The sequence below is a fragment of the Mus musculus genome, chromosome 10 (assembly GCF_000001635.26).
Source record: "Mus musculus strain C57BL/6J chromosome 10, GRCm38.p6 C57BL/6J".
Lineage (NCBI taxonomy): Eukaryota > Metazoa > Chordata > Mammalia > Rodentia > Muridae > Mus > Mus musculus.
Window position 1 is genome coordinate 29,668,018 of NC_000076.6, and position 72,089 is coordinate 29,740,106.

The following is a 72,089-nucleotide window of genomic DNA, read 5'->3' on the forward strand; positions in this document are numbered from 1 at the left end:
ATAAAAGAATTCTGTGATAAAAGTATTCATTTTTATTAGAAAATAAATTGGAATTCTTGAGAGATTAATGTGAGGAATTAATAATACTATGAGCTTTAGTCTAAAAGCACAAGGAGTTTCTGCTATCTTTTTATATTCATTTAAAATGCTTTATAATTTTTCAGTCAAAATCTTGAATTTGTTTTATTGAATCGTTTCCTAAGGATTTTAATTTTTTGATCAGTGAAATTATGTTCTTAAATCTGGAGTATTTTCTAAAGGTTTATTTAAGTGCAACTAAAATTTGAATATTGACCTACGTTCTACAATCAACCTTGTTCAATCCTCTCAATAACTCTAGTATAATTTTGCATGTTTATTAATGAATTGCTTAGCATTTTCTATGTATAAGATTATATCCTAAACAAATACACTTTTACCTCATGCTCTCCCAATCATCAAGCAGTCATTTCTTTTTCTTTCACAAATTTCCTGGCTAGAACTTCCCACACATTGCAAAATGAAGTAGGGGGAAATAGAAATATTTTTGTCTCATTTTTTGGAGAAAGCTATTAAGTTTCCTACGTTAGGTTGACACAAGCTGAAGGTTGTGCCCTTTGTCAGGCTGAGGAAATGGCCTCTCATTTATGGCCAATTAATAGTTTTATTCATGAAAAATGTTATCTCTTGCTAAATTAGCATGAGCTTTCTTGTTTTGTTTTATTACTATGAAGTATTACATTGATCAGCATCATTGTACAGACCATCATGACATTTCTAGGCTAAGTCCAACTTGGTTGTGGTAGCTCGTCTCTGCTTAGATGTTGCAGGTTTTACTCTCCTTGAAGATTTTTGCATATATGCTCACTAGAATATTTATTTAAGTTATTTCTTTTTAAGAAGTTGTTTGGAATGACTTATATTAATTCCTTAAGTATTAACAGATTCTCTAGCCCTGGGCTTTCATTCTTTTCTGCTGAGGATTTTTATTGTGTCTTATATCTTGTTATTTTGCTGGTTTTTTGTTTTTGTTTGTTTGTTTGTTTATTTGTTTCTTTGTTTGTTTATTTATTTTGGGGAGGGGGTCGAAATAGGGTTTCTCTGTGTTGCCCTGACTGTTCTGGAACTTACTCTGTAGACCAGGCTGGTCTCGAACTCAGAACTCCACCTGCCTCTTATTTTGCTGTTTTATTACTTTCCAAGATTTGGTTTCATGAAATTTTTCTATTTTTATTTCATCAGGTTTTGTGGTTTACATGCTTCTAGAATTTTGCCTATATTATCTACCTTATCTAACTTGTTACCCAACAAATGCTTTCAAATTTCTCATATTCTTATATATTTTGCATGTTAATAAAAGGTTCCTTCTTTCAAACTACATTTTAGAAAATTGTCTTCCCTGTCTGTATCCTACTGCCCTGGTAACTTAGTTGGAGGCCAAAAATATCACTGATCATTTTGGAGAATCACCTTGGTTTTACTGCTCTTTTTTTTTTTTTTTTCTTATTCTATGTTTCTTCTTTTTTACTTCTTCTTTCTGTTTGTTTGAGATTGAGTTTGGACCTGCAATGATTTCTCAGGACCGAGGAGAGGCATGAGTAATTAATTTAAATCTTCCTGGGTTTAGATGTAGCAACTGTACCTATAGATCACCTTCTGAGCAGCACTTTCTATACTTCATGGTGATCATTTGTATTCCTCACGTAGAGCATTTTCTGGTGATTTATCTCCTTTCTTGGCATTCATTTCCTGGAGGGATGTATCTAATTGACTTGTGTGTTTGTGAGTTTATTTTTCTTCTGCTAATGATATTTAAGTTCATTTCATTACAGTCAACAAGTGTACTTTGCATGGTTTTGATCTTTTTAAGTTTACTGAGACATTTGTGATGATTCATGATATGGCATTCCCTCAGAGCAATCCCATGTTCCCTTGAGAAGAATGTGTAGCCTGCTGTTTTGGGGGTGTACAGAAGATGATTTGATCTTAATAGAATCAACGCTGTCCACTTTACCTATTTTTCGGTTGATCTTCTGCTTTCTTTATTGGAAGTGATACACTTGTATATAACTGTTGACTTACCTATTTCTTAACTTCAGTTAGTTTTGCTTCTTGTTTGTTGGGGTCAGTCAATTGTTATTACAAAACATCATTTTAGTTTGTGAAAATAGTTTTTCTTTAAATCCATTTGCTTGCTATTAATATGATAGTATTATAACCTGTTGTTATTTTGGTTAGTATATGTAAAGTACAATTTTTCTTATCCTTTTATTTTCAATGTACTTATGACTTTGAACTTGTACTTTTTAAAAATCATGTCATAGAGCTAGGATGAACTGGGTTGTCTGCCTTCACCCTCTGTCTACTTCACTCTCTCTTCTTCTTTGTGACCCTTCTACCTTTTGCTTAGAAAAGTTGATCCAGTTGCATTTAATCTAACTGCTAATACAAAATGAATTTTACTTTGCTATTTGCTAGTGAACTTTCTTCTTTTTTAATTTGTTTTCTTGTTTTTAAAAAAGGATTTATTTAATGTATCTGAATACATGGTAGCTGTCTTCAGACACACCAGAAAAGGGCACTGGATCCCATTACAGATGGTTGTGAGCCACCGTGTGGTTGCTGGGAATTGAACTCAAGATCTCTGGAAGAGCAGCCAGTGCTCTTAACCACTGAGCCATCTCTCCAGTCCAATAGTGAACTTTCTTTCTTTCGTTTGTTTGAGATACAGTCTTATTGGGTCAGAGCTTATAGAAGGTCTCATGCTAAACCTTCAGAGGTTGGATTGCTACATTCATTCATTCATTCATTCATTCATCACTACCATTGGCCTTGGCTGATGACTTTCCGACATTACTTTCATTACAGCTTCCTTCTTAGCTCAGAAAGATAGCTTTCAGTGTATCAAGTGAAATCCCCTCTTTTAATTCATATTATGTTTTGAGTTACTTTATTTCCTTATGACTAGCTTGGGGCTAACCATAACATTTTAATTTACTATAATTTAGTTGTTTAATAAAATGTAACTTTAGCAGAATATTAAAATTTTGCTTCTGGTAGTTGTTCTCAATCTTTTATACTGTTATAGTTATGGTTCCATAATTATACATTGTGTACATTGTATGCCCATTGAATGGGATTTATAACTTCTATTTTTCAGATTTTTAAATCAAGGAAAAGAGAAAAAAGTCAAAAATATACATGCCCATTGCCATTTATTTTAACTAATTGGAAGAACTTTTCTTGTCTTCATACTTCTGTATGTGCTTTTATGTTGTAGTTCAGAAGTAGAATTAAAAACAAATGTAAAAGAGGATTAAAATAACTTAAAATAACTTTAAATCACATGATCATTGTGTATCAGTTTAAAAATATGGATGCTTAAATTGAATCACAGAGCAAAATGTTACCCTTAAAAATAAGTTATAACCAGGAGATGGTGGCACATATCTTTAATCCCAGCCCTTGGGAGGCAGAGGCAGATGGATCTCATAGTTTGAGGTCAGCCTTGTCTACAAATCGAGTTTCAGGATAGCCATGACTACACAAAGACACCCTGTCTCGAAGACCAAAACAACAGCAACAACAACAAAAAAAATCAGTTCTCATTAGATATACTGAACTTATTCATGTAAGAAGTGATTATGTTTTGTGTGCATACAGAAAAGTGAAAATTGGCCAGATATTTGTATACTAAGTTACTAGTAAATGCCTGTGTAATGAAAATAATGATGATTTTTTAAAAAGTATTATATTTTATATTTTTATATGAGTATCTGTAACATGTTTTTGTATATCATATTAAAACTGCCAGTGTCTATTCTTTCATGTCTGATTTCTCAATAAAATATTAATAGGGAGAATAAGAACAGAGGAGTCCTTAGAAGAGTTTCCTCTGGAAATTCAGAGTAGAATCTTAACTAATTTAGTAAACCAAACCAATGTAGAGTAAAAGCCCTTTAGTATTCATTTACATAGCTTGAAATCTACCCAGTGTCAAGCACACATACACACTCAATACGCATTTGCTCAGGCTATGAATCAATGGCTCAGTAATTCAGTGGATGAACATACGGCTCACCAAGTGAAAATGATTATAGGCTCTTGGCATACTTAGCTCGAAAGGAATCAAGCTACCTGAGCGAAATTACCCCTCAAAGCTGTGCTTGTGTCTTTTGCGTGAGTGATTTATTACTTTGAAAAGGGTATGAGATTCTAGGTGAAAAGCCTTGTGTAAATGTTATATAAGAGTTTACTCGGTGTGACTTTTAGAATGATCTGAAAGACCTATGACATACAGCAATTGCCAGGAGTAGCTGACAAACCTGGTTAGCTTGGCATATTTACTTCTAACAAATAAAAGTCAAATTGTGAGAAAAAAAAGTCACATTCATAGTTATTTCACATAAGCCAAGACTTACCTGACTTACCAAGCCAAGCAAATAATATTGTCTTTCATTTAACATTATGTAATTCAACCATAGGATGTTTACATAAGAGTATTAAATACAGCTATTATTAATTTATACCATGGAGCTATGATTAATGTTTTTTCTAACCCAAGACTTTATTTTTTCCCTCCTTTTTTCAAACATGTTTGGCATTTAGAAGTTTTAAAGTAATTTCTCTCTTTGGCTTCACCTGGGGTATCTGCTGTCCCAGAACCTCTTTGTGACCTCAGTGTTGTGTTTTCATTTAAAATAGTGCATGTCTATAAATGTCCACAATACGAGGCAATTAGAAGTTTGAAAAGGGTTGTAACATAAACCAGCATTATAGTGAAATGGATATTGCCTTAAGCCGCCTGCAATTCACTTGCTGTTGGAAAGACAATATCCTGCCATTCTCCCATGGTGGCCTTCAGTTGAGCGCATTTGGCTGAGGATTGACCCATTATTAAGAGAAGTCTCTGCCTGGCTTGAAACAATGAAAGAACACAGAGCAAGTGAACCCTAGTTAGCAGCCATGGGCAGAAATGTGACACTGGATTAGATGTGAGTATATGTCTGTGGCACTATCTGTGCAATTTAATGCTGCAACTTGATGTTAGGTACATGTGGGTGTGCACAGAGTTTTCAAGTCCTCCTTAGAACTGAGAGCTATGCATTTATGCTTGTGTTGGTTTCCTTTTTTGACATCATCACCATCCAAACAATAACTGAACACTCTAATAGCACTTTAATTTTGCTCCTTTTTATTCTGACCACTGTTAGTAATCAATGTCCTACACTGTCTTTGACAACTGTGAAAGTGGAATACAGTTTTAGACATTTTATCTTGTATTGTTTTAATTTACCCACATCCAAAGATGCTTGACCATTTTGCACTCAGTGTTGCTTTTTTATTTTTTCTTTCTTCTCACAAGCTCTGAGGCATTTTTGACACACTGTAGACTGTACTCTGGCTTCCCTCTTGTGACCCAGGAACAAATTTTCAAGTATCAGAGGTCTATCCTGACTTTCTCTTGCAGGGAGAAGATGGGAAACTTTATGAGCACACACATCTGCCCTCTAGATCTGACATCCTCAGAACACCCATCTCTGGCTTGTGTTCTTTTCATTTATAATTGCACCAGAATTTCATGGTAAAAAGGAGAGGAAGTGCAGTGGGCAACTTACAGGGTTACTTGTTCTTTGCTGTTAGATAAGCTGCTTTAATTGGATGTATCTCTGCTGAAGTGTACCTATGATCCTGTCTTTTAATACTTAACATTTCATCTCCTCAAAGCTAGGTTTGCAAAACTCACATGCAGAGTTGAACAAAAAATGAAGGAACGCAATTGAGTGTGTCTGGAAGCCCCTGTCACTGGTTGCCTTGTAAAAATCAAGACCTCTCTGCAGACTCTGCACTAGAGGTTCAGCTGCCTTGGGAAGACTTTTAAAAATCCTTGCTGTCAACAGGCTTTTGAGGCTTTCCAGACTTTGGGGAAAGTTAACTAGACCATGAAACATATAAGAAAGTGTTCCCAGACTATGAGAGTTGGGAGAAACTACAGTAATCTACCATGGTTACTAGATACATATTCCTAGAGGACTTTAGTGATATTTCATATTTGATATTTAGGGATATCAAACACTCTGTCATTTGAGGGGGTTTAAGCAACTCAGACTCAAATACCCAGGATGATTTAACTTGTCCCTGGCACATGTATGGATTATGATCCAGTTTATCACAGGTCCAAAATAAAGTATTCTGTCTTCACATTCTTTGTGTTCTTTTTGCTATGATGAAGTTTAAAGGTTTCTAAACAGATCTGCAAAGACTGAAACATCAGAGACCAGTTTGTAAACACTTTCTGCTCCTATATTCTTTTCATGATGTTCTCATAAGTACGCTGACAAAACCTCCTTAAAGGAGAACAGGGTCCTTTGGCTCATTATTGCAGAGAATCAAGGTGACAGTGAATTGAAGTAGTTATAGCATCCACAGTCAAGCTCAGAGAATCATGAACTCAGGCATTCATGCTTGAGATCACCTTTCTCTCTCTTTTTCATTAAGTTCAGGGTCAGCCCTTATAATGGTGCTACCCATCAATCAGGATAGTATCTTCACACTTCAGTAATTCCAAATAAAAAGGTATCTCACAGACATACTGACAGGCTGTTTATCCCTCCCTATATTGTGTCGAGTCCACAATCTAATCATCACGTGCACTAAAGGAAGGGATTGGCCTTAGAACAATTACAGTAATGGTTGTGTCTCAAATTTGACACCGAGATTAGAAAGACCCCTGACACCTTAAGATTACTTCACTGTATTGTCAGGCTGCTTCTTGATAGTCTCTCCTTCTTTTGCACAAAGCCTGGTCACCACTGGCTTTCTTCCTTTCTTTCTTTCTTTCTTTCTTTCTTTCTTTCTTTCTTTCTTTCTTTCTTTCTTTCTTTCTTTCTTCCTTCCTTCCTTCCTTCCTTCCTTCCTCTTTCTTTCTTTCTTTCTTTCTTTCTTTCTTTCTTTCTTTCTTTCTTTCCTTCTTTCTTTTCTTTCACATTTTTATTGGTTATTTTATTTATTTAAATTTCAAATGTTATCCCCCTTTCCAGTTACTCCTCCACAAGTCTCCTATTCCCTCCTCCCTCCCCCTGCCTCTGTGAGGGTGTTCCCCCACCCACTCACTCACTCCTGCCTCAGTGACCTAGTGTTCTCTTATCCTGGGTCATTAAGCCTCCAAAGGAACAAGGGTCTCCCCTACTAGTGATGCCAGATAAGGCATCTGCTACATATCCAGCTAGAGCCATGGGTACCCCCTGTGTACTCTTTGGTTGGTGGTTTAGTCCCTGGAAGCTTTGGTTGATATTGTTGTTCTTTTGAGGCTCCAAACCCCTTAGCTCCTACAACCCTTGCACTAACTTCCCCATTGGGGTCTCCACACTCAGTCCAATGTTTGGCTGGGTGCATCTGCATCTGTATTGGTCCAGCTCTGGCAGAGCCTCTCAGGGGACAGCTATACCAAGCTCCTGTCAGTAAGCACTTCTTGGCATCAGCAGCAGTGTCTGGGTTTGGTGTCAGCAGATGGGATGGATCCCTAGGTGGGGCAGCCTCTGGATGACCTTTCTTTCAGTTTCTGCTCCACTCCTTGTCCTTGCGTTTGCTTTTGACAGGAAGAATTATGGATTAATATTTTTTGAGGTGGATAGGTGGCCCAATTCCTAAACTGGGGGGCTGTGCCTGTCCACTGGGTGGTCTCTACAGGTTCTATATCCCCTTTGTTGGATATTTTAGATAAAGTCCTTTTTGTTAGGTCCTGGGATCCTCTTGGGTACCTGGCATCTGGGACTTTCTACTGGCTACCTCCCACTCCCCCTTCCCCACTCCTACACAGCTACTTTCAAATTCCTGACTCTCTGTACCCCCATCTCCTCCCATGTCTGAACTGGCCCTCCATTTTCCCCCTCCTCCTCTCTCCCTCCCAGATCCCTTTCTCCCTATACTTCCCAGTGATTATTCCCATTCCCCCTACTGAGTAGTACTGTAGCATCCACACTTTGGTGTGAGTTTTTTCTTTTTCTTCTTCTTGGATTTCATATGGTCTGAGATTTGTATCTTGTGTATTCCGTGTTTCTTTTTGGCTAATATCCACGTATCAGTGAGTACATAGCATGTGTCTTCTTTTGTGACTAGGTTACCTCACTCAGGATGATATTTTCTAGTTCCATTCATTTGCCTAAGAATTTCATGAAATCATTGTTTTTAATAGCTGAGTAGTACTCCATCAGCCATTTGAGATTCCTTGGTTGAGAATTCTCTGTCTAGCTCTGTACCCCATTTTAGGGTTATTTGTTTCTCTGGAATCTAACTTCTTTAGTTCTTTGCATATTTTGAATATTAGCCCTCTATCAGATGTAGGGGTGGTTAAGATCTTTTCCCAATTTGTGGATTGCCATTTTATCCTATTGACCATGTTCTTTGCCTTACAAAAGGTTTGCAATTTTATGAGATCTCACTTGTCAATTCTTGATCTGAGAGCATACGCCATTGGAATTTTCCCTGTGCCAATATGTTTGAGATTCTTTCCCACTTTCTCTTCTACTGAATTCTTTGTATCTGGTTTTATGTGGAGCTCCTTGAGCTTTGTACAAGAACATAAGAATGGGTCAATTTTTATAACTTTTATCAAAAAGGATGAGGAAGGACAATTCATACTCATTAAAAGACAAATCTACCAAAAAGAACTCTCAATTCTGAACATCCATGCTACAAATGCAAGAGTAGCCACATTCGTAAAAGAAACTCTACTAAAGCTCAAAGCACACATTGAACCTTACACGATAATAGTGGGAGACTTCAACACCCACACTCAATGGACATTTCATGGAAACACAAACTAAACAGAGACACAGTGAAACCAACAAAAGTTATGGAGCAAATGGATTTAACAGATATCTATAGAACAGCTTATCCTAAAACAAAAGAATATACCTTCTTATCAACACCTCAGGGTACCTTTTTAAAATCAACCATATAATTGGTCACAAAACAGGCCTCGACAGATACAAGAAAACTGAAATAATCCCATGCATCATATCAGATCACCATGGACTAAGGCTGGTCTTCAATAACAACAGAAACAACAGAAAGCCCATATATGAATTGAAGCTGAACAATGCCCCATTCGATGATAACTTGATCAACGAAGAAATAAAGAAAGAAATTAAAGACTTTAGAATTTAATGAAAATGAAGGCACAGTATGCCCAAACTTATGGGACACAATGAAAGCAGTGCTAAGAGAAAAAATCATAGCTCTGAGTGCCTTCATAAAGAACTTGGAAGTAGGGAAAAGCCTTGAAGATATGGGTACAGGGGAAAAATTCCTGAATAGAACAGCAATGGCTTGTGCTGTAAGATCAAGAATCGATAAATGGGACCTCATAAAATTGCAAAGCTTCTGCAAAGCAAAAGACACCGTCAATAAGACAAAAAGGCCACCAACAGATTGGGAAAGGATCTTTACCTATCCCAAATCGGATAGGGGACTAATATCCAATATATATAAAGAACTCAAGAAGGTGGACTCCAGAAAATCAAATAACCCCATTAAAAAATGGGGCTCAGAGCTGAACAAAGAATTCTCACCTGAGGAATACCGAATGGCAGAGAAGCACCTGAAAAAATGTTCAACATCCTTAATCATCAGGGAAATGCAAATCAAAACAACACTGAGATTCCACTTCACTCCAGTCAGAATGGCTAAGATCAAAAACTCAGGTGACAGCAGATGCTGGCGAGGATGTGGAGAAAGGGGAACACTCCTCCATTGTTGGTGGGATTGCAAGCTTGTACAACCACTCTGGAAATCCGTCTGGCGGTTCCTCAGAAAATTGGACATAGTACTACCGGAGGATCCCGCAATACCTCTCCTGGGCATATATCAAGAAGATGTCCCAACCGGTAAGAAGAACACATGCTCCACTATGTTCATAGCAGCCTTGTTTATAATAGCCAGAAGCTGGAAAGAACCCAGATGCCCCTCAACAGAGGAATGGATACAGAAAATGTGGTACATTTACACAATGGAATACTACTCAGCTATTAAAAAAATGAATTTATGAAATTCCTAGGCAAATGGATGGACCTGGAGGGTATCATCCTGAGTGAAGTAACCCAATCACAAAGGAACTAGCACAATATGTACTCACTGATAAGTGGATATTAGCCCAGAAACTTAGGATACCCAAGATATAAGATACAACTTGCCAAACGCATGAAATTCAAGAAGAACGAAAACCAAAGTGTGGACACTCTACCCTTTCTTAGAAATGGGAACAAAACACCCATGGAAGGAGTTACAGAGACAAAATTTGGAGCTGTGACAAAAGGATGGACCATCTAGTGATTGCCATATGCAGGGATCCATCCCATAATCAGCTTCCAAATGCTGACACCATTGCATACACTAGCAAGATTTTGCTGAAAGGACCCAGATATAGCTCTCTCTTGTGAGACTATACCGGGGCCTAGCAAACACAGAAGTGGATGATCACAGTCAGCTATTGGATGGGTCACATGGCCCCCAATGGAGGAGCTAGAGAAAGTACCCAAGGAGCTAAAGGGAACTGCAACCCTATAGGTGGAACAACAATATGAACTAACCAGTACCCGGGAGCTCTTGTCTTTAGCTGCATATGTATCAAAAGATTGCCTAGTTGGCCATCACTGCAAAGAGAGGCCCATTGGACTTGGAAACTTTATATGCCCCAGTACAGGGGAACGCCAGGGCCAAAAAGGGGGAGTGGGTGGGTAGGGGATTGGGGGGTGGGTGTGGGGGACCTTTGGGATAGCATTGAAAATGTAAACAAGAAAAATACCTAATTAAAAAAAAGAAAAAAAGAAAACAAACAAACAAACAAAAAAAAAACAAAAACAAAAAAGAACTTGGAGAGAGCATATACTAGCAGTTTAATAGTACTTATGAAAACTCTAGAATAAAAAGAAGCAAATATACCCAAGAAGAATAGATGACAAGAAATAAACTCTGGGCTAAAAATAGCCAAGTATTTTCAATAAAACCAAGTAGAAACAAAGAGAACTATACAAAGAATCAACAAAACCAGCAGCTAGTTCTTTGAGAAAATCAACAAGATAGATAAATCTTTAGCCAGACTAACCAGAGGGCACAGAGAGTATATCCAAATTAACAAAATCAGAAATGAAAAGGGAGATATAACAACAGAAACTGAGGAAATTAAAAAAAAAATCATTAGATCCTACTACCAAAGCCTGTATTCAACAAAACTGGATGAAATGGATATTTTTCAGACAGATACCAAATACTAAAGTTAAATCAGGATCATATAAACCACCTAAACAGTCCCATAAGCCCTAAAGAAATAGAGCAGTCATTAATAGTCTCAAAGCCAAAAAAGAGCCCAGGACCAGATGGGCTTAGTTCAGAGACCTTCAAAGAAGACATAATACCAATACACTTCAAACTAGTCCACAAAATAGAGACAGAAGGAACACTACCCAGTTTGTTCTATGAAGCCATAGTTCCACTGCATATTTTACCTTGGAGATAGAAGGGTCTTGGTCTAATCAGGAACTTGTCACAATTTTCTTTCATAGAGGACTTCATAAGAGATTTTTTTTTCTACTTCTGTCATGTTTAATATTCCAAATAGATTTTAAATACTGGTTGAATGCATATTACTTTTAGCTTCTGAAGATAATGTGTATTTAAGAGGGATTTAAATATTATACATTATTTTGATAACTTAAAAGAAAAAAATGGGTCAATTTACATTTTTTTACATTCTGACCACCAGTTGAACCAACACCATTTGTTGAAAATGCTGTTTTTTTCCCCACTGGATGGTTTGGTTCCTTTGTCAAAGACCAAGTGACCGTAGCTGTGTGGGTTTAATTTGGGGTTTTCATTTCTATTCCTTTAATCTACCTGTCTTTCCCTATACTAATACAATGCAGTTTTTATTACTATTGCTCTGTGGTATAGCTTGAGGTCAGGAATTTCCCAGAAGTTCTTTTATCTTTTATTGTGGAGAATAATTTTTTATATCCTTGGGTTTTTCTTATTGCAGATAAATTTGAGAATTGTTCTTTCTATCTCTGTGAAGAACTAAGTTGGAATTTTGATGGGGATTGCATTGACTCTGTAGATTGCTTTAGGTAAGGTGAACATTTTTACTATGTTAATCCTGTCTATCCATAAGGATGGGAGATCTTTCCATCTTCTGAGGTCTTCTTCAATTTCTTTCTTCAGATTCTTGAAGCTTTTGTCATATGGATCTTTCACTTGGTTTCTTTTGCTTGGTTAGTATCACACCAAGATATTTTTTATTATTTGTGACTATTGTAAGCAGTGTTATTTCCCTAATTTCTTTTATACCTTGTTTATCCTTTGAGTAAAGTAAAGCTACTGATTTATTTGAGTTAATTTTGTGTCTAACCACTTTGCTGACATTGTTTATCAGCTTTAGGAATTCTTTTGTGAAATTTTTTGGGTTACTTATGTATATTATCACATAACCTGCAAATAGTGATATCTTGACTTCCTCGTTTAAGCCAGAAGTTCTTGGGCAGATGTCATATGTACCCTAATAGAATAAAAATGCTACCCCAGCCTGTTATATCCAGCAAAACTCTCAATTATCATAGAGGGACAAAGGAAGATATTCCATGACAAAGCAAAATTTAAACAATATCTTTCCGCCATTCCAGCCCAACACAAAGAGGCAAACTATAACCAAGAAAAGCAAGACACTAATCTTCTTACAACAAACCTAAAAGAAGAGAACCACACAAGCATAATTCTACCTCTAACAACAAAAATAGCATGAAGCAACAATCATTGGTCTTTAATATCTCTCAACATTAATGGACTCAATACCCCAATAAAAAGACAGACTAGGAGGCTGGCTGTGAAAACAGGACCTAGGATTTTGCTGGATATAGGAAATACCTCTAATTTTCATTCTTCACAATAGCTCTTCTAGCATTGTTTACCAAAAGCATATTCTCTCAGAAATCCATTTTCTTCCCCTCTACAATGCCTCACTCTGGTTGACAAAGAATAGATCCTTATTCTGGACCTTCGCACACAATACTTTCTCACTATTTCGGTGTCAAACTAATTTATGGCTCGCTCCCACCCGTCCTTCCTCTCAGGGAAAGGCAGGTCTCATGTCTCCAAAGCTATACAGTCTGCTCAGTCTTAGGGTTTGATCACCAGTTAATTATTCTTTTTCCTTTTGGGCTAGAAGTATATGTTGATACTTCAACATCTTGACTAAACCTAGAGTTTTGGATATTTTAAATTCTAGTACCTTTGGCAAGTCTGTGGTAGTATTTTTATTTTACCTTTTCCTACTACCAAATACAATACACTTTAAAAGCATTTATTGACCTTTTGAATTACCTGTTCAAATATCTTCCTGTATATCCTTTCTATCTATTTTCTGGCACTTAAAAAATCTTGCTTATGGTCTCTTTCACTAATCCCTTTACTGTGATATTCACGTAATGATGCTTTATAATTTATTCTGACTATTTTCCCCCATACTATTCTTTTGGGGTGTTAATTAATCTTTGAATAAGCCCTTTCAGTAAATATTGTTTCATTTAAATCTATTATTTTTTATAATTTTATACATGTATACTCTAGTTATCATGTTCACCCCCACTTCCTTCAAACCCCTCTTTTGTCTATGTAGTTCAACTTACTCTCAAAATTCATGGCCTCTTTGTAGGTATTACAAACATACACACAAACACACATACACACACACACACACACACACACACACACACACACACACACACACACATACCTGTTGGGTCCATTTTGTGATTCTTGTATGTGTATATGTTTAGGGCAGACAGTTTTGGATTGAATAATCTATCCCCAGAGAAGACTGGTTCTTGCTTGACCACAACCATTTACAGTTTATGGTTCTTTGTCAAGAGGCAGAGCCTTGTGAGGTTTCTCCCATATACATCATCATGTTAACTGTAATATTACTGTGCAGTTCTTTGTTTAGATGACTGTATTGTTACAACTGCATGGGTGAAGCTTCTCTGTGGCATGTATGGAAGACACTACCTTACAGTGGTTGCCTCTGGTCCTCTGTCCCTGTGAAATATGATTGCATTGAAGATGTATTAGTGGGGGTTGGAGACCATATGGCCTGTTGTTCTTTGCATTTCGACTGGTTTTGGATTTCTGTAATTACCTCTGTGTACAGCAAAGTAAAGTTTCATTGTTGAGGAAAAGAGCCACTCTTATTGTTGAATATAAGGATAATTGTTTAGAATATAGCTAGAAATTATACTAGTTCAGGAAAGTAGTGGTAGGTTATCCTCTAGGGTTCATGGCCTCTCTCTACTGTAAATGCATGATTTTATAATACCAGACATGATTTTCCTCTTACTAAGTAGTCTTTAAGTCCAATTAGACAGCTGTTATTTACTCTCAAGACATGTGCACCACTATCACACCCATGGAGGTTATCTTGTCATGCTGGTTGTTGTGCATAAGCATTATAAAACTTGGTAAGACTGTTGGTTATTTTATTCCCTTGGCAATTTGGATAGCATCATTGTATACTTTGGAAGCTAGTCTTCAGTAGAGGCCTTCAAATTTAGTTATACCTTGATTCCTCCATTTACCGTAATAGGTTCAGCAGTAGGGATTTACCTTCAATTCTGGGATGCAAAAACAAAGGCAAAACATTATTTAATTTGGGAGTCTCTTCAGGTTTCCTGACTAACAACTTGAAGGGAAGTTTCCCATGCCTAATATTGTGATTTTGTTAGATTGCTTGTGAGAGCATGATCATCCTAAGTGGAATAACTTCATTCAAACTGTACAAACAAGCATATATGCATATATTCATAACTTAAGAGTATTATATATAGTAAACATAAAATGTTCGCCTATAATTTTTTTCAAACATGCTTGGTGTTATTTATCTTCTTGCCTTATTCCTTACTTGTATTAGGCTCATTTGTCCCTTCCCAGTAAAATTAGATTTTTTTTTTACAACTGAGTGGAACTGAGTGGAACTTACCACCCGTTTTTTATATATTCGAAGTTGAAGGATTTTATGTTTTGTATCTATTGTGAATAAAGTGGTTTGGCAAGTTTCTGTAGTGCACCAAATTCTTCTGGCATATCACAAGGAGTTGTATGGCTAGATCATACGAGAGATGTCTTTTTAGTTTTGGAGAAGTTTCTAACAGACATCCATAATGACTGACCAGTGTGCAAACCTATCAACAGTGACTGTCAGTTATTTTCTATCATCCTCATCAAGATTTATTCCTGTCCCATTTAACTTTATTGCTTTGTTTGTTCCATTCTTCTTTAAATTCCTGGAATTCTTTGGTGAATTTTATGATTGCCTTTTTAAATTCTGTGTCCTGGAGTTCATCTTGGTGATTCACATCGAAAGACATTAAAAAAAAATGGATGAAAGGATTTGGGTTGGAGGAAGAGATATTGTCTTGGCCATTCATATTGTGTCATTGCAATGTGACCTGGGTCTGTGAACATCTTTCCATGGTTGTGTGTCTGATGTGGAATTCCCAGGGAACAGGCAGGATCAAGCCTGTAAATGTAGGAACTGATTCTCGTATTACTTGTCTTCATCCTTTAGAATTTTCATCTGAGTAATTTCTATCTATATATTTCTTAATTCTATGCTCAGTGCCTTGAATTTGTCTTTTCTTATCTCAAACACTATTTGCAGCAATTTTAAATATTTGTTGATGAACGCAACTTCTAAGCTCCTGTGTGTACAACAATCTGATGCTTACCTTTTCTATTTTGCTTTTTCTATGTGTTTCTGGGTTCCCTCAATTATATGTCTCACTTCATTGTATATGGATTTTGCAGTTGCCTTTATTCAATTTACCCAGTCTCATTAACTCATTAACCCAGTGCTATTACTTCTCAAAGTGTTACTACTTTTCCAAATTTTACCCTTCTGACTCCTTCTTTGACTCTTTGCTCCCAAACTTACTGGTTATCCTGGTTTTGTTTGCTTGTTGTTGTTTTGGGTTTTTTGCTTTGTTTTGTTTTGTTTTGTTTTGTTTTGTTTTGTTTTTTTGAGTCACATAATAAATTCTCCATCTACTGTCCCTTTTTTAAGAACCTTAGAGACAGGTACATTCCTTTGATAGCAGATGCTGGTGCACACTGTTAAGTAAACTATTAGTTGAATGAGCTAAGCAAATTACTTAACAACAGTCTTGTGCTTCTGTGACACTCACTATCTGTAAAGCAGTTCTGATGCTGATACTACTTCTCCAGAGCAGACTGTAAACACTACTATAATCTCTTCTTCCTCTTTCCCCTTTCACCTTTACCATGTGGCTTTGCACCTCCTAACATCTCCAGATGAAGCTGATTTCCTATCTGGGCTGGACTGTGACCTGCTTTTGTCAACAAAATGTGTAAGACCTGATAGTGCCTCTTCTGAGTCCAGCTTCCCAGGTTCTGGAACGTATCTGCTTTCGAGAATTTCCCAGATGCTTGGTAGCAATCCTGATGAAATCTTTTAGAGAGGTAGAGACAAGACCTCTGAAAAGACACCATTATAGAATACCCCATATAGTGTCAATCCAGCTATGAGCCGAAGATTAAATGTGACTTTGACCAAAATAAAAAATGCTGCCCACCTCTAGAGTTTCATGCTAGATAAAAAAACAAACAAACAAAAAAAAACAAAAACAAACAAACAAACAAAACAAAAATCTGTTTTCCTGAAGTACTGGAACTTTGTGTGACAGAAAAGGACAAATGATTATCTCCTAAGGTTACACTGAAGATTAAGTGTGTAGATTCACGTGAACTGCTAGGAATTTCGAGGGTACATGGAAGCCTCATTTAAACACTAGCTGCTGCAATTATTTGCCTAAGTATTCCCACATCAGTGGCTTTTGGCTTCCTGTCTATTTAGCTGGTTCCCGCGCTGTTAATCTCTTCCCAACAAGTCTGTCCTACATAACTGCCCATTACTTCTCATTTAAACGCAAACACAATGACTCCAGATCCAGTTAAAACTTTCAGTGAATCATTATGGAAGCTTAGACTTCCTGGCTTAGTTGTTTAAAACCTGTCTACTTTTATTTCTTCAATGTTACCCTCAATTTCTCCATTTTATTGACAGCTATTACCTTATATTGATAACTAAACATAAGACAGAAAATAAAAGTTGACCATATAGAAACAATTATTTTGTATATGTCTGAATATTTCATCTATATTCTCCATGATTGTTCATACAGAGTGGCAGATGATTAAAGTAGCAACAATGTACATGCTGAACTCATGATATTATCATTGGCCATTTCTACAAACCAGCCCACCATAGGAGATCGTCTGGAAACTCCGTGTTTGGTTTCTTTGCAGTGTGACTATGGTCCATGATGGAGTAGTACCCTCATTACTTTCCTTTATCTCTTTCCATGATCTTCAGTTATTGCTCACGAGAAATGAGGGAGAAAGAACTCTTTTAAAGATAAAAGCATTCTGGAATCACTACAATAGGTTTAAACAAAATTTCAAGTAGTACAATGAAACAATTACATGAAGACAAAAACCTTTTCATTCATGTGTTTCTGTTAGTGCTAAAAATAAAATAATATGTTTGTGTGCAGAAACGGCTTATCTCTACACTATTAGAAAACCAAAAGAAAATTTCTTTGAGTATGACAAAACGCATTATTTTACTAACCATTCCTTTGGTAATAAGTTAACTACACTAAGATTGGCTTATGATATCATGGTATTGAATTATTTTCCTTGTTGAGTTTTATTTTGAGTCAACTGGATAGTATTTTGAACACAATTTCTGACTTTAAAAACCATTTGAATTCTTTATGGAAATGAAAAATTGATGGAATTACAAACTGTTTTCCACTAAGCACAATACTATTAGAAATCTACAGTCTTATTATATCTTAAATTCCTGGAAGTCAAATTTTTGGCTTTGATTAATGTAATTTTTTAAAAAATGAATTCCATATATAATCAAAATGATTTTCTAATAATTTTACCATTCTTTTATGATTTCTCCTATTGTGAAGTTAGAGAGTGATATGAACATAAGTTAATTTCAAGTATGTATATAAGCAAACACTAACTTAGACTGCAAATATTGAAGAACATAGATTCAAAAGTTAATGTGTTCTATTCTCACTAAATATTACTGTTTTCCTCTATTAAGGGAGTCAACACTTCCAGAAAGCACACAAGTGACCACATTAGTATCCCCTCAGCCCTCTTTAGGACAGAGTTAGAATTGGCATTGTAACTCAGTTTCCTCATGTGTTAACAACATGTTAAACATACCACAGAGAATTGCTATAAGAATTTAATGAGGTAGTAGATGCAATATTATTACCTCTTACTGTAATCTTGAAATGTTAATTCTTAATACAGAAGTTATATATTAGCCCTTTACATATCAAACTGGAATTGTCAATGAATGCTATATGTATGATGCTAATGATGACTTATAATTCTGCAGTAAAATTAATTTTCCTCTAAAAATGATTTAAGTTTCAGCAAAATGTTGAACAAATGTCAAATTTACAAACAAATGTAAATCTTTACAAACAAATGTAGCTCCAGCCAATCTCAACCTTTATCTTTCAGTAATGATAACTGATGGATGTTACATGATTCTCCTAGATAGAATGTAATAAATTGTGTACCAATTGTAACAATATTTTACTGTTGTTTTCTAAGAATCAGACATAATTAATTTCTCCTGAGTCATCATCTGACGATATAGATATTGGTTCAGCTTTGTTAGACTAGTCCTTCTTGTAGGAGACAATGGTAATGAAACACAATCTTGACTATAGTTGCCTGTTGGAGTCTACTTCTGAGAATGTGTCTTTTGAATATTTTTCCTTCTTTAAATACATAAAGTGACTGAGCTTGACTCTGTGTGGTTGGTTCCACTTTGTGTTTTGGTTCTTGTATCCAGAATGGGACAGTTTTCTTTGGCAGAGTTGACAGTGGGGTCTGTCTAGCGTCGATGGGGTGTGTCTATTTTATTTTAGTTTTAAAGGAGAGTAGGGATTTGCACAATGACCCAGATGTGTGCTCTTTGAACTCCAACTGTCTGTGTTCAAATATGCAACGTGAAGTGAACAGGGTTTACAAAGGCCCCACTGGATACCTTGGGGCTTATTCTTGCACAGTGTTTTGGCAGGGTGCTCTTCTAGCTGAATTAGATTTATGACCGAAACACTAAATCTTCATTATCCGTGACAACCTCACTCCCCTGCTGTCCTCCTCACTTACCATTCTCAGTCCTTTTTACTACCTCAACATCTTGTTTCTTCCCCTTTCTTAGCCCCAAGATCCCCAAATATTTTACATTCCAGTCTATCTAAAAACTTGAATTGCATTAAATTTGTGAATGTGTCATTCTCAGATGTCATAAAGTAGAAAGAACAGTGAGGCTTGAAGATGTCTCATCCAATCCATCAAGATGAAGGCAAAGTTGCACAGAGCTTTTAAGGTGTTCTACATGACCAAATGCCTGACATAACTCATCAATGAAAAGTGGTCATTGATTCTGGCTAGGTATAGTTCCAAGGGAGTAAGTAAGGAGTGCTATCTCAGGTGTGTGGTCTCCAAGCTGTTAGCTTTGTTGAATCCAGTAGTACTAGCTAACTCAGGAGCCCAATAAACTCAGTCTTCTCTTGAATTGCTCTAGGTGTTTCTTAATAAGTTAAAGACCAGAAGGATGGATTTTGTAAAACAAGAAAAAAGAAAAAGAAAGGTTTTTTTTTGTTTTGTTTTTTTGTTTGTTTGGTTTTTTTTACTTGTAGCAATATAAGATGTTCTATCTATTCCAGGAAACTAATTTACTTACTGAATTGAAACTAATTTACTTATTGAATGGGTACTTTTGTCCCTCTCATGTCCTTCCCAAACAGATGCTTGTGAAAGTCTGTGACTTTTAGTAAGGATACTGTAAGGGCTAAGATCCAGATCTGTAATCAGTCAATGACAATACTAGTGACTAGTAGGGGTAGTATGTGAAACATAGTGACTTTTTCAGAGGGGAGAAAGAGAAGTCAGGAGCTAATGAGGAGGTGTTTTGATTGAATGAGAGGTTTAGACTAGAATCTGAATGGCTACCGGAGGGAGCTACTGAAAGTAGGTGATATCTTAGTCACAAAACAAAAACAAAAACAAGAACAAAACCACACATTAAAGGTGAGAATAGATTTGATTGACAGCCAATGTAGATGGTTCTGTCTGTCCAGATCAAAGCAGAGCTGGGGGGTAAAACAAGAGCAGAGTAAGCTAAGAGGAGGATGGTTCAGGTGTGAACTTGGCCAGGGGCTTCTACCACATGCATCCTGTTATAAGCCCTGTCTAGGAAGCACTCTGATGTTTCTTTCCAAAGGAACTCCACCTGCCCAGTCTCCTTCAAAACCTTTCTTGCCACTTCTGCTATCTTTTTGGCTCAGCTTCTAATAAAAATAAAAATGACAGCAAAGAGTAAGATCAACATACTTGATCACATTGTACTCTGTGCTTCACTTTGTGGCTGAGAAAGAACCAATACCACTGAATCAGTGAAAATCAATTTGTACTGTCATCGAGCTGGCCATGGAAGCGTGAAAATCAAATTTCAGATCTCTAGAACAGATGTAAAGCCAGGTGTGGTAGGGCGTGTCTCTGATTTCGGAGTTCCTATTTTGAGATGACACCTGGAGGCAGAACACATAGACTCTGGAAGGCCAACTAGGTTGGAATATCTACTGGTAAACAACAAATCCTGACTCAAGCAAGGTAGACAGCGAAGACTGGAACTCAAGACTGACCTCTCACTGCCACATGTGTCCAAGGCATGCACATGCCTGCACTCACACATACAAATACACATGTACACACATGCATGCACACACATAATTCATATGTACATGGAACATTGAAAAATGAAAATGTAGTTATAAGAACAAACAACTATGGTTTGCAACAATTAACTGAATATTTAAAGATAGCTAGTTGAGAGGCTTTGAACATGAAGAAGTGATAAATATTCAGCTACTGTACACCAATTAAAATATAGTTAAAATTATTGCATGTGGAATCTAAGTGGTAAACTAACAGAAAACAAAATGGAGAAATTTAAATTATAGTCTTGGCTAAACCCAAGTTAGGTAAGAAATAACTAAGAAAGTTTAGTCAAGTATGTAAAATCATTCTCTGATGCGAAGAACTGCATGCTTAGTATATAGATTCATTTAGAAAGTATTGTGGACTCTGTCTTGGGTTATTTATCAAAGACTTGGACCTTCATTTATTTATACTCTGGAAGGATTCATAGAGGAACAGGAAAAAAATTTATTTTACGGACCAACGTAAGACTTTCTCGTTCTTACACAGGCTAGCCTCAAATGAATTTAACAGTGACTTTGAGGACAAGGGCCACCCATACTACTCAAGGTCACCTTGAGCTGAAGTCTGATCCCTGTCCCTGATATTAGTAGCAGTTGTATGAACTTGGCCCAGAGTCCTGACTCTCACTTTGTTTGTTGAGGCCTTTTAGATCCACGTTCAACCCCAGAACCTCAACACAGCTGAATGTCAAATTGCTAGAGACATTTCCCATGAGCACATGTCAACAAGGTAGCCAGATATTTAAATTATACACTCTAATCGAAATCTCTAAACATTACTTGGCATACATTCATGGTAAATTCTTCCTTTCGGATGAAGCTGTTTCTGATGCATTCATTTGAAAGCAAGAGCAGATTGCTAACTCTGCATTTGGCTAAGGTACAAATATGATAATCTTGTTTTTTTAAAAAATGTCTATACAGGCTTTCCCCAGGCATATTGTAAGTGTTGATTTAATAAATCTTACTTACATTGACCTATCCAAAAATTCTTTTCAAGACACACTAAGTAAAGTATAAATTATTTGCCAAACCTGACTTTGAAATCTGTACATGGCGATTCCCTTCCTGAGTGAATTAAGAAATATATAACCTGTTTATTCCTCCATCCTCTTACCTGAAAAATAAGAATATTGACCACATTTTTTTTCTGAGATCCTTTCCAAGAGTGCCGTAAAGACAGGACATGATTTCTAGCTTCTTTTGAGCTTGTTGGAGAATTTTTCAATGCTTCTTTCAATATTTTTTTCTAGATACATCCTTTACAGGTCCAATTCTATGCTTGTGTTCATATTTACACAACTTCCAGAATACAGAAGCTTTCCCAATTAATTTTTCCAATTTGTTTGCTTTTCCTCTAGAGGACAGCATGTGTTCTTGTTATGAAGAAGAGCAACTTTTACCATGGGCATGAACTGTCGTGGATATTGACATCCCTGTCCTTGATGCCTTGCAGACAATCATGTCAGAAAAACATTGGAAAGAGTGCGGAGTTAATATATCAACAGCATTCAGACATTAGAGCCATGATTTATGTCATTGAGGTTTCGAGGTGATAGGAGTGACACTGTAAGTTAATGTAGATTTTGGCTGGTTGCTCAGGAGAAACGGGTGGCCTTTGTTTTCTATTTTAAAGCACAATAAGAGACAGAGGGACGATGTCCTGGCATAGACATCAGCTAAGATCACTCTTCATTTCCCACTCAGGATCATGTTTGGATTTCTCTTTCGAAAGAGAGGTGCTTGCTCTTTTATCTTTAGAGTTCACGGCAGAAGGCTCTTGTACAGCCTCCTTTTGAAATGGTCGAAGACCTCTTACTCAATGGCTTCCCACATCTAAATCACCTGATGCTGCTCTCTAGCACACGGACAGGTTCTCAAGGTAATCACCCATCCAGTGCCTCTGCCATTTGTATTTAAAAATTATCCGAGCATTTATGCTGATAATATGCACTATCAGGGTGACCTCTGCATAGAAAAGTGTCAGAGTCACTACAGCTAATGTGAGGTTACACAGTTATCAATTTCAGATGCACTGGTAGTGTGAAGGTTAAGGTTCTGACTTCCCATTCTGGTGTCACGTACCATCTCTTCAGAAATTTTGAGCAAAGAGAAATGATACTAAAACCACTCTAAAAGTTTTATTTTTACAGTAGAAGATGACAAAATGACTCCGCATGTAAGAAACTTGCTGCAAAACCTGACATCAACTGGTGGAAGAAAAATCTACTGCCAAAGTTTAGCCTCTATTTATATTTGCATGCTGTGGTGTAAGTGGGCTTATGTGTACACACGTGCTTACACACATACACACACATACACTAAATAAATGTACTAAAATGCAATCTACAAATATTTTATTTTTAAAGAGCTTGTACAATGCTGCCATCTCTCCATTTTGGCTATAAGGAAATAAAGTAGATATCATGGAGCCAGGTTCTTTCGGTACAGTGAATTAGAGAAATCGAACCTGAAGGATAGAAAACACGCACATTCGAATTCAGATACCATCATTTAAAGTGTGACTAGAAGCAGCACAAATATTAAACCAGACAAAAGTTTCTTTGCTAGTGATCAGAGCAAACTCTCTTATGAACATACGAAACTTACAAATATCTGTTCCCCCAAACCAGGAAGATTCTCCCAGCAAAAGCAAACTGCACTGATATGAAAAGAGACCACTTTCTGACAGTGGATTTACACTAATTTCTCCTTTTCCTGAGTAAAGATACCACAAGTGACCGCCATCATTCTTAGCCAACTAATTTCTCTTTGTTTCTCTTACACCAGCCCTCAGTACAAGTCAAGGATAGAATACTGGGGTAAAATTCAGTAACAACAAATCTTCAGCAAGCTGTGATAATATGTGTCTTTCCTATGGTATTGTTTGGCCTAAAGTGAACTGGTTGTAGTAGTTACTTTCTGTCTACTGGGATTACAGTACACAGCCAAAAGCAACTTATAGCAGGAAGAGTTTATTTTGGCTTCAAGTTTTAGAAGTGTGGTCCATAAAGGTCTGGTGGCTGGCTGTCTGAGCAGGAAGCTGGCTGGTCATTATTTTGCAAACAGGAAACCTAGTGAATCAAGAAGTAGAGCAAGATGATTAATTCTGTAGGACCCACCCTCAGTGATGTACCTCTGTCAGCAAAGCCGCTCATCTTGAAATTTCTATAACCTCCCACAAACAGCAGCTTCAGCCAAGGACTCAAATGCAGGGGCCTGTGTGGGAGGTTTCTCACTCAAACCACACTCCAGTCACCCAGCTACTCATGACCGTGCCAGGACACTATTGACTTTGGAAATAACTTTTGCTAAATGTATTTTTCTCTTATTATTTTGATGAAAAGAAAAATAAAAAGTTGAAGATTTCTATTCTAACTGGTATGGCTACCAGATATGTTATTGTTTCCCTAAACTTATTCTCTAACGTGATGTAAAGGACAGAGATGAGATGATACAATCATTGTGAAAATGGAAAATCCTGACGAAGTCTCTTGTGTAAACTGGGAAGTCTATTTGAGTGAGTAGCCACATTAGCATCCCTAGGTATTTCTGGGACTGCCACCAGATATAAATAAACAAATAAAAATTAGAAGTCAGACGTTTTCTTCTACTGTTATATAAATCAATAAACCAAAGTCCTAAATCCCTGACAACTTGAAACACAGCTGAGTTGATTTCCAGGTGAAAATTTTTAAGGCAAACTCCCTAATCTATCATCTTTGGAGACTTGATCTCCACCACATTTACCTTGGTTAAATGATCAAAGACTCGATCCAGATGAACTGGTTGCTGTTGTACCTAGTGCTTTAACCTGGTGCTGAGTATTGTCTTTGGGAGATGATAACACGGCACGCTTCAATTGTCCGGTTTTACCCAATCGAGTTGAACAAATGAGACCATGGCATTGGCTTGTAATGCTTTTCGCCATTCTGTTATCTGAAGATTTTTAGGAAAAGATAGTATGGAAAATCATATTGTTTCTTCTGTTTGTCATTTTCCCAAAGCTCTGGTTTCACAAGTGTATTTTTCACCTCCTTTCCTCTTTCACACTTTGATTTCTGTAACAGGCTCAGAGCACTTTGTAGTGTACTTTCCATGGTGTAGCTCCACTTCTTTTCCTGCGGTGAACTAGCACCCAGTTCTGCAGGCACTGTTCTGAAGACTCGGTTACTAGAATAGTTTGAAATTATCATTTTGATACTCTTCTGGATAAATGTTCTCTTTCTCTCTTTCCCTTTCTCCTGCTCTCTCTTTCCTTGAGTTTATCTACCCTCCCAGCATACAACTTCTTTCACTTAGCTCATGTACCATGCCGATAATTCTGCTCTGTACTATGTCTTAACCTTAGGTCCCTGGCTATGGATCTCTAACCTGTGGTTAATGTGGACCTTGTTAATGGAAGCCTTCCAATCACATTTGTTGAGTCTCTTCAATAACCCGTGGAAAAGGCACTGTTTCATCTGTGAAGTATGTCAGTCGTCAAGTTCTGGAAGCTTCTGAATTAGTATATCATTACACACATGCAGTGTACTTACTTTCATCTTATTGCTCTCTGTCACCTCATAGCATGCTTTTCAAGGTTTAGAAAACAGAAAGCCACCCGGTTGTTATCTGCACGGTTATGCAGCTGAGTTGAAAAGATAAAAGGTCAGAGTTAAGTCATCGTAAAGTTTATCTCCAGAGACAGAAGGGTAATACTTTTCTTCAACTGGAAAGTCATAGCATACATACACGTCTGTTTACAGAGAGCAGCCAGTGGGGCCACCAGTCAGAAGCTAGGACTAGCCAGCCCAGGATCTGGAGCTTCGGAAAGAATGGCAGAAATGTGACATGCTGAAGAGATAGCCACTATCAGATGCCATTATGGCACAGGAAGTGAGATACTCCTCTTCCTTGGTCCCCATTTCTGCTGCTGCTTTCATTAACACAAGATAAGTCGTCGGTTGTAAACGTCCTGCTGGGAAGAAATGTGGCTACGTGCAGCATAGACAAAAGACCGGAAACAGATTGCAACACAACAGAAAAAATGACCATCTCACCCCAACTGCCCCCACCATCCCTTACCTTAAGGCTGTTTCTGTTTCACTGTACAGAGCTCTAATTCTCAATTTTTCTTAGTTTGATTCCATTTCTTCATTGCTTCCCAAGAAAAATTTCTTCCTGTATTTTCTCAGTGATTATGGTGAGGGAGAGGACCAAGAGTATATGTTCAAAGAGGCACTTGACCAGGAGAGATCATATTCTCGGTTTTTGACAGGAGTCCTTGTCCAGATGTCTGCATCATCAGGTCTAGATCTGAGGTTCAGCTTTATAATAATGATGCAATTAATGTTGGCAAGGTTTTTAACAAGCTTTCTTATCTATAGAATGAGAATGATGATGATACTAACCTTAAACTTTGTTTAATAAACAAATTAAAGAGGATACCCAATATCATCACAGCCAGTGAGTTTTGATACGTGATTATTGCTATTACTGTTTTAAACATCATTATATTACTGGTTAAATAAAAGTGCTAGTAGCCTTGCTTTGTGGTGTGTGTGTGTGTGTGTGTGTGTGTGTGTGTGTGTGTGTATGTGCATGCTTGGGTATGCAGGTACATACTTGTATGTAATGCATAGGTGTGCATTGACATGTCTATAGGTACATATGTAGGCAACAGGATGACTTTGAGTGCCATCTCAGGAATGCCATCCACTTCCATTAAGATAGAGTCTGGAGCTCAACAATTAGGCCAGCAAAATCAGCAAATGTTCTAAAAAGAAGAAAATAAATACTAATTCACAATATATTTTGATATAGAAAATTCCTTAATCAAATTGCACACCCATGAAGATCATCACTGTGGAGTTAAAATGTTGCTATTTTAATATTTCAGTGGCATTTTATAAGCATGTAGCTATGAGCATTAAAGGTTGGTGATAAAGTGTCTCCTGCTATAAAAGTGTTAACTACCAGTGCGTCCAATGCAAAGATATGCATCCATTTGATACATTTCTCCTGTCCCTCTTTTTATTACTTTTTGGAAAATGGGGCTGAATGGATGCTTTGGCTCTCCTTGTTCAATTTTTCTCCTTCATGGTGTCTATTTCACAGGTTGGTTCTGCATAAAAATGATTTAACTATGTTCAATATTTTTTAAAAAACACCAATTAACATATTTGTTGGATTTTTTTAATGCCATCAAGTCTTTGGTGAGATGGAATATCCTTTTCTAAGCTTGCTTTGGCATTGGTAAAGCTCTGTATGAGCTTCACAGTGTCTTTCCTAACTTTGGAAACAGAGGATTCAGTCCTAATATCAAAAGACACTTTGAACTTCAGCATGAAAGATATGGAAGTTAGAAAGCTGTGTTATTGCCTAAAATCTATCCAGTGCTTTGAGTCCCATTTCTATCTGGTTATTATCATCTTAGTACCATCATCTACATTGCTTGTGGAAGTGTCCAATACAAAGGCTAAATTTACACTATGGGGTAACAGTGTTTCTACTGTTTCCAATATGACTGGAGTCTGAGCATTTTTAAAACCAATGCAAATATAAGCAATTTAATGGTTGCAAGTATATTCCTGTGCAATGCAGAAATTTACTTTTTCCTTGTCAGAATAAGACAAAGGAACAAAGCATCAATGGGTTGGAATGTTTGGGTAACAGGAAAGCATTCATCAGAGATTTATCGTGGAGGGAACTAATTAGAAAATGGTTAAGCACATTGATCTGACTGTAATAAGTGTCTTCTCTGTAGCTGTAAGAATGATGGCAGTTGTCTTCGGGTCATAATCTCCACAGGGAGTTTGTTGAAAGTGGTATGAAAGGACATCACAAAGACACAAAATAAAGGAAAATGATTGATGATTTGTGAGGAAAATTAAAAACTTCAACATTGTTTTCAGCATCATTTTACAATGTTTCTCCTACACAGCAATTATGTTTAGAACAGTCTAACCTTATAAGGTCCAGCATATGGACTTCATGCCACTTGCTGCATTGTTACAAAGGACAGTCTCAGTGGCAGTGTAAATTGAATTGGTTCATAAATACTTTCCTCTTTGTTGCAGTCAAATATTTTGTAGAAAGAAGTCTTTAGATACACACTTACAGCTTGTTATAGGTGCATCTGTACATCTAATAGCTTGAGCCTAGAATATTCAAGCTTCCACTCCCCCACATCTCTATCTCTCTCTAGCTAGACATCATTGTTTATTTTTCTTTTATTGAAAAGAGATTTTTTTTCCCACTCAATTTATTCTGCTTTCTCCTTCCTATCCAGATTCACATCCTTTCTGTCTCTTATTAAAAAAGAGCAGGCTTCTAAGAGACAAGAACAAAACATACCAAAATAAAATATAATCAGATAAAGCAAAACCTTCATAATTCAGACAAGGGAAACCAATCAAAGCAAAACAGCCTAAGACATGGCACAAGAATCAAAGTCACTCATTCACACATTCATAAGTTCCCTAAAAATAAGTAACCTGAAAGCTATAATATAGAAACAGAGGCCCTCATGCAGACCCCTGTAGACCCTGAGCTTGCTGCTTCTGTGTCTGTGAGTTCATATGAGCTTTGCTTCAGCGATTTAGAGGACCCTGTTTTCCTGGTGCCCCCATTCCCTCTGCCTCTTACACGGTTCCCATCTCCTGTTTCTCTGAGTTTCCTGAGATCTGATGGGAGAATTTGCTGGAGACATACTGTTTATATCTCTGTGTTCCAAGGTCTCTGCATAATGCCCGAGAGAAGGTCTTTTTATTTGATCTTATTTGCTAGCGGAGGAAGCTTCTCTTATGCTGACAGAATAAGGCTTTTATAATAATATCATTAGGAGTCAGTTTATTATTCTTGGTGTTTGTTTTTGTCATTGATGTGGTTATTGTTTTTGTTGGTTTCTGTTGTTGTTCGTGGTGGTGGTTTTGTTTCTTGTTTTCCTTTGTATTGTTTTAGACCAGTAGTGTTTGGTTTTACCTTAGATCTCTGGGTTATTTGTCTCTGGTTCTTGGTCACCTAAACAATGTCAAGTATAGAGTCTATCTTATAGAATGGGCTTTAAGTCAAATTAGACATTGGTTGGCTACTCAAATAAGCTTTGTGCCACCATTGGCCTAGCATATTTTGCAGGCAGGACACCAGTGTAGATCAAAGACTTTGTGGTTTGGTTAGTGTTTACATTTCTGTTTTGGTATCTTGCAGAGTACCTTTTACTATCAAAGATGCTTCAACATAGGGGTGAAGGTTCTCTGTAGGCACTAGCTGGACCTCTCTTCATGTTCAATGATTAGTTGGGTGTTATCTTCAGCAAAGGGGCATTGATACAATTTTGTGGGGTTGTCTTGGGAACAACCTGGTTTATATGAAGATTTCTGTGGGACCCCTTTGGCCAATAACTCAATTGGATGTAACCTAGTCCTGAAACCAGAACCTTCATTTGGTGACAAGTGATGGCCATTTGGGACTTTGTCTCCTGTATTATTTAGAGACGTCATTTGGATCACCTGCATTTATTATAGGATGTTTCTACTACTCTAGGTTTCCATACCACTCCTCCAACATTCCTCAAGTCTAGCTATCTCTACTGAATTTCCTCCCCTGCCTCACCTGATACTCATAGTTCAGTTCCCCACCTTACCCCCAGTCCACCCATGAAATCTATTCTATTGCTTTCTTCCTGGTAGATGCATGTGTCTCTCCTAGTCACTTCCTCTATAACTAAGCTCTCTGGGTACACAGATTAGGGCTTTGTCATTATTTACTCTACTACTAATATGCATATATAGTTTAATACATACCACATTTATCTTTTAAAGATGCTGAACATTTCTTTGTGATTCTCAGCGATTTGAGTTTCCCCAATTGAGAATTCTGTTTAGATCTGTACCCCATGTTTAAATGGGAGTGTTTGTTTGTTTGTTTGATACCTAGTTTCTTGAGTTCTTTATAAAGTTTGGATATTAGTCCTCTATCAGATATGTAGTTGGTAAAAAGAAAAAATTCTCATTCAATAAGTTATTTGTTTGTCTGAATGTTGGTGTTCTTTGCTTTACAGAACCATTTATTAATAGTTGATATTAGTACCTGTGTTAATGGTAGTCTCTTCAGGAACTGGTTTCCTGTGCCAATATATTCAAAACTATTACCTACTTTCTCTTCTGTCAGGTTCAGTTTTTCTGATGTTGAGGTATTTATTTTATTGCTCTATACAATTAAGCTTTCTATTCTGTTTGGATTTGAGTTTTTGCAAGATGATAAGTACGGATCTATTTGCATCCTTCTACATACAGTGATTCAAATTTACCATTTGGTGAATTTTTTTTCCAATGCATATTTCTGACTTCTGTTAAAACACTGGTATATGTAGGTGTATGGATTTATGGTAGGATCTTCAATAAGATTTCATGAATTAATTAATGTATCTGTTTTTATGATAGTGTTGTGCTGTTTGCATTACTATTGCTTTGCAGTTCAACTTGAAATTGGGAATAGTTTCTTATTTTTTTTTATTGTTGAGGTTTTTTTTTTTTTTTCAGTGTGTGTTTCCATATGAAGCTGAGATTTGTCCTGTCAAGATCTTTGTAGAATTGTGTTGGATTTTGATGGGGACTGCATTGAATTAGTAGATTCCTTTTTGTAGAATGTCCACTTTTACTATGTTAATCTTACTGATGCATGAAGACAAGAGATCTTTCTACCTTCTAATATATTCTTTAGTTTCTTTCTTGAATTACTTGAAATTGTTATCACACAAGTCTTTTGCCCCAAGATATTTTATATTCTTTAAGGCTATTGTGAAAACTGTTCTTTCCCAAATTTCTTTCTTAGTCTTTTGTCATTTTGTATATAGGAAGTCTATTGATTTTTTTTTTCCACTGGTTATCAGATAGTCTTTTATTGGAATATTTTCTTGTTGCTTCTTAACTAGCTGGGCACTCCACTGCACCACTGTTGATGTCATCTATGATGTCATGAGGGTGGCGGCCATCCACATTGCAGCCCACAGACTGTGCAGTACCCAGGATCTCCTTGATAGTTCCAGAAAGTTCTCTAGCCAAAGACCGGTGTCTCATCTGCCGGGCAATGTTGACAATCTCATCAAAAGTAATGTTCCCACTGTGTTTAATGTTCTTCTGCTTCTTCCTGTCTCTCGGTGGCTCCTTGAGGGCTTTGATGATCAGGGCTGAGGCAGAAGGCACCACCTCGATCTGGGCCTGTCTGTTCTGGATGGTCAGTTTCACTGTAATTCTGAGACCCTTCCAGTCACCGGTAGCCTTGGCAATGTCATCGCCAACTTTCTTCGGAGACAGACCCAGAGGACCGATCTTCGGGGCCAAGGCGGATGTGGCGCCGACCTCGCCTCCGGTGCACCTCAGGTACACGACTTTGACCTCGTTGGGGTCGAACTTGGGCGGCATGGTGGAGGCGGCTGGTGTCGGATGAACCCGGATTCGGGACGACCGAAGAAAGTTGCACCGTTGCCTCCTCCGAGCCGAAAGCCGAAAAGCGATTTTTTTTTTTGAGCCAATTTTGTGTCCATCTACTTTGCTGAAATTGTTTATCAGCTGGAGGCATTTCCTGGTAGAATCTTTTCCCCCTAGAAGTACACTTCATTTATAGAAAAAAATATTTAGTATGATACCTGTTTACTAGGCAATGGGTTTCATAGGAACAATATCATCAAATATATTATATATCTGAAACAAACTCACTCTCCATTATTCTGTTTTGTCTCTCATTCTACATAGTATTAGTCACCCACATACATTCAAATAGGGTCTCTTCTATTTGATGTTTTATATGTATACATATGGATATATGGATATGAATATGTATTCATTAAATATTGTGTATATACATGTATATATGTCTGCATATGGATATATACATATGCAGATATATATGCAATTTATATATTTGAATAAACATATAACACACACATATATGTATATATAATTTATATATATAAAATGGTGCATTGGTCTGAATATAGTACATTTCTTTTCTGGAGCTTAAGGTACATACATATGAAATGAAATGTTTGATGTGACTTTAATGTGCATCTAAAGAAAAGCTTTACCATATCAAGCACAAATATCTTAAACAATTTCAAGTAACTGAAAAGGCAGAATAAATGTAGTCAATAGTGTTGGTAAACTGTTACATTTTTCACACTTACTATGCCAGAAAAAATCAAGTCATGAATACAACAGAATGTACTACTTTTCCTATCTTAAGAAGCCATTGCCAAAGTTAATGCCCAATGTTTAATCACAAAGTGCTGAGACTAAAGGCGTGTCCACCACTGCCTGGCAAGATTTTTAAATTTTACTCTCAGAGGTGAAAAACAAATGATGGTTAAAGTATAGAGGTCTAGAGATAAAACAAACTTCCTCAGGAGATAATCAGGCCAAACTGGATGGAATTCAAGGGGTCCAGTGTATAATTTTCTAAAACATAAGAGAGGTAAGTTTTAAAAATAATCCCAAACATTAGAAGCTCTTATTCTAACCTGATCAAATTGTACTATAGAGAAGGAATTTCTAAAGTAGAAAACCAGAGAGCAAAATGAGTATTTTTTTAAAGGCACACAATATTTTGTTTCTGACATGTTGAATGCGTTGGCTATATAGCCAGGGTTTTATGTAGCTCAGACTGGCCTCAAACTCACAATGTAGTCAAGGAGGATCTTAAACTTCTGCTTCTGCTTCTTTTGTTGTTTTTTTTTTTTTTCCTTGTTGGGAACTGAAATTACAGATCTGGGCCAAACTCAGTTTATATGGTACTGGTGATGGAACCCTGAGACTTTACATGCTATACAACTGAGTCATATCGTTTGCCCCATCAGTACACATTCAAAAACCAACTAAACTAAGAGTATATGTTAAATAAGAATGTACACCAAAGGGCCTAATAACTATTGATGAGCTGTATCTATTTTCTTTCTGGCCTCAGAGATCCCAGAGGCAAGGTTTGTACTACATTATCACTGAATACGTGAGGGATTCCATATTATTTATTTTTTTCACATAAATGCAAGCCTCAAACTTGGTCTTTTGGAATAAGAATAATTCCTTTAACTCAAATGGAAAGCGCATGTTTTACTCATTCTCTGTTCCTTTGCTGCCACATGAACATGGCAACACACTGTATCAAGAACAGTTTAATACAAATGTTAGCCAAATTGGTGAAACACTTCCCTTCTTGACAAATAATCTCACATAAAGCAAGAAAATTTAGAGATTAGTTTTCATTCTAGTTGAGTATAATTAAATCATATGCTCAAATCAGTAATAAAGATTTTTTTCAATTAAACTATCTGTTTTTCAATTTTCCCTCCCTCAATTGGTTTATTTCTATCTAATATAAACCACTATTATCTCATAGAGATGAATATATGTATATTGAAAAAGGCAATGAAGAATTTGGAAAGATGTAAATAGTGATTGTGTTCCTTATAAACATTGGCAAATGTTGCCCAAATTCTGCTGGCATTTCCTTTATCCCTTTATCTTAGGTTTTGAGCATAGAAATAAATTTTATTCTATGGTCTCTTATTAAGTGGAGGATAGTTACTAGCCTAATAATTTGACATCAGATTTCAAAAACTTTAGTTTCAACACCAGTTCACTTTTGGCATAATGAGAGGAATTTGTAGTGTTCCTTGTCATGAACTTCTAGCCATGCTTCTATGCCATCAATAACATTGTTCATTTTCTAGCAGCCACAGATAGAAACAAACTTCCTACATGGTTCAAAACACTATTTACTTAAGTGCCTCTCTCTCAGTATGGACTTAGAGATTGCATTATCTTTTTTTTTTTTAATTACATTTACTCTGTGTGTGTGTGTGTGAGAGAGAGAGAGAGAGACAGACAGACAGACAGACAGAGACAGAGACAGAGACAGAGACAGAGACAGAGACAGAGACAGAGAGAGAGACAGACAGACAAAGAACCAGAGTATGAAGGTTGGGAAATTAGTGGATGATTTGTAAGCATTCAGTTCTCTTCTACCAAGTGAGTTCAAGGGATAAAACTCAGGTTATGAGGGTTAAAAGCAAGAGTCTAATCACTCCTCCATATCACTACTTTTAGCAACAAATTTGAAGAGATTGTTTAACCATTGTTTACACAGGAGTATGTCTATTCTGTTATTCAAGAGAGAGTTGATATCAATCAGAAAGATGCAAAAAATGCAGTATTGGAGATTATTTGGACTGCCTTTACAGTCCATGATCACACTTGGACTTCCTACATCATCTCTGTTAACAGTTTTGGAAACACACAAACACAGAGACACATTCAGAGCCACTCTCCCCTAATTTCCCCATTTAATTAAAAAATTCCTGGAATCACTTTGATTAAAGCAGAGTCATTAACTAATCACAATAGCCAAACCGCAATATCAGTTGTCTAGAACAGGTTCCAGCATACCTCTGATACCAGGAGATGGCTCAGTGCTCCAGCTCCATGTGGGTGTCGTTGCTACCCTAGGATACCCAAGTCACCGTTACAACAATGCAGAATGATGCTGTGTTTGCAGAAACAACACATTCTTCCAAGTCTAGGCAGGCTGTATTTGCTGTGGCTGGGAGGCATGATGGTAATCAGTTTCAGTGTAGACTTTTTTCTGATTCCCCTTTTCCTTCTCCCAAATCTAACCCCACCCCTGCTGTCACGTGCATTCTATCTCATCCTTTGGGGTGTGTGTGCCCTATTGGGCAATTATGTCTCAGCCATGCACAGTTTGGAAGTAGACCAAAAGTGTAGCCAACACATTTGAGAATTCAGAACTTTTTATTTTATTTTTTTTGTTATAGAGGATAAGGGAACTTGACTAACAAAAACCCTTAAAACTTGAAAGAGAATCACAATGTATGAACATTTTGTTTAGTATTAATGAAGTAAGAGGTTTGGAGCGGGAACTGTGATCCTTCTGCAGGTGATTCTGCCACTGACACAGCAGACCAAGTCTCAGGTGGTAAATAGCAGTAAGCAGAAGGTGATCAAAGGATGTGCAAAAAGCAAAGTTGAGCAAAAGAACATACAATATGAAGAATGGCTGCAAGACACACCCTCTCAGTCCTTTCTTTCCCAAGTACAATAGAAGGCAACCCTTGGATGGAAAGGTCAATATTTCAGTGACACAATAAGCTTGGGCTTCCCGTATGATAAAATTTGCCTCCATTTACTCTTCAAATATAGTTCTCTTACTCTGCCACTACCATTCCAAACCATAACCCTGCTTTCTACACTATACTAACCTCTCTTCTATGTAATAGATTTGATGGAGAATTCAACAATATTGTGGGGAGGAAATGGAGGCATTTTAGATTCCAAAGACTCTTCTTAATTCATAGATATAAGCAGAAAATAATAGAGACTTTCATTTAAAATGCACAGAATTTGTTGCTACAAATAGGGTGGAATGAGATTTTGTGGGATTGATTAAATATACACTGGATATTATGGGAGTTTCTCAGATACACCCAGATTTGAATGTAAAGAATTATTTATGCAAATGTGCTCAAACATTATAAACTGTGCATCAGTTTACAATGTGCATGGAGGAGGAAACACAGTTATAATGAAATTTTCATATTGCTTGGCAATCATCAATGGAATTTTTGGATAATGGCCTCAGTGAGTAGTATCCTTTGTGGAAGCCTAAAGGGATTATAGGTAATAGGATTATTGCTTTACTTTCATCTTGCATGAACACCTTCTGGGGTAAATGAAGAGCCAAAATCAGCCTTTTATTCTATGGGTCTCTGTTAACAGAATATGTGGACCAGCCAGGAAGTGATCCCTGGAAATCTGCTAAACTTTGAGTCTGGCTATGTGAGCAAATAGGAACGAATCAAACATACAGAGAAATTGTTGACAATTTCCAGCCATCATTAATGTTCAGCGCTCCCTTGGATGTTAGCCACAGTCTTACCTTTAATCACTGGACACCCTTTGGATAATGCACCACACCTGGGACTAAGGATAATTTACCGCTTGCAGATGCGTTAGCACTGCAGTTCACTCGGACAGAAGTTTGCATTTGTTCAAGGTCCCAGAGGCTTTCCTTTTTATAGTGCAGTTATATCCACTAAAATTATAACTTCCAAATTTCTGTTCTATTTTATTGCTATCACGAAGTATTTATTACCTCTACAGCTTAAGTGGACATTGTTGAGATTTACTGCTGAAAACATTCAGCATGGGGACTGACAACAGCTACAACTGAACTCTGAAGCTTATGCACTGGGGCAACATTTTACAAGATGCCAGCAGAAAAGTGTATTCAGTTTTAGGTTCTGATGCCTTAAAAGTAGATGGACTCATTTCGATTAATGTATTGATGACCCTCTTTTCTTAGCTTGAGACTATTTTAGGCAGTGAGAAACTGAGTCTCTTCTTCAGGGGTTAGAGAACTATTTAGTTGTTGCGACTCTTGGTTCTTGGTGCTTTTGTGTTTATGTGCAAAGACCTCTTTTAGTGGCTTCCCACTTAGTTTTCCTATCAATTTCTTTCTCCTCTAAGCTATTCAATTTTTGTATATAGCATGGAAGGACTTTTCAGGAGTGTTACTGGATGAATCTTGGTCAAAGAAAAGTGAAGATTTCTTTGGGTTTTAATGTCTTTTGCTGTCAAATGATAGGATTTGCTTAAATTGGAGTATAACCTAGAAAGAATAGAGTTAAAGAGTTAGATAAGAAGCAAAACAGTGGAGATGTGAGCTGAGGCTTTGCACACTTTTCCACCAGAGGAGAAGTGGCTACCTTGGGCCAGATTCTCATCATCTCTATTACATGTGCATACACATAGGCCTGGCTGTCTATAGCAATCCAACATCGATGAAAGTTCCAGTAAAGAAACTAAACAACAACCAACTGGCAAAAACCTCTAAGCAATGATTTGTATTTACTGACGTTATGAATTGTGACATGATAAAGTCCTTTAATCAATTCCAGTTCTGACTTACTTAATAATACTCCCTACTAAGGAATCGAAGCTTGAGTTTGGAAAATGGCCCTGCCAGATGCCCAAGTCACACTTGAGCATTCTTCTCAGAGTTGCAAGGATCTTGAAGAATCAGAAAAAGGAATTTCTAAGCATCTTAGTACCCCACCATCTATCTCTGTGTCTTTTGTCTCTACCTGTGCTCCCTGCATGCCAGCCATCGTGACCTACTAACAGATTACATCATGTCTCTGTATATCTCAGACATGCAACAAATGGCTAGGGTTAGGGATGGAGAATAAGCACATCACTTTCCTTAAGGTAACAGAAATGTTGCTGTCACTGCTCACCTCAGCCCCAGTGCCTTCCTAGGCTTCATTTGTTCACTCCAGGTCCAACTGGGTTGTGTTAGTACTGCTATCAGTTTCCCAATAAGAACACACATTTTTGAGGTTGGAAATTATACATTTTTTCCCATCCTGGAAATCATCTGTTATTTCTCCCATTTCCAGTTGTAATAGAATGATAGCTTAGCTCAGGAAAAATGATGAAACTATGACACACTGAATCATGCAAAACTATGACTGAGCAATGACAATGAAAACAACGGTGCTCCCCAGCATCAGCCACTGACCACCAGTTAGGAGAGAGGGGTTCATCACAAGTGTCCAAAATTGCTGAGACAGTAAAATACTTTGCTTCTCTCTTGCTCGATTTTTTTCCTGACTCTACACTTAATTTGAATTAATGTTATGAATACTGTGAGGCCTTTGATTTGTGTTGCTGTGATACAGCACTAACTTTTACCAATTTTGGGTCAGAAAGGATTACAGTGACAGGCAGGAAGATCAATGGGATAGAATTCAAGACCCAGAAATGAACCTCACTCGATCTATGACAAAGGAGCTAAAACCATCCAGTGCAAAAAAGACAGCATTTTCAACAAATGGTGCTGGCTCAACTGGTGGTTAGCATGTAACAAGGCAAATCGACCCATTCTTATCTCTGTGTACAAAGCTCAAGTCCAAGTGGATCAAGCACCTTCACATAAAACCAGATACACTAAGACTTATAGAAGACAAAGTGGGGAAGAACCTTGAACATATGGACACAGGGGAAAAATTCCTGAACAGAACACCAATGGCTTGTGATGTAAGATCAAGAATTGACAAATGGGACCTGATAAAATTGCAAAGCTTCTGTAAGGCAAAGGACACTGTCATAAAACAAAAAGGCAACCAACAGATTGGGAAAAGATTTTCACCAATCCCACATCCAATAGAGGGTTAATATCCAATATACACAAAGAACTCAAGAAATTAGACTTCTGAGAATCAAATAGCCCTATTAAAAATGGGGTACAGAGCTAAACAAAGAAATCTCAACTGAGGAATAACTGAGAAGCACCTAAAGAAATGTTAAACATCCTTAGTCATCAGAGAAATACAAATCAAAACAACCCTGAGATTCCACCTCACACCAGTCAGAATGGCTAAGATCAAAAATTCAGGTGACAGTAGATGCTGGTGAGGATGTGGAGAAAGGAACACTCCTCCATTGCTAGTGGGATTGCAAGTTGGTACAACCACTCTGGAAATCAGTCTGGTGGTCCCTCAGAAAATTGGACATAGTTCTACCTGAGGATCCAACAGTACCACTCCTGGGCATATACCCAGAAGATGCTCCAACGATCAATAAGGACACATGTTCCACTATGTTCATAGCAGCCTTATTTATAGTAGTCAGAAGCTGGAAAGAATCCAGATGTCATTCAACAGAGGAATGGATACAGAAAAGGTGGTACATTTACACAATGGAATACTACTCAGCTATTAAAAATAATGAATTTATGAAATTCTTAGGGAAATGAATGGATCTAGAATATATCATCTGAGTTAGGTAACCCAATCACAAAAGAACACACATGGTATGCCCTCACTGATAAGTGGATATTAGCCCAGAATCCCAGAAGCTCAGAATAGCCAAAATACAATTCATAAACCAAATGAAACTCAAGAAGCAGGAAAACCATTGTGCAGATACTTCTATCCATCTTAGAAGGGGTGTGGGGTGGGGGACAAAACACCCATGGAAGGAGTTACGGAGACAAAGAGTAGAGTAAAGACTGAAGAAATGACCCTCTAGAGACTGACTCACCTGGGGATACATCCCACTTATAATCACCAAACCCAGACACTGTTGTGGCTGCCAACAAGTGCTTGCTGACAGGAGCCTGACATAGCTCTCTCCTGAGAGGCTCTGCCAGTGCCTCACAAATTCAGAAGTGGATGCTCACAGCCATCCATTGGGCTGAGCATAAAGGCCCCAATGAAGGAGTCAGAGAAAGAACCTAAGGAGCTAAAGGAGTCTGCAGCCCCATAGGAGGGACAACAATATGAACTAGCCAGTCCCTGTCCCCCCCAGAGCTCCCAGGGACTTAACTATCAACCAAAGAGCACACATGGTGGGACTTATGGCTCCAGCTGCATATGCAGCAGAGGATGGCCTAGTCGAACATCAATGGGAGGAGAGGCCCTTTGTCCTGTGAAGGCTCTATGCCCCAGTTTGAGGGAATGCCAGGGCCAGAAGTCAGGAGTGGGTGGGTTGGTGAGCATGGGGAGGGGTAAGGCGAGAGGGGGAGGGTGTTTTTCGGAGGGGAAACCAGGAAAGGGGATAACATTTGAAATGTAAATAAAGAAAATATCCAATAAAAAAAAACGAAAAGAAAAAGCTTAAGGCAGTTAAATGTTCTGCCTGATTAAAGTTTTATTAGTTCTTTGAGAATTTTCAGAGTGCCCTGTATTCTGGCCATATTCTCCTTCCTCCCTCAACTCTATCTAGATTCACTCAGCTCTGCCTACCTCCATACCAAACAGCTTTGTCCTTTTCTCTCTCTGTCTCTCTGTCTGTCTCTATCTCTGTCAGTCTGTCTGTCTCCCTTTGTCTGTCTGTCTCTGTCTGTCTGTCTCTGTCTTTCTGTCTGTCTCTGTCTCTGTCTGTCTCTCTCTCTGTCTCTCTTTCTGTCTCTCTGTCTGTCTCTGTCTCTCTGTCTCTCTGTCTCTCTCTCTCTCTCTCTCTCTCTCTCTCTCTCTCTCTCTCTCTCTCTCTCTCTCTCGGTTTCTATTTTCATGTATATGAAGTGGGTATAGGAGGTTTTTCAACTCTCATGTTCACTGGTCACATACATTTAATTTTACTACCATGCTTAACTTGTGCTTGTGTTTGTAAGCTGTGTATTTTGATTCTATCTCATCACAAATAGTAAGTCTTGGTTTTTAAAAGCATGACTTATAGTCTACTCACAATGGTGGCTTGACTTAACCTTTCAACATTTATTTTAGCTTGGATGTATATAAATTTATTTTATATGTCTGCTTCTCTTTTGCCCTTTGCCACCTAGATGAATTAGCTATACATGTGAAGTCCTCCTCCTGGTGTTGTGTTAACTTCACTAACACTTAGTTATACATTTTTAGTTTACATTGAATTTATTTCAGCATGGTTTTGCTTAAAATAACATAAATTTGTCATTATTTATAAATACCCTCAGACATATTTCATCTGAATTTATAGGTTTGTAATGAAAAGGTGATACTCTTGAGACAGTAAAACTTTCCTTCATCAAACCTTACTCTTGGCTGTCTATCACTTCTCTATGCTAAAACTATCTGAGTATTTAATTTCTTATCATTGATGTCATGCCTGAACTAGCAGTGGAAATTCACTGCTTTTGTTGATTAGTTCCTTTACCCATCTCTGGAAAGCCTGTTTCTCTGCATTCCTACATAATGCCTGAGTCATGCTTCTGGCTCACCATGCTTCTGAAAAAGGCATTATTTTGTCCTCCCTATTGATTTGTGCAGTGAAGTGTTTTACATTGTAAACTTCAAAATCCCATCTTGGTGATAACTTTAAAGCTAATGTTCTGTTATCTTCAGACTCTTGGCGTTGTCAAAACAGTGGCTCTTGGCTGTGGCATTTCTGCTTCACCTTGTGTTTGTAGCTAGCCTGTTCCATTCCCTTTGAAATGCTGTGAGGTTTTGCTTTAATCTTTGGAATTCTGCAGTGTCAGCATGGTGGATTAGATAGATGCCTTTGTTATTCGTCATGCCTGTGATCTGTACACTCTTTCAGGGTACCACTAGATCTGATATTTTTCTATTATTTGTATGATTTCCTTGCCACTTCCCACTCATCTTCTGAATCTTTTTTCTAGAACTATTAAAAGGATATTGGATTTTCACCTCCCTGTCTATTCATTTATTAATGTGTTGTTTTGCACTGTCTTCTAGCTATTTTCTGTGACCCTGTCCCCCTGTTTATGGGTTTATAGCCTAGTTGTGCTCCCTTTTAAAATAAATGATTTTAGCAAATTGATTTGCAATTTCAACTATCCTATTTTCTCTCTCTCTCTCTCTCTCTCTCTCTCTCTCTCTCTCTCTCTCTCTCTCCCACCGCCCTTCTCTCCCTCCCTCCCTCCCTCCCTCCCTCCCTCCCTCCCTCCCTCCCTTCCTTCAAATCTTTCTTTTCTTTTTGTTGTGTTTTGTGTTTGTTTTTATTGAGACAGGATCATACTCTGTAGCTCTGGCCATCCTAGAACGTAGTGTATAGGCCAAACTGGCCTCAAAGTCACAGAGATCTTCCTGCCTCCAAGCCATTTGCCACTAAGCTTGGCTAATGCATGCAATCACATATCTGAGGAACACCAGACACTCAGCAAAAGTTCAATGTAGTGCTTTTTGGGAATCCATCTAGTATTGAGTAACCATAAAGGTATCCAACTCAGCGTCAGAAACCTACCTAACCTCTGGATCTTTGAACAGCCACAGATACACAAGCCTAACTACTGAGATTGTATAATGAAATCTAGTGCTTTAGTTCATAGAATCCTAGCAGCTTGTGATTTAATTAATATAAATGTTTCTTAGTGTTTCTGATGGCTTTGAAAACACAATTTGAATTGCTAGAAAAATAGTCTTGTTTACCAATTACACACTGAGGAAGGACTCTGTTAGTCGACAAAGACTGCCTATATTTTTAATACTTCAACAAATGGTGAAATCAATTCAACAAGCCATTTCATCTCCAAACTCCCAAACAACATTAATCAACAGATTTATCTCTTTTTACCCTGATTTGGTGTTTCTGGCAATACGAATTGAAGTTTCATCCAACTTTCTAAGAAACAAACCTTGTTTGGTTGTGACTTTTAACTTGTCATGGCTTTACTTTCCCAAACTTAGGAGTGTAGTGATTGAGCTCACAGAAACAGATTCACAAGGCCCTGTTCTGCTGTCCTTGGACTATGAAGCACCCTGTAAGTAAGTAATTCCCTCTTTTAAAGGAAAGTCCAATTGAAGTGTCTTGTGGTGCGAAACACAGTTATCTACAGAGAGGTATATAGCTACAGAAAGAATAAGCTACCAAAGACAGAGCCCTTGACCCAAGAGGCTTAAACTTGAAGACAGCACTAGACAAATGTCAGGTAACAATAAAACAGCCAGGGGTTTCTATGTAAGCAGTCTCAGGAATCTAGGAAGCAGAATGGAGTTATTCACCTCCCAGCCATCCTAATAAACAGATGTTAGAAAATTCTGCACACATTGGAACCCGACAATACTTTAGAATGTAAAAGTTCAAAGTTCAAGCTTTTGTAGGGACAATTGGGAAAAAAATAATCAACATGCAACTTATTTTAGCCTCAGTTAATATCATGTAGGGAAGACTTACCTAGTGCAGGGTCATTATAGGTGTTGGGTTTTTAAAGATTTTACTGGGTGGGTTGCTTTGTAATACTAAGACTGTTTCTTTCTTCCATCTCTTAACAGTTTTTATGGTGGGGAGGGGAGTATAAGTTAAGTTTTTTTTTTTTAATTCTATTTACTTGTTTATTTTTCTACTAATGTAACTCAGTATAATACCCTAAATAAATTTGGCAGGAATGAAGCAAATACTTAGTGTTTTAGATTTCATTTGTAACTAGTCTTTCTGAGTATTCTGGCTTTGGCTGGATAACATTATTACAGGAAGAAAAATATAGTCAAATCCCCAAGTGATATTTAGCCATTAATAGTTTAATGTGTGTTTAGTTTTTTTTTCCAGATTTTTTACTTCAGAATATAAATCCTGGATTATGTTTTCAAAGGAATTACAACTATTTATCTGTACTTTCTCCTTTAAAACTCTTTAGTCCCACCTCCCTACCCCCACCCCCACCTCCTGTGGTTCTTATAAGGGCTTAACAACTGGAAGGCTGGGACTCTGATGGTCTCCTCTTTTTGCCCTGATAAGGCATCATAGCTACTTGTGAAGACTGCCCACAGAGCTGTGAATGCTGTCCCTCTGTTTACAGAAAGGTAATTTGATCTTCACATAAGATCAGACCTAGACCTTGTCTGTCTGTGACTGTGTGTTATATTAAATTACATCTAGTGTGTTCTGCCCGACTCACTGAAACCATTTGGGGACCATCCATGTGGTTGTTCAGCAGCCTGTTGTCTGAAGGTAGCTTCTGGCCAAATAATTTTACATATAAGTAACCTATAGATCAGCAAATTGAGAAGCAGCCAGGCAAATATTGCAGATGAACATTTTGGTTAATGCATGTCACTTTGCCTGTCCTAACCTTAACCTCTGTCTTTACAGCTGTTTCTGTGGTGTGTTGTTGTGGTTGTTGTTGTTGTTGTTGTTGTTGTTTTTCTCCACTCTCATGCTCTGGCTCACTGATTTAAACTTGATTGTGAATCTGACCCAGATCCCAATGCCTGCTCTGCTACAGATATGAATAGTCAGAGCTCTGGTGCCAGGCTCTCATAACTCACAGGTGCCTTGGAATCTAAACTTGAAGAAAAACATCAGATAATAGATGGTGACACTCAACACCATGGTTCCAAATAAATAAACTTTACAGAATATTCATATCTTAACATCAGTGACTATTGTGGGAAAGACACAGTTTCGAGGCAGTTTCACAGTGCCTGACCAAAATACCTTGGCACATGTTTTTTGTTGAGTTTTGTTTTGTCTTTTGTTTTTGTTTTTTTTTTTTGTTTGTTTTGTTTTTTTTGTTTTGTTTTGTTTTTTGTTTTTTTGTTTTTGCTAAGAATGAAGACTTGACCCAGTGGCTGCTGAGTACCCTTGGCATTCTGTTTTTTATGTCAGTCATAGAGAGAACAAAGTAAGCCCTCATGGCTGTGCCTTTCAGGGTACTGAGATTTTACTGAGTAAATATCTTCCTCATTAACCAAATTAAGTGATTTATAGGTTAGTTTTTCCACCTATATTTTCTTTGAGGGTCTAGTTGGTGCTGTGTCTTTAATATTTACAATTAAACAGCCATTTAGTATTCGTTTCTGAATTGTCCTAGTATGTAAACTCTGGAAACCCTTCTAGTGAATTTTCTCTGTGATTCCATCTCATGTTTTACTTCACTTTTTTTCTTGTATTGACAGAAGGTTTGTGACATACCCCAGTTTCTCAAGAGTCAGATTTAATACATGTTGATCACTTGACACAATGCTGGTGTAAAGAAAAGCATCCATTAACCTTTTAATTGCTCTGTAAACTGATCATTTGATTTTGGCTGAATCCATGAAAGTAAGGAACAAGTAGAATGGATTATCTCCCCTCAGATAGTCATTTATGGAAATGCCCTCACAGATCCAAAGTAAGGGCAAGAGTGTTTTCTGTGGACAACAATGTCTAACAATACAGATGTGAGAGTAAACAAGAATGACTAGAAGATGAACAGCAATGCTGTTACAAATTTGGTATCTCAAGCAACAAGAAATGGTTATGCAACGAACTACATTGTTATAAAAGAAAACTCCCTAAGTAACAAAATACAAACTTTAAGCAAAAAGTATTTTAATAATTGGAGCAACTCAAAGTGTATCAGCTGGAGCCTAGAAGGCAGGAAGCTTGAAGACACTACGCTAGCATTGAAGACTCAGACACTTAAATGAATTTGATGGTTATTAAATGAAAGTAGGGTTGGGAGACTATAGGTCCAGAGTGTGTCCTACTAGGTGATCTACTCTATTCATTGAAGTAGGGATCAAAACAAGAAGAGCTCAGAAATTCTCCTGTCTCTGCCTCCCAAGTGCTGAGATTAAAGGCGTGCATCAGCCTGGTCTATAGAGTGAGTTCCAGGACAGCCAGGGCTGCAGAGAAACCCTGTCTCGAAAAAACAAAAAAGAAAAACAAAACAAAACAAAACAAAAAACAAGAAGAGCTAAGAGAAGAATGGGTTCTTAGTTCAGTTTTAGTCATGAAGAATTTAAGTCATAGAGAAACCATTTGGTTAAAATTGCCACTAGATACTTTTTAGCCCATAATAAGTTTATAATTGTGTTCCATATTTACAGAAATTCATTTTTACATTACTGTTTATTACTTTCATTATCATTATTAGTAAATATTACCTCCTCTTCTTACAAAGGCTGTGAAGGAGAGAGACACACAACTATAACTGCCACATTGAGGAGGTCCATATACAAACATGTAGATAGAATCTACACTAAAATAATTAGACATAAAAATAACATTTAGCAAAAGTCTAATGTATCCACCATAAGTAACATAGGTGGGGAAAATATCCAGTGGTGGCAATGCTTAATTGAACACAAAAGACTTCAAGTGTTAAGCAAGACTAACTTTCCTAAAATATAGACAGGAGAAGATATCTAAGAAAGTCATTTCTAATTTGAGTCCTGGAGTGAAGGAAGCGTAGGTTTTGTAATTTATAGTGTTGGTGGCATGAATCTGAAAGAAGGCATCAGCTAAGCTCACCCATGCCTATCATGTTTGCTATTAGAAGAATGTCAACCTAACAATACATATCCAGTCACGGAACTGACTTCTACTTCTGGCTTTAAAAATGTTCACCTGTGTAGAAAATGTCCTGAAGAGGCCACAGAGTGTAGGTTCTCTGAAAAAACAAGTGAAGGTTAGAATTGTTCTTCGGTGGATTCCCCCAAGCCCATACCCAGGATTCTGTCTGTTCCATGCTTAAGATTCATCAGTTACATTGAAGCAAGTTCACTGGGGATTTATTGCTGTTTCTGTAGATATTAAAAACTGAAAATACATAAATAGCCAACACTGGCATTGGTATATTTAAAGTATCTAGAGTTTTATCACTAAAGGACCTTTAGTTGGTGGACAAATGTGCTCAAAAGTTCCATGTCTTAGAACAGTTCACCATTGAAATACAGTGAAGCACAGATGTGAGCCACGCCCATGATGTTAAACTTTCCCTGTTAGTATATTGGAAAAGTAAAGAAAGCAGGTGAAATTAATCATTTATTTCATTTTATTTTTTGATATACATGAATTATTACCATTTCAACATATAATCACAATAAAATGTATTGCTGAGATATTTTTACAGGTCTTCATACTTACTATGGAATTCTGTTACTTTCTACATGTAACCGTTTTCAACCCAGACTGGATACATTTAAATCTGGAAAGCAACAAAGGAGACTAGTATAGTAGACAGAAAAAAGATGCCTTACATTTTGCCCACTATAGTCAGGTTCTAACATTCAAGTTGGTTGTTACTAAAACTTTCCAAATTCTCCCCAGATCAATTCTTTCAATTTTATGTGAAAAACTCACAATCCAGAAGAAATATGAAAGGAAGACAAATAAAACGGAATTACAATTTTTTATTCTATATATTTTGCCGTCCAGGCAAAGTTTTAGACGTTTTATGCTTATTACTTAATTCACCAACTATTTGCAGAATTACATGGGTATATATGCAGATTTAGAGACAAGTGTAAATAATTTTTATTCATAAAATCCAATGAACAACAAAATCAAAGTTCAGAGAAATTAAGTACATTGCCCAAGACTACACAGAGATCCATAAGTCTCACTCAGATTGGCCATCCCGTCCCACGGGGTGCACTTTGACCACACTTGTCTGCCTGGTAAAGCACAGTCTTAGTAGTCCTTAGTCCAACTCTCAGTATAATTGTGTGATCATGTACTTTGGAGGCAAAACAAGCATTTGATTAGATCCTGTAATAGAAAAAATACTAGGAAGAGTATTATTTTATTTTTATTTTTATTGATAAATCATATACTATATTCTGATTATAATTTCCTCTCCCCTATCTCATCTCATAACCTCTTCACCTCCCTACCAGCCCAACTCCATGGCTTCTTTTTCTCTGTCTTTAGATAACAAAATGACTCACAGAATGGTGAAACCTGAAACAGCCACTTCCTCTAACAATGAAAGACTTCCAATGGAGGTACTTGGACACCAACCCAGGCACAAAACTTTGACCCACAGTTCATCCTGCCTACAAGATGTTCAGGGGTAAAAGATGAGGCAGAATTTAAGGGAAGGGCCAACCAATGACTGGTGCAGCTGAGACTCATGCCATTAGAGAGAGCCCACACACAACTATTAATGACATTCTGCTACACTTGCAGATAGGAGCCTAACATAACGATCATCAGAGAAGCTTCACCCAGCAACTGATGGAAACTGATACAGAACCCACAGCAAAGGATTAAATGGAGCTTAGAGGATACTGAGGAGAGGGGAAGAAGGATTGAAGGAGCCAGAGGAGTCAAGGACACCACAAGAAAACCTACAGAATCAACTAACCTGGGCCCATAGTGGTTCTTAGAAACTGAACTGCCAATCAGAAAGCATGCATAGAACAGACTGAGGTCCTCTGCACATATGGAGCAGTTGTGTAGCTGGGTTCTTATATGGGACTCGTAAAGGGGTAGGAGGGGCAGTCTCTGACTACATTGCCTGCCTTGGGATCCATTTTTTCTAACTGGATTGCTTTGTCCAACCTCATCAGCAAATGTGCCGAGACGTACTGCAACTTGATATGCCAATGCTGGCTGATATTCATGGGAGTCCTCCTCTTTCTGAGGAGTGGATGACAGGAAATAAGGTGAAAGGGAGGGGCTGGGAAGAGAGGAGGAAGAGGGAACCACAATCCCGATATAAAGTAAATAAAGAATAAATTTTAAAACAGAACAAAAGAAAGAAAACTGAATTACAACAGATAAACTAGAATAAATAAATCAGCAAAAAAGCACAAGAAACAAACACAAAATCCATAAAAACACAAAGTCAGAAACCATACTATGTAAGTAAAGGACTAGTGAGAAAAAATTTATATATATACCTATATACACATATATATCTATATATGCATAGATAGATAGATAGATAGATAGATGACAAAACAAAACAATGTGAGACAAAAAAATCTACAATAGTACCATTGATTTCCTTCTGTTTTGGCGATCTTCTGCCACTTAAGAGTGGTTTATATACTCTGTGAGACAGTCCCTCCTTCCACTTTAGGAGTCCCATATGAGAACCCAACTACACTACTGCTACAATTTTTTCACGGAGAAAATTAATTTTTCCTTTGCATGTGGCTATCAGCTGATGAGGTTTCTTGGTTAACAATGGGAGCTCATGCCCACTTACCCCTCTCAGTACTAAGACCCCATCGGGCTTGGACCTCTTCAGGCCCTGTGCTTGCTGCCATGGTGTCTGTGAGTTCATATGTACATTAGTGCTGTTGTATCTAGAAAATACTGTTTCCTAGGACTCATCTTAGAACCTTTCTGACTCCCCTTCTGCACAGCTCCCTGAGCCCTTAAAAAAGGGGTTTGGTGAAGACGTCTCATTTAGGATTGAGTTATCCAAAATCTCAGTCTCGATACATTGTCCATTATGGGTATCTGTATTAGTAAAGAAAGAACTTTTAAAGGCATGTTATTTGGTCTGGCTTCGGTTATATCTGAAGTTGCATGAATTGTAAAGTAAATCTAAAATTTAATCTAAGATTTGCATTCAATTCATGAATATGCCTTAATTTCCCTCAGAGGTTTTTCGAACATACAGACAAGAACCTCATCCCGTAGATGCCTGAAACCATAGTATTGAATCTTATAGATGTATTTTCCTGTACATAGCATAACTATGATAAATTTTAATTTATAAAGTAAGCAGAATAATAGATTGTCAATAATAATAAATAGAAATTAATAACAATATTTATTTAAAACACACTCATTACTTGTTTTGAGATTTCTCCATTTAATATTTTCAGTCTACTTGAGTTAAGTGGAAATTGAAAACGTGAAGCACAAAAGTGGGGGACAGGTCTGTACTGCCTCACCCTTGTGTGAGTGTCGATTACCAAATGCCAGCAAACAAACAAAAACAAGAAACAAGATCGAAAACACAACCAAACAAAAAGCCCAAATTCGAGCATGGTGACACATCTGTAATCCTAGTAATTAGGAAACTCACATAAGAGCATCATGACTTGGGGATCAGCCTCGGCTACTTACTTTGGTTTCATCTTACATATGCTTGTTTGAATGTACACACACACACACACACACACACACACACACACACAATAAACAAACAAACAAACCTAATAAAAACTTTTACAGTGTAATGTCTCAGAGCACAGGCTTATGGTGTTGGGGGTCAGATAGGCTAAGATTGTTCTTCAAGTATCTGCAGTGTCTAATAACTTTTCTACTCTTCCTGACCAGACCTCCCTAGGAGTCAGAATACTCATGCAATCAGTCATAAGTATTGAAATAAAAGACATTCTAAAATCTAAGACAAATGTGGCTAACATTATGCCTTCGCAATTGTAAATATATTTGGACTATTCTTGATGGATATGAGTTGGTTTTCTTATTATCAAGAGAAAAAAAAAGTAGCTACCATAGAATAAATGTATGCAAAATGCTTATGTATCTTCTTTGACATATTCATGTGTTCAATTATTTGAAATGAAACTGACATTTGACTCCATTGCTTTAATTATAAGCACATTGAGTATGGAAAGTAGACTTGGATAATTATTTCATCATTTGTCTCTAATGTAGAATCATTTTGAATCTGTTCCAGTTATGAGTGAGGAAAATGAAGAGGCCATGAATAGGCAACACCTATTTTTTGCTTATCTGAAAGTAAAAGAGGTTGCAACATTGTGGAGTATGAAGACAGGCTGCTTGAACTTTAGCCCTGGGTACCTATCCTTTGCCACTGTGTATACAAGGAGATTGAAGGTATATGACTAGTAGCATTTAATAATGCTAGTTTTATATGGAGTTAAAAAGAAAACAAATAGTCCTTTGCTCTCTAGGGTAGGTATATGGCTGACACCAGAAACCATCACTTAACATGGGCTACTTCTGACATGCAATGCCAAAATGTAGTCAGGGGCTCAATAAAATTCCAATAGGAGCTGTAAAACTGTGATCACTTAAAAGTGTAAATCTGATATATCTTTCAAGCATTAGAAACAGACATTGTCTTTGGCTGCTACCAGGAGAAATGTGTCTTCACAAATTTCCTCACTGCGCTAAAATATCCATCATTTGGTCAAAGATTTTGAAGCTATGGCCCAAATTGAAATTAGCATACTTACTGTTGGCATGAAATTTCTTCTTTCCAGGAAACAGATGTAAGAGCAAAGCTGAAAGTGATAAAAAAAATCATTTTTCAGCAATATTTCTTATTCATACACAAGAACAAGTCATGGCTGAAGGGCACCATTATAATGGCAAATCGCCAGAGCTATGTAATCCAGTCTACATCCTGAATGTTTTAGTAGCATAATGCTTTTGACTACAACCAGCTAAATTGCAAACCTCAATAACTGATGTTAACATTTAGATAAAGCTCAGAAGTGACAGTACCTGCGAAGAATAGGGTTTGACACTAGTCTAGATGCAGTGAAGTATAATATTTTGTTCCAGTTCCCCTAGAGTAACCCTCCCAACTCTGGAGTTGTTTTGAGTATAGACCAAGATAGACTGAGCAGCTAAAGAAAGATTCATTACTTATCCTGTCCCAAAGACCATTTCCCTTTAACTGCTTCCTAAAGATCCAGTTTTTAGTCTCGCTGGCACTGTTGTGTATATAATTTGCTCAATCAATCAACAAAGTTAGCCAAATGGGTTACTTGACTATATTTTTGGTTATTGTTCTGATTTTATTGGACTTGATCAGTGCATGGAGCAAATTCACATAATCAGCTGGGTTTACTATTGGTTTGGCTGTCTGGGCTTGTGAGAAGCCCTTAGTAGAGCTAAAAAACCACACACTGTTCATAGTAGATCCAGTACATATATGTGGATACTTAATGAATATTTATAAAGACCTACGTTTGCCTCTCGCTGTCACGTCAATGTTTGCAGTGCATTGAGGTAGGGAGTTTGTACAATCTTTTTCCCGTTACTGACACAGATTCTCTTTGCTGTTTTGCTATCATTATTATCAGCATCATTATTCAACTTAAACAGTGGAATCTCAAAGAAATAATCCAGGAAGATGATGGATGCTCATTTTTATTCCTTCCAATTTTATGTAAAAAAAAAAATCATATGAGCAGGTTTATGTCTTCTTAAGTGAAGGTCATGCCTGTGCACTCGACCACATGGTATGTGTTGTGAAAGAGAGGAGTGTCTGGTAACTTTCAGTCAGAAGTCTGTCAGATTTTATTATTTCTGAGGTTACTGCTTTACCAAATTCTTCAGAGCTCTTTCTTACCCCCACTTCTGCTGACCTTCTTTCTTATCCCCCACTTTCTCTATCTTCTCCTCCTCTTTCTCTCCTGTTTGCTTCTCTCCCTCCTACTTCACTTTTTAACAAACTTCAAATATACAATCCAGTTTCCAGATTATATCCTGGGGTGACCCCTCACAGTTTATTCATGGATATAAAGCAAGTAGTTCAGAGAGAAAAATCAAAGGTGTGACACACTTTGGTGTGGTAATAGACTTTAGAGGTCACAATTATAATTTCTGAGCTTGAGATAATGATAGGGTTAGTGATGAACTATTATGCTCTGAAAACTCACACCTGTCTGATATAAGTCTGTCATGAAGATAGAGAAAAGTATGGAAATGAGGGGGACTCATAAAAATGCAAGTCTACTTTGGAATTAGACTGATTGATCTTTCTCTATTTGCATGTATTGAATTTAAAGATTAGTGTTCTGTGTGGAAATGAGTCACCTAGTCGGAATATTGTTTGAACCAGAATTAGGGTAATTCATCTATGTCAAAAATGACTAAACATTAGAGATAAGAGCATCAACAAATTTGGTGTTGAGAATCCTTGAACCTTGAAAGAGATGTGATTCACTTAATTTACTAGAAAGAACGTGGATACTAAGAGAAGCTATGTCTAAAGGAAGGGCTATTAATTAGGAAAATGTCCTTTCTATAATAACTGGTACATCATGTGGCAATTTAGTTGTCATGGAATTGCTTGTGGGATTACCTCATTAGGGTAATAAATCAATGTTGGATGAATCTCTCAAATGGCAACTCAGCTCAATAAACATGTATGGAACATATAGTGCCAGACACTGAACTGGGTACATAGGGTTGACAAAAGACATGATATGCCATCTCTATACCCAAAGAATTAGCGGTTGTTTCCAGTTACCTTATCAGGTTTTGATAGTTAACTCAGCATTTTTCCTCAAATTAAAAATATATTTCACAAAGGTAAAATCATAACTTTAATTTTATAAACTATAATCTAGATTTAGTTTTTTCTTGCTACTAATGTATTTATTCACACACTCAGAGGCCACAACATTTTTGTTTTGTTTGGTTTGGTTTCATTTGGATTTTGGTGTTTTGAGACAAGGTTTCTCTGTGTAACCTGTCCTAGGACTCACTAACTCTGTAGACCAAATGAGACTTGAACTCACCAATGAGATCCACCTGCATCTACCTCCTGAGTGCTGGCATTAAAAGCACATGTCACCACCTGGTTAATTTCTATTATTTTTTTATTTTGGTGTTTATGAAAAACTTAGCCTGTGGTGAAAAGAATCCCTGGTCAGGCAAGGGATCATATCCAAAAATATGATCTGGTTGGAATACAGACATACCCTGCATTACAGTATAAACTGGCTGGAACATGCAGATACCCTTATATACCTATAATCCCTAACAATGAAGGTAAGGTTAGTTTGTAAATATTCGAAACATATCTGTCATGTTCGAAAGTAATGTCTAACTGGGGGCAGGGAGGCAGACAAAATGATGAGAAATATTTGACAGAATGAGTCAGAGACAGGATACGTCAACTCTTATTGGAACAGAAGAGGAAGAGAATAGATTGTATAGAGGCAAGAAGCTTCCAGGCCTAAGCCTAGGAATAGTTAGAATACAGAAGGAAACACTCTGGGCCTAGCCAAGCAGTATATAGGCACAGATTGGGTACAGCTCTCATCTCATCACTTCATCTGAGAAAATTAAAAGGAATGTTCACACTGTGGGTTATGACATTGGTTGTAATACATAGCTCAAGCCCTACTTTAGTCAGGAATATTTAGTTTGGCAATATTTGAAATTTGCCTATCTAGTTTTACATACTTTAAGAATAATGATATGTTCTTTGAGATACACCCCTTTTTATATGAGAAAAAAAATGTAGCTATCACTTGCTTCCAAACTAATGAAGCTACACTTTAATGTATGACATGGCCTATGCAGTAAAGGAGACTTTATATTGTTAATCTCCTTCTTTGATACTGTTGGTTATAATATGAAACTTGTCTTTCTTTAGGGTTTCTATAAACCAATAGAAAACGTCCAATACTTACTATAAGAGGACCTTAGTTTGAAGATATTTTTTTGAAAATTTTTTATTAGATATTTTCTTTATTTACTTTTCAAATATTATCCCCTTTTCAAATTTCTCCTCTGAAAATCCCATATTCCCTCCCCCTGCTCCCCAACCCACCTACTCCCGATTCCTGGCCCTGGATACTTTTTAAAAGACTTTTTAATAACATTTTACTTGGATGTATGCATGTTGGAATGGGGATCTACACCTTGTAACAGCATGGTAGTTGAGGGCTACTGGAGTTGATTCCCTTTTACCATGTCAGAGCTCAAACTTAGTTCCTCAGGCCTGGAAACAGGTACCTTTACCATGGAGTCATCTCAATGGCTCTGAAAACAAAACCAAACAAGCAAATGAACAACAACAACAAAAAAATCCTAAAACAAAACATGCTAAAATTACATATTGCCGTCCTTTCCAGTGTATGTTCCAAACATGTTCCAAACATATGAATATATACTTAGGCTATAATTATGACTAAAATATAAATCACTATATAAGTATATAGTGCACAATATAAGTCTACCAGCTCCCAAATAACGACAAGACGTTTTGCTAGTTTATGGAAGATTGGTTTTATAGCTTAGGCTTCTTCCCAAGTAGTTCCTAATTTAAATTACCATATTATACTAATCTGTATTCTGCCACGTGCCTCCTCAGTTTCTGTATATCTAACTTCCTCTGCATCTGACTAGTGAATATCTCCTACTTATCTGATTGGCAAACCTCCCACTTAAGACTCTTTTTCAGAGTTCTTAACTCTTCCAGGAAGTGCCCTCTATGCCCCTCCTGCCTAGCTATTAGGCATTCAGCATTAGGCAGGTAAGGAAGGAAAGAGAAACATTTTCACACAGTGTACAAAGAGATTCTCTCAACATATACTCATGTCAAAGATGAGGGGAGAATGTCAAATTCACAAAACTGAAAATTGTTTGATGTACTGATCAGAGAAAACTATCAGGGAATAGACTGAAGACAGGACTGATGGAGCCCAGTACTTTGGAAGCAGAGGCAAGAGGATTGCTCCAAGTTTGAGCCCAGTGTGGTCTATGTAATAGCTCTAGGACAATGAGACAACATAGAGAGACCTTGTCCAAAAAAGAAAAAAAATTTTAATTAATTTAAATGCCTATTTTGGAAATTTTGGAGACTCTTGAGGAAGCCCTAAGGTTCTCTGTTTCTTCTGCTTCAGATTCTAACTAAACAAATAGTAAACTTTTTTTTTCTTAAACAGAGTAGACTAATACACCTCATGACATCAGGCAGAGAACCCAGAGACATGAAACTCTCATTCTAATCAGATCAACAAGAAAAAAAAAATCTCAAATTGGTGAATTTTTTACCAAAGTGAAATATGTTTCAGGAAGCAAGACAGGATAAATTATTGTCATTGAAGAAGGACTGTAAGAGCTGGGGGCGCTGGGGGTGGGGGTGGGGGTGGCGGAGGAATGCTCTCAAATGATTTCATCTGTACCCAACAGCTTTGGAAAACAAATGAATTCACAGTCACTTGTGGTTGCTTACCTGCTCATGACCTGCACAGGATCAAGCTTGCTGAATTTCTAGGATGTAAAAGAGGAGGATCACAAGTCTCCACCCCCTTCTTAGGAATTATTGGCTGCTGACAGCTACAAGCGATGTGTTCCCTAGTTTGCTTTCTGTTACTGTGATAAACATCACGAGCAACAAAGTAACTTAGGCTTTATTTGGCTTAATGCTTCTGCATTACAATCAGTCATTGGGGAAACCAGGGCAGAAACTCAACAGTAATTGAAGTAGAAACCATGGAGCAAGGCTGCTGGCTGGCTCAGCCATTGGCTTACTCAGCTAAATCTCTTATGCAGTCCAGACCTATGAGCCTAGGGATGGTGTTGCCCACAGTAGAGTGGGCTGTCAATCAAGAAATATCTCACAGACATAGCCACAGGCTAATATATCTGTCATGTCTTGATTGATGTTCCCACTTTCTAGTGATTCTAGGTTCTACCAAGTTGAGAATAAAATCTAATGAACATAAAGAAGAGGGGGAGTCAACATATGGATTAGTAAGTTAACAAAAGAGAGAAGAAACATGAAATTGGGAGGGAGACATATTAGATGGTCGCAGAGAAAGTTGGGAAAGGGGGGACTTTGGGTGATATGCTCAAAATCCATCTTATAGACCCTACCAGGCTTCCCGTCATGACAATAAAGGACTGAACCTCTGAAACTGTAAGCCAGCCTCAATTAAATGTTGTGCTTTATAAAGGTTGCCTTGGCCATAGTGTGTTGCGCGCGCTCAACAGGCCAGGAAGAACGACGCTGCTACAGGATCCTTCTGCACACGTTTATTCAGTCCTGTTTCTTCTTTCTCTATATTTCCCTTGTTTATATCGCCCTTGTTTATATCTCTCCCTTGTTTATATCTCCCTTGTTTATATATCTCCCTTGTTTATATCTCCCCACTAATAGTAATCCTCTCTCGAATAATAATCCTCCCTCTAGCCTGGGCCTCTCACTCTTTTATACTCTCATCCACGCACAGCAGGCCACGCCGCCTCTCCAGGCACGCAGCCTCAGCTAATCAGGGCAGCAGGGGCAAATCTCCACCAAATTGGATTCACCGGTATCCTGGTGCACCTGCGCAGCTCTCAAGATGTTTGTGGCTTATATGAGGAAGTCAGGTGCAAGTCATACGACTTAGCTGCAGTCCCTGGCACCTTTGGGACTGCCGCCACACCCGCTCCCCACAATAGTGTCTCTTCATGGCAATGGAAATCCTAACTAAGACAATTAGTAGTAGAAATATACATATACGTATACATATACATCATATACATATACATATACATATACATCATATACATGTACATGTACATGTACATGTACATATACATATACATATACATATATATATATACGTATATGTAAAGGTATCGTGATGTCCGTCATGTCAGGTCTAAAAGAGATTTTAAGAAAGAGATGTGTTTATGTCTTATGAGGCAATAGTAAAAGTGTATTCTTTTATTAACCTTTGATGCTGGTAGAAATGTTATTTAACAAAGCCAATAGTCATTACTTTCTTCATGGAATAATTTCTAGGCACACAGTTAAGAAAAATTTGACTTGGGAAAGTTCTTTAAGCATCATTGAATGTTTCCAGCCTAAACACCCAAGAATGGAATTTTCTGTTATTCAAAGACACCAATGTTTATCACTGTTCCCAGCCTTTTAACATCAGAGACGGGCAGTTTATTGCTGTTTTATTCTCAGTTAATTCTGTATAACTCAAACATGAATGTGTAAACAGTTAATAACTGACTATGAGCAAATGAATGCAATCCTTAATCTAGAACCATTTATTTTGTTGTAGCTTTTTTTCTTTTTTTGAGAAAACATCTTTATTTCCTTAACAACCTTTGTTATCCCCACTAACCTTGTTCACAGTTAGTTTTAAGGTTTCACTTGCTCAGACTGACACCTGCAAATAGCTTTAACTTTCTGCCAGCTTCTCACCAAAATACATCGAAAACAATTTCCATGGTAATTGGGCCCTTTTAGATCCTTTAATATGTTTCTTCTTTCCTTTCTTCAACTAATTGTTCTAAGTTTTTTGTTTCTGAAATTTTTAAGCAGACTGAATTTTTCTAATGTTCTGTGTAATTTAATATGTCTCATAAAAGAAAACAAATATACCAAGAGACTATGTAAGTTGCTAAGAACCTCAGTTTATCACGTTATTGAGCTATATATTTGCCTTCCAACTGTGCTGTCATTTAGATGGAAAACTACTGATTCTACAGCCTCTTGTATTTAATTCTGCAATTAGAATATGAACTTTTAAACCAAAAATGCAGTAAAGTATTGGTAAACAGTAAAGGCAGCACATATCCAAGAGTGCTCATATTTAAGGCATGTGAAGCTGCACAGAAGAGAGCTTATTTTATATTAGTCTTTTGTATTTTTATATTTGACTGATTGAGTCAATGGAAACCAGCCCTAATTGTTGCTTTATAGGCGAACGATGGTTTCCATCACTGGCACATACTGAACCAAGCCTTCAGGGAGTACAACGGGGCTGGCCTCCTGTTTTCTGTTACTCTGCAAATCAAAAAAAGATTGGTAGTTTTGATGAATCTTTTATTTCTTTTGGTTGCCTACACAACACTCTGCCAAATTACTTTACAATAAATAATAAAAGTCAATGAGAACTATGTGTTTATTCTTGCCACCAACTCAAATAAAGGATTTTCAGTAAATGAGTTATTTCAAGTAAAGCACGGAGTTTAAAGAAAATTATTAAAAGCAAATTTGCCTTACAGTTTTATGTTAATAGGATGTATAAAACTGGAGAATAAGTTCAACTCATGTTGATGTTGTTTTAAAGATTATAGAACAATCTAAAGGTAACAAAACAATTCTAAATGTATGACTTTATCTTACAAAATGTTATTTAATGAATAAAACTTACCATGAGGATAGCATAATGCATTCAAATTCTCCATAATACTGTACCTCAGAAATCTAATTCATTGGGTATGCTAGAATAACATTGTTTTTAAATGCACTAAAATAAAACAAGCATTAGATGCTAAATGAGAAAAGACTGCACTTAATAGTAAACAGAACTTAATGTTGCCATACACACTTTCTCAATGGGAAAATACATTAATGAGGTCATTTTAATGCAAGGACATGGGGAACATCAAAGTCTGATTACTAGTAAGTACATGTCTACTTCTCTTCAAAACACGGCATTCTTCGTATCCATTGTGGTTGCTATGGGTTCCTTGCCATTACTAGTCACTGTCCCTTTTTTCACTTATAAAGAAGTCATGATGGGGAATGATTAAAAATCATTAGCCCATGATATAGGATATCTGTGTCTATGCCAAGATTTAGCTCATCATAGGAATTATTTCACATCAGAAAGCCATGACTGTACCTCTTTGCCTTTCTGTGGGGAGTGGTGTAGACCCACAGAAGCTTGCTGACCAAAGAATGAGCAAATGTGACATCTGGAAGCTATTTCAATCTTACAGGACATTCATGGAAGTGTGTTTGGGTAATTAATTGATTTAGCACATTTAAGGGATGTTCCTTCTCAATTACAATGCTGACTGTGAACTAATGGCTCAGTAAAGAAGCAATGCATGCTCCATGGCTAGGAGTGCCATTGTGCTGGTTCCTTCTCCCTCTTGGATGATACAGGCACTTAAGCTGGGGTTTAAGCTGTAAAATGTGTCTTAAAATGCCAGTCAATGGGATACTGGATAACTTTCTAGAAATTTTCAAAAGATCTGCTCCTAATACATTAAATTATATGGCTTCAGATGTATTTAGTTATTTTGCTTTACTATTACAGTGACTTGCCTCACCTAGTAATTCAAACACCTCTTAAATTACCAAACAACCATTAGGATATGCATAGATTTTATAAGCCGAAGGTTACAAGAGTACTTTACAGAGTCGGAATTTTTAGAACTCAAAAGGCTTCCTTTAAAAAAGGATTGGCAAGTTCCCGCGCTACACCCAGCTACTCTCAGACCCCGCAGTCTCGCTGGCCTGTTCTTATCTAGTGCAGAGCTCCAAAATCTTTCCACCTAGCTTGCTAAATTCCCACTGGCAGGTCGTTACAACTCCAGCCTCAGGTTTCAAAACCCTGAGGTCCTTTGTGGTGCACAACCGGCAAGCCCACACTTTCTCTCTTGAACCCAGTCAAAGTGTCCTGTGAAGGAAAACGCCTGCAAACTTTGTTCGGAAACAACGGTAACTCAATCACTGGGCACAGCAACTAGAATCCTAATCTTGTAAACCATATTAAATCTAAATCCACCAGGATTCACCATATAAGCCGGGAGACACTAGTAGCTACATCTTGTCTTCTCGCTATCCTATCCAAAAAGCCCCTAAGTTTCTCCTGCTTCCTCTCTTCCTCTGTCCAACCCAGAATCCCTGTCTACTCACCCAGAGATTGATTCCTTTCTTCATTAGGAGATGGTTCACAAGAAGTCACACGAGTTTGTAACTCATTCCTTGTTCCAGACAACCCCTCCGGGAAAGCAGAATTAACATCAAACTACAACAGCCCTAGGGCCATCCACTACATTCCTCTGTTATGTATTAAATGGTCAGTTTACCATGAGACAAAGTGGTACATGAAGTTCAGGCCGTAATAGAATGGCTGTGAACAAACCAAACAAAATTAAAATCAACCAAACAAAACATAATAGCAACATTAGCTCCTGAGTCAAAAAGGGATAAACAACCTATAGAAGCTGGAGTGTTTAACTGAAGTAGAAAATAATTGGAAGATAAATAAATAGATAATAAAATATTCCAAAATACGTAGTTATGGATAGAATTAGAAAAACTTTCTAAGGGAATTATAAAAGTCTTAACAATACCAGACATTAGGAAACTGTTCTATTTTGTGTTCAGTCTAATGTTTAAAATGAAATAAGAAACATAATTAGGCAAAATGATGGGTAAGCTACTATTTAGTCATGTGCGGCATTATGAATATCTAGTATGAGCCAAGCACAAAGGGTCATTATTTGTTTGAAGACATGAACAAACAACTGTATGAAAATAAGAAAGAAGGCAGAAGCATGGTACTGTGAGGCTCCTCAGCTGAGAACAGCGAGGGATGAGGGAAGCCGAGGAGGGTCAACAGAGAACACATCTGCTGACAGGCAGACCGAGACAAGGTAAGAGCAAGCAAGGGGCAGCTAAATGTGGAGTGCCTGCTCATACTTCATCTTGTTCATCCTGACAAAGTCATCCATTCCAGAGTTTGGGATTACACCAGAATTAGTCATTTTGTCTGTTCTTCTTGTTGTCATTGTTGTTTTTGTTGCTGCTGTTTTTAATCCAGACTTGAAAATGGGCTATTTGAACACAAACTATCACACCTCCACCATAAATCACAGGGAAACAAATGAATAATAAGACATACATATGAACAGTGAACATCAGTTTATTGCAATACTGTTACTACTCTAGTACAGTTGGGAAAGTTATTTGTGTCATTTTAGGCAGCAAATATAACTCTACGTAAAAGACTAGAGTATCAAAATAGTGAAATTGATTTAGAGCAAGGCTGTCTTTGAAATAAGCATGTGTGTGATCCTTAATTTTTTGACACTGTGAAGAATCTACCCTCATGTTAATGAAGTTCAGTATTAATGGACATGTTTCACAGCATATGAGTGGTGCTTATGACCAACTTACCCATAATTTCTTCCTCCTGCCTCACTGCCCTTATGTATACCTCCTTCCTCCTGCCTCACTGCACTTATGTATACCTCCTTCCTCCTGCCTCACGACTCTTACCTATGCCTCCTTCTTCCTTTCTCACTGCCCTCAACTACACCTCCTTCCTCCTTCACTGCCCCTACCTATACCTCCTTCCTTCTTCCTCACTGCCCTTACATACTCGTTCTTTGTCCTTCCTTGGTGCTCTGCATGCCTGCCCCCTCTGCTCAATTGCATCTTCTTCTAAATGGGCACTGTCTTAGTTAGGATTATACGGCTGTGCACAGACACCATGACCAAGGAAAGTCTTATAAAGAAAAACATTTAATTGGGGCTGGCTTACAGGTTCGGAGGCTCAGTCCAATATCATCAAGGTGGTAGCATGGCAGTATCCAGGCAGGCATGACACAGACAGAGCTGAGAGTTCTATGCTTTCATCCAAAGGCTGCTAGTGGAAGACTGACTTCCAGGCAACTAGAGTGAGGATCTTATGCCCACACCCACAGTGACACACCCATTCCAACCAGGTCACACCAATTCCAACAAGGCCATACCTCCAAATAGTGCCACTCTCTGGTCCAAGAATATACAAACCATCACAGGCACATTTAGCTATATATACTTGTTCTCAGTGCTAATGAAATATTTATAGCTCTCAGTTCACCATCTTTTGTTCTTCATTTTCGATTAGTTCAATACTTGATCATTTAAAGGGCATTTAATTGTCTCTCTGTAAGAAGCTAGAGAGTTCAAATATAACTGGAACATAGCATGCTTTAACCTTTAAACAATATTTGTTTAAGTTGTGGTTATTGACAGAACTATACCTTAAAGGATCAATGGTATTTTGCTGATAGGCTAGGTAGGTATTATATAGCTGCATTCAAGGGTAATGTTTTTCCTATATTCTGGGTAAGATAGTGGGAAATAGAAAGAAAAGTGAGTAAAAAAAAAAAAAAGTAAGTCACCTAGTCACAAGAAGAGTGGAGAAAATAAAGCAGGTGAGAATTCGTTGAGGCAGCTCATGGATTCACAAACATTGGGGTTCAGATTCTGATTATATTTCATACTGTAAGATTAAAAATAATACATACTGAGCAATCTGTCAACCCTGAGAAGTAGAAGAACATTCATGCCATAAAGATGTGTCTTATGGGACATATTAAAGAAGTGAGCACTATTGAATAAATAGTATATATGCCCATTATATGATATATCCCTAGTGGTACTTTTTAAAAACAAAGTATTAATTAGCAAGGCATAAGAAAGATGGCCAGGATGCCTTTTAATCAGATCATGTAGTAATCCAGGAAAAACATATTAAGGGTCTGAACTTGAGTTCAGGTAGTGTGAAAGAGAGAAGGCACGTTCAAAAGACAATAAAACACCATGATGATTGTAATCTGGTGTTAAGGTTGATTAGTAGGATGGTTTGGGCAGTGTAACACACTATGATGCTTTTACATAATTAGAAGTGATGGTGTGCGCAATATGACACACAGAGATGCTTTGTGTTGTCCCTGTCTCAATAGAGTTGAACTCGAGAAAGGATACCTGAGAGTTTACTCTGTAATATATGTACCACATAACATCTACACAATCATACAGACATACACACACACACAGTCATGCATGTTTAGTATAATGCAAATACACTCATACACATATCCACATCATATACACACATACAAACACATCCATAATGTATGTAGATCACACACATACATGTGCCTCACACACACAGAAATCTCACACTCACAGACATCATGCATAAAGACATACATGTCCCTCACACTTCCAATAATTATTAAAATTTATAAGAAGCACAATGGGAAGAGTTTAGTGAGGAAGAGGCTACCACAACCTGACACAGAAGTTTATTGACAGATGACATGCCTGCGCACGATGTGGGTGAAATAGGCCTGATGTGAAGTGAGTTCCTCAAAACAAATAAGAAAGGTTTAAGAAGCAACTAGCTACTCTCAGACTGTGGAGAGCCGTGAGCAATCGCCATCATGAGCCTCCGCTGTGCCTAACTGGTAAACAAGTAATGTGCGCAGGTGCAAGAGTAAATTTGTGCCAACTCACTGCCCATCCCGGGGCGTAGTAGTGGGGTGATGAGTGAGCAGCTAATCAGGAGCTGACACGTCACACAGAGGGCTATATAAGCAGCACCATTTTCCCTGTTCGGGGTCTTCCTTCAGATGAAGCAATAAAGCTTTGCCGTAGAAAAATCCGGTTGTCCGAGTGAATTCTTGCTGGCGAGATACTAGCTCGGGATATCAGACTTTTCAGTTTGTTTTGTGATCTTTAGTCTTCATCTCTGATCTAGGATTAGATGTAACTCAAGAGCACACAAAAAACACCTAAGAGAAAAACTGTGAAGTTTTTGAGTATCCCAGATTCTGCCTTTACTGCTCTGGTCAGACCTTCATTTGACCCAGAAATTTTCTACTTATACAGGTCAAGTAAGTATTTAAGGGGCTTCTCTGGTATTCTTATTTTTTCTAAGCTTGACATGACTTTTGCCACCATGAATTAGAGTTCCTATGGAGGCCGACAGAATACCTCAGTCCAAAAGTTTGCCCTATGATTGGGGTTTGAATCAGGTACTAGAGGTTCAGAAGTCAGCACTTAGAACAACTTTCAAAAATCAAAATTGTCTACTATGGATAGATTAGAATACTTAACATTTTATATGTTTTAGACTTTTGTAAATATTTTCTTTCAGTAGCATCAAGAAGTAGATAACTACTCTTGTACCCCACCAGTCAGCAGGTGGTCCTTTAAACTTCTTTCAAACTTAACCCTCTTTTTAGCATTCTCGCATGAAAAAGATGATGTAATTGCAAGCCTCAAAAATTACAAAGAGATAAGCATTTTCTTGCCTAACCACCCATCTTCTGTGTTTCTAAACACTCTTTTTTCTGACAGTTATTCTTTTGCCCAAGATACAGTGATTCCTCCTTGCTTTTCTAATGATGCAGTTGCTCTTCCCTGCTTTTGAGTTTGCAGACTTTCATTTCAGAACTGCCCCCTGAACTTCATGATCAAAGACAAGCCTTCCACCTGGAAATCACCACTCATCTTAAAGACCTGTCTGTTCAGAAAAAGGCAGATTTTCAGAGAAGTCCAATCTCTTAGTTAGGGTTTCTATTATTGCAACAAAACACTATGATCAAACAGCAAGAGGGGAAGGAAAAGTTTTATTTAGTATATATTTCCACATTGCTGTTTATCATGAAAGAAGGTCGTTCTGCTCTAACAGGACAGGATCCCGGAGGCAGGAGCTGATGTAGAGGTCAAAGAAGGATGCTGTTGCCTAACTGGTTTCTCCTGGTTTGCTCAGCCTGTTTTCTTATAGAACCCAGGACTAGGCTAGGCCCTCCTCCATTGATCACCAATTGAGAAAATGCCTTATAGCTGTATCTTATTGAAACCTTTCGTCGTCTTAGGCTCTTTCCTCTCTGATCATTCTAGCTTGTGACCAGTTGACAAAAATCCTACCAGTACACCCACCTTCCAATATGCTCTACTTAGTTTTCATTAAACTAGTAAAGAATACTCTTCTGTATTTAACATCTTTTAAATTATTCTTCTGGAGTTTGGACAAGGGTGAGGGATGTAAGAAAAGAAAAAGGAAGAAAGAAAAACAGAAATAGAGAGAGGAAAAGAAAGGAAAGGAAAAGCAGTATTTCAAGAGATTAGTTTCTACCATAATTTTATATCGTATTCGAGAGAAAAAAGTTGGTCAACAATCTCAGAATACAAAGAAATGAAAACTAGTCACATGACTTAGCTTTATTTTTGTTTTATCCTATCGGTTGAAAAGAGTGCAAGGTTTTGTGTTTTGTTTGCTTGTTGGTTAGTTGTGTGTGTGTGTGTGTGTGTGTGTGTGTGTGTGTATACACACAAGAGAAACTCTTCTTAGAAAGATTTGTAGGGTTACATTAACTCTCACCGTCTTTGCTAGGCTAATGCCTGGTTATCTCAGATCCCCTCTGATGTGATACCAGCTGTCTCTGCTGGACCCTCTTCTGTTGCCTTTGGTAGCAACACGAACATCAAGCATGCAAGTGTAGCTCTCACCCTTCATAAAAGAAACTTCTCTTTGCAGCAGAGGAAGATCATTACAGCTACCCACTACTGGTCAAAATGCAGAACAACTGATGAGGAGCCTTGCCCCACAGACACAGCTATGATACAACTCTCATGCCTAAGGCTCAAGGAACATTATGGAAGATGATATAAAGAGACTGTGAGAGGCAGAGAACTGGGAAGTCTGCTGTGAGATTGTGTCTCCTAGAAAACGACACCCACAAAGTCTCAACCGTAAGACTGCCTAAACAAGACTAGAACAGTGATGGTACCAAAAGATACACTAAAGTGGAAGGGGGAGATATGACAAAGCTGATAGGTAAAGGGGTCCAGGACATTCACAACTGCTGTGAGAGTATTTCCTTCAGATGAGTCCCCAGTTGGTTTTTTAGTGCCAAGTGTTGAGCTCAGAAAGCATATACATACAAGCAACACTAAGTGGACTCCTCAGATTGTAACTATATATTTAATTATCTATTTTCATATAGCAGTAATACATAAAGAAAAAGAGGCTATGAATTTGGGAGGAACTGGGGGTAGAATAGGGCTTATAAAGGGTTGGAAGGAAGAGAGAAACAGATCATGAAATGATGTAATTTTATTTTCATTTTAAAACTCAAATAATAAAAGAAAAAGAATCTTTAACAATTACTAATTCTGGTGCACCTTCACAAGTAGAAGATTCACAAGATGCAATTACACCCATATAGTAAGAGCTGAGGATGGTATTATGACTAGATTTTATATCTTATATTATTGAATTCATATTAAATCACTAAAAATTACATAATGAAACAAGGAATTCTGTGTAACAGTGATTCTGGTAACTTTTTACTGTTGCTTGAAAGCACAAGATTAAAGACTAGTTTGACAGATATGAAGTAAAAGAAAAAGGATTTGATTGCTTCACTGGTTAGAAGTGTGAATAAATTGCAGAAGAAGTCTTCCTTGCTAAAGGTTATAAACATTCTGGCCTAGCATTTCTATTGCTATTCATGTCCCTAATAGAGTAGGGCAAGTTCAATCTAACTTAAAGGCTCATTTTTTTCTTGTTTGTATCTTTGGTCATCATTTCTTAATAAGTTTGCTAATAATCTATGTGGCTGCCTTGGTGGCTGGCCTTCACAATAATGAAAATGAGATTACAATTCACAGGGAACACATGTCATAAGCAAGCATTCCTGTGACCATATTGGTACTATCAGTCATCATGTTTTTTCTGCATTTTGTTACAATTTTAGATACCTTAAATTTTACTTCGAGGTTTTAATCTGTATTATCAAGTAAAGGGTATATAAAGAATATTTCTACGTCTGTCAGTTGTTTGGTATGAAACTTTAATAGATTTAGTATGTCTTCCTACTGTATAACCTATATTGCAGTGTTGATGTGAACATTCCAGACCCGCTTTTCCTTAGCCAGATTCTCTCATCCTCCATATAACACAAGGGCAAAAAACAAGCAGGAAGCATGAAGAAGCAGTCAATATCCCTTTCTGTATAGCTATGGACGTTTGTGAAGAACTAAAATTGTATTGCAAAAGTGTATTCCACCATTGTAAGACAAACAATTGACAAACATGCAAAGAAAACAAAGAAACAAACATACAAATTTGGAAGCAAACCAAAGCAGCAACCCACCCCAGTACTTTCCATAGCCTGATAGTTTTTTTTCTTCATTTACATTTCAAATGCCTGATAGTTTCTTAAATCTTTAGCTTTCTAGCATAATTTATAGGTAGGAGATCAAAAGAGCAATGGCTTATATCAGGAAGCTCTGAGGAGAAAAGAGAGGAGCGAGAGATTACATGGATTTTAAGAACAAGTTAGAAACCCAGAGAAAATTGGAAGTACAATTATGAAATGACACACTGACATGGGAAGTCCAGCAGGTAGGTACACAGACAGTCCCATGATTACTCCCCAGTGGATAAAGGTCCTTGAGATGATCAGATTACAAGTCTGGTTGATGTAGACCCATCTCAATGACATCCTCAGATGAGCTGAGTACACAGACCTCAGTTAACTAGGGATACTATATTGTGTACCTTTAGCGTCTCATCTTAAAAGTCTGAGTTTATGATTGCTCATCAGTTATGTAGAACAAAGTACTGATTTAAGTGCCTTGAAGTATCTATGTCTTTTCTCTGTCAAGACCCTTGAAATGCTGCTGCTAAGGATGATGGAAGTAAAGACTAAGCCTGACATAAGAACAGAGTAGGCCTAACTGTACACCCTAAAAGACAGCCACAGACAAAAGGCAACAACATGAACCTAAGGAAAACCATGAATAAATTCATAGGGCTTCTACCCCACCCTCTTAGAAAACTATAGGTGGTTAATAACTTAGAACATTAGAGAGAAAGCTGGCATCATGAAAGAACATATCTTGGACAATTAGTGGAGGAACATGAGTGTGGAACTGTGGATTGAATTTTTTTATAGGCTAAACTCCCATGTATTTTAACATTTAAAAATACAGCTATACACCTAAAAAATACCTCTAATTTGGACATGCTATAAACGCTTTCAGCGATACAATCATGCTCTGAGACTAATTTTAATTTGCACAATCACTCTAAATTTAGCACTAGGATGCAGAACAAGTAGTCCATGTCACCAGACAGGCATAAGAACTGGCAAGGTTCAGCGATCTCAGACCCCAGAATCTCAGAGATCTGAAATAGACATGGGTAGAGCCACTTTCTACCTGTCCTTGTATCTTCTTTGGAATATGTAACCACAGCACCTCACTGAGAAGACCACGGGTAGTAGGTCATGTAAAGTAGCACTTGGAATACTTCCCCATGCAAATAGAACATCACTAATATCTCAAATGTCAGCCAGTGGAAAACATCTACTCCTTAAATCCCACTCCACTCCTCAAGGTTTATATAGTCAGAGTCCACATGGAATAAAGCACATAAGTTATTTCATCAAGGATGGTCTGAGATGGGCTGTGTTTACTGAGCTGGGCTGTGTTTACCGAGCTGTAACATGGCCACTTCAAGAGTAGAGGATGAGAGACACAGGTGCCTGGCTCCCCACACATGCCACCTAAACCTCCTTAATTCTCCTTTAAGAGCTGCAACACCCCTTGCATCCCAGGCTGTACTGAAGACATTTGAAACCTATTTGTCCGCGGTTCCACTTTGCCCTCACTCATCTTGTTTGGCACAGAGGCATCTGACATCCCAGAAGTAAGCAGGCAGGCAGCAGGATTTGGTTCATTTAACTTTTCTATACAACATCTTTTGATTGAATAGTCCTGATCAACAAATTGCACATATCACTGTTCCAGTGTGTTATATGAGGATATTTTTACAAGTATATATTATATATACATATAATATATAGTATATATTAAACCATTGATAGATGAAAAATAAGAACAAAGCTATCCCATTTTCCTGCTAACTGAGACAGCAACCAGGCACCCCAGCTCTACTTACTTACAAGGTTTGAAATTCCTCACCCAAAGAAAAAGGTACCTATTTCCCCAGTGGGATAGATAATATTGGAATGAATTGTGAACTAAAATTTCTGGAGTTAGTGCCCCAGTAAAGTATGACAAACCATGAACTGGGAACTGCAAGGAGGCCACTATTTCTTGCTTAGAAGGAGGGGAGAAGAGTGGGACCTACATAGAATTCAAATGTTCTACGAGGAAGGACCAACACATTTCTAGCTTGACCCTCAAGTATATTTTGAGTATATTATATTTCTTTCCTTATTAGAAAAAAACTTCTATTTGATAGCTGACAGAGGAAAGGAGAGATATGGAGAGTGTTTCAAAGTATAAGATTAAAGTCATCACAGCTCGACAGCAATCAAAAGTCAAAAGGTATGCCAGACGACTAGGTATTTGAGACACACTGTTAGAAACATTTTTATTTTAAACACATGTGCGTTCTTAATGACATAGCTAGCTTGGTGACTGTGCAGCCTGCCTTTAACAGGAAGTGCTGATTTGGTTAATTCTATTAAGCCTGTAAGAAAGGTAAATCTGTCTCCTGAACTTAAAGGGCCTTTACTCTAAAATAAGTTTGACATTGGCCAATAATCACCCTGACATTCCTGTGGCTTTGGCTACTCTCAGGGCTGTTGAATGGCACAAGACAAAAAGCTTAGGGAGAAGGCCTGGTTAAAGCTGTGGTCCAACCTGCCAAATCCAGGATGGAGTGCTACTCACAAAGCTGTACCCTCAAGGAGCTTGCCTGCTGTTATCCATCATAGCGGCTGCTTTTTGTAAAGAATTGGGAACGGTTTTGAAAACAACCATGGTAAAAGAAATGGTATAACTTCCTAAAAAATGATGGAGCCATACAATCATGGAAATTATTTTTGAAAACTCTATGCTTCGCAAAGATAATCTATGTAAACTCTCTCATCCCCCCTCTCTCTATCACTCTGTCTCTCTCTGTCTCTCTTTGTCTCTCTGTCTCTCTGTTTCTGTCTCTGTCTGTCTCTCTCTCTCTCTCTCTCTCTCTATCTATCTATATATATATAATATGTGTATATGTGTGTGTGTGTGTGTGTGTATGAGTGTATGTATATGTATATATAGTTTTGTACCAAAATACTTTAAGGGATGGCTTAAGAAAATGGTCTTGAATATCTGATACCATTAGACTCATTTCTATTAAGTGTTATTTTCCACCATAGTTTGTATAATATTGTTCTGGCTTGTGATCATTTGGTCCCCCTCAATACATTTGCATACAATTATTTTATTTTTTTAATCCAGGGTTTTTTTTTAGTACTACTTATATAAAAATAAGTCAGAAAGGGTTTGCTAAATTTCTATTTTATTTTCAGCTTCTGTCATGTTCTTATTGGTAATAGGAATGAGATACACATAGAATATAAGCTAATGAACAATTGTTCATCATTTTCTCATTGGTTATTGGTATGAGATACACATATACTGGAAGGTAATGAGAAATATCCCATAATTTTCTTATTAGTAATAAGTATGAGATGTACTATAAGATAATCAACAATAGCTTAGATTCAATAAGAGTGAGTAAGGCAAAGAGCTATGATATGACCACCTAATTTTTGTTTTGTGGTAGTGAAAGACATTTTAAGCATTGCTCTCATTGGTGGTTTCATCTAGCAGCCAGGTATGTGCCTATCTAGAGGTGGATGCTCAGATCCTCCAGTCTTTGACAGGAGAGAATCCTTGAAAAGTTCGAGAAATTACAGCTCTCCCATTGTATGGAAAACAGACTTAACAGTCCATTATAAAGTACACAGCAGAGTAATTTGAATGTTCTTGCTATGGCAATGCCTTCATCTAGCAATCATACTTCTATAGCTATTTATCTTATTACTTGGAAATACTCTTTGAAATTTACCATAAATTTTTCTATAATTAGTGACCTCAGAAAATGGAAGGCACATGTTCTTTTCTCAAAACAGGACTCTATTTGTATAGATTACGAAGGAATTGTGCTGTTACAGAGCATGTCAAAATTAGGACACAAAAATCTGCTAGAAGTCTGGCAGTGTCAACCTCAAAGGTTACTTTAGGGGGCTCATGCCAAAAAAAAAAAAAAAAAAAGACACCATTACACAAGCAACTATTAACAGTGAGATATCTTCTTGTTCTTTTAAATATGAATTTTTTGTTTAGAACTGCTCATTTATGTTAAATTTGCTCATTTGAAACTGAATACTTTAGTGCACACGTGAAGCAGGAAGCATAGGTAGAACATGTGGCTTCATTGACAGCAGACCTCTCAACCTCAAAGCATGAGCTGGCATCAGCAAACGCTTCAAACTGAAAGTCATCTAATTCCAATGTTTTCTCTTCTCTCTGCCCCATGCCATAGTAGTAATCAATGTCGTGGAGTACGCCTTTAATCCCAGAACTTGCGAGGCAGAGGCAGGTGGATTTCTGAGTTCGAGGCCAGCCTGGTCTACAGAGTGAGTTCCAGAACAGCCAGGGCTATACCGATAAACCCTGTCTCGAAAAACCAAAAGAAACAAAGTGAGACTTTAAACTCAATTATCTAAAGTGAAGCATCAGAGACCATTGGAAATGTTAAGGTTAAGTCTGATATATTTATTTTTGGGGGAATAGTTTTGAAAGATATCCTGGGGAAGTATATTACCATGGTTAATGACATTTTCATCAAAAGAATCTATAGAGGAGCAACAAGCTTGGAATTGGCAGTGATATACGTTAGCTACTTTTCTATAGCTGTGATAAAACGCCCTGGTCAAAAGCAAAGTAAGGAAGAGTTGATTCTGGTTTATGGTTCTAGAGAGCTAAAGTCTGTAATGGCTGATAGGGCACGCAATCGTACAGCAGGAACAGGAAGCTGGCTGGTCATGTTTGACTGCACACAGGAAACAGAGAACACACTAAGTGAGTTAAGGCTATAAATCCTCCCAAATCTACTTCTAGTGACATATTTCCTCTAACAAGCCTGAATTCCCAGAAGGTCTCATAACCTTTCCAAACGACACGGGAACCAAAAGACTAAGTATTCAAGTCTATGGAGGACATTTCTCATCCAAAATACAACACAATATGAAGAATTTATAATTTCATCAAAAGAAGTCATGATATTCTATCAGCTGAAATCCAGAAACTACAGGATTCCTAAACTTTATCAATGCTTTGCACTTATATGTTTGGAATGACATGGTTTTATGATAAAGCCACTGTGACATTCAGAAACAAATTTAAGGCTAGAGTGATAGCTTGTTCCCAGAATCCATGCAAAATCCAGGTGTAATGGAGTGTGTCTATAACCACAATGCCACTACCCTGAGATGGCAAGAGAACCAAGGATACCTGTTGGAGCTTGTGGACCAGCTAACCTAGCAAGCAGCAGTGAACAACAGAGAAAGGAGAAGCCTTCATCTCTGGAAGGGAAGGTCAACACCTAAACTCTGTGGATCCACCACACCCAGCACATGCCTGTGCCAACCTCAGGACCTGCTCCTTGCTTTTCATATTTAGTGGCATTTAAAAATATGTAAATTTTGTGAGCCTGCCAAACTTTAGTAATGCTTTTATCAACACCAACTGAATATTTGTATACATACTGTTCAATAAATGATTAGATAATACAAACTTCTAGTTGAAGCTTTTTACATCGCAATTGTTAAAGTGTCTTTGGGAAATAGGAAGAAACAGGCAAACGAGCTGAACAAATTAAACTTCAGAATAAGATATACGTAGACAATATGTTTTTGAAATTAAAAAATCATTTTTAATAAATGTCTCACAGGAAGAAATTGTTGAATTGGATAATTTTTTAGT

General features: G+C 37.4%; 1 long non-coding RNA gene and 1 pseudogene across 1 annotated transcript; both read right to left on the bottom strand.

The window, feature by feature from the left end:
• Window positions 1-25,099: 25,099 nt before the first annotated feature.
• Window positions 25,100-34,460, bottom strand: Gm46219. Its single transcript, XR_001779752.2, has 2 exons — window positions 34,292-34,460; window positions 25,100-26,625 (listed from the first exon to the last, which is right to left on the bottom strand). It is a non-coding gene; the product is annotated as a predicted gene, 46219 (long non-coding RNA).
• Gm10275 (predicted pseudogene 10275) lies at window positions 30,729-31,362 on the bottom strand (annotated as a pseudogene).
• Window positions 34,461-72,089: the final 37,629 nt, after the last annotated feature.